This window comes from Miscanthus floridulus, chromosome 19, assembly GCF_019320115.1.
Source record: "Miscanthus floridulus cultivar M001 chromosome 19, ASM1932011v1, whole genome shotgun sequence".
Classification (NCBI taxonomy): domain Eukaryota; kingdom Viridiplantae; phylum Streptophyta; class Magnoliopsida; order Poales; family Poaceae; genus Miscanthus; species Miscanthus floridulus.
Genome location: NC_089598.1, coordinates 40254624 through 40320496, shown reverse-complemented (window position 1 = coordinate 40320496; position 65873 = coordinate 40254624). Strand labels below are relative to the sequence as shown.

The window sequence follows — 65873 nt, the reverse complement described above, 5'->3', positions numbered from 1 at the left end:
AAAAACTCACCGCCGTGCCCGATTCCTCCATCGCCCCATGGCCGGCAACGTCATCGTTGTCGAGGCGGACCCTTGGGATCCGTCGGACGTCACTAAGGAAATGCTCTAGTCGCTTGTCGACGGTGGACTCCTCCGCCCTTGACAGACCCTAGTAGGCCGGAGTGGATTGCTCCGTATGGCGAGCCGGAGCCGAGGCCCCGCGACGGCTACGTCGTGAGCTTCGTCTCTTTCCACGAGCTGCGGCCTCGGCGTCCCCGGCGTACCGGTTCATGCGGGCGCTCCCCGCACTACTACGGCGTGGAGCTCCACAATTTTAATCCCAACTCCATCGCTCAGGCGGCTATCTTCGTTGCCGTCTACGAGGGGTATTTGGGGATCGCTCCCCATTGGGAGTTGTGGATCCACCTGTTCCGGGCGGGGCACACTACCAAGCCGACGGGTACGTTGGGTTAAGAGGAAGGGCGTCGAGGGCCGGAGGCTGCACTCTCCAAGTGCGTCAGGACCGCCTGCACCTCTACATCCCGGCCCAACTCACGTCCTCCAACCGCCAGTGGTACACGAGTTGGTTTTACCTCCGCATGACGACGGAGGACTTCCCCCCTACACCAGGCAGATTGTGGGGAGTTGCCCAGAGAAATGGAAGTGGGGTGTCCCAAAGGTCGACCAGCCCAAGCTGGAGCCGCTCCTAGAGGGGCTGGCGAGGCTGCGGAGCCATGGCCTCACGGTCGCTGTGGTCGCGGCCGCCTTCCACCGCTGGAGGGTGCTGCCGCTGATGGCTCGGTGGCAGCGGCTGTTCGAGATGAGGCCGGGTGAGCCCATTGAAGGCACCCGGATGTCTTCCTCCGCCCTCTCCGACGAGGAAATTCTTCGTCGGGTGGGGGAGACAGTAGACGCGAAGTTGAGGGGCGGCAAACCTGACCCCCTTCGTGATGCGACCATCGTGGGGGTTCCTTTCGCTGGTAAGTCGAGTGTCGATGTGGCCTCTGAGCCTCCTCAATCTCCCTTTATCCCTTATTTCCTTATGCGTGTTTGTCATTCCTTCAGGGGATGAGGGACGTGCGCTCCTCCCGCCGCCCATTCCCGAGGACGCGGGGGCAGCGTGCGATCAACCGCGCTCACGCCGACGCGCAGAAGAAGCGAAAGGACGCTAAGCGTTGAAGCGCACGAAGCACATCCTTGCGTGCGAGGCATTGGATAAGCGCCGCCGTCAGCAACGGAAGGATGGGTCTCCCATTGGGAGGAATCCCCGTCGACATCGTTGTCGACGGAGGCCTCGGACAGGAACGACAAGGGCGAGGGAGGGCGAGGTCCCCTGGACCACCTTCCTAACATCGTGGAGGTGGCGCCCGGGGCGTCGGCAAGCAGCCCGGCACCCCCGGGAAGGGGAGGAGGAGCGGACCCAGGGCCGGCGGTTGCCCGCTCCGGGGCCGAGGCCGACACGCCCGAGGCGCGGGTGTTAGGCAACGCGCCGTCAGCCCGGTAGGCTCGGCGGCCACGGCGGAGCAGGTGGCGGTGGAGGCGACACCACCGCCCCCGCAGAGGACCGAAGGGGCGCCGGGGTCCGCTGAGGACCGACCGGCGCCGATGGATACGGATGCGACGCCACTGCCGCCGCCTCCGCCGTTGCGGATGCGGTTTGCCGTGGCGAAGCGGGGGCCGCCCCGTTCTAAGTAAGTGTATTTTTGGCAGGGTCGTAGTGTCTTCCGTTCGCTTTTTTGGTCTCGTGTTGACCCTGTAGGTTAATTTCCTTTAGTCGGAAGCGGCCTGTGGATGACCTCCCCTTGGCGCCCCTTAAGGCGCTTAAGGCGAGCCCCGGGTCCTCCGCCCACTGGGTGGCGGAGGCACAAGCCGCTATCCAACGCGGCGCGGCGTCGGCGAGGGTCGACCCAAAGGGACCGGTCGCCCACGGAGGGGTCGCCGAGGCGGCCCCTACATAGTCGGATGGGGTCATCGTGCCCTTTGTTGCCGAGGCTCCCGGGGCCTCCGAGGCTGAGGCGATGGAGGCCACGGCGCCCATGACCGCCGAGACCACAGTGGCCGCGGTCGGCGTCTCTGCGTCTGCCGAGGCCACGATGGCGGAGGACGGAGCCCCCGAGACCACCGAGGCCGTTGTGATGGCGGCGAGGCCATCTGTCCAGGAGGCGGAGACATAGGCGGCGGAGGCCTCGGCCGTGCCCTTGGCTCAGGGCCCGCCGTTGTTGAGGGAGAGCGCCTGGGAGATGGAGGTCTATCCGATCTCCTCCGACGATACTTCCTGGGCGCGGGAGGTGGTCGACGTCGAGGAGACCGATGCCGTGGAGCAGCCAGCACCGCTCTTAGACGAGGGAGGCTCGGCCCTCGTGCGGGTGCGACCCGAGCCCTGCGGGTGGGATCACCCGCGGGTACTGTGGCGGAGCCGGGACGACCCTAAGGGGGAACCTCTGTTCGCCCTAGAGGACACGGCCGAGGGCGAGCGCTAGAGTACCTTCAAGCAGTACCGTGAGCTGGCGGAGCGATCGCTATGGACAGCGCTGTCTATGGTGGCCGACGAACTGCCCGGAGTTGCCCAGGTTCGTGTTTTCCTTTCTCGCGTGACGTTGTTCTTTTCTCGGTTTTGTCGTAATCGACGACCTCTGCTCTGCCTCCTCAGGAGCTCGAGACCCGGTCCCTCGGGAAGTCGGTCTTCCTCCGGCGGGAGAGGGGAATCTGGGACCAGCTTCAGCAGCAGAGGGGCCTTCTTACCGATGCTAACGAGCTTCTGTCGACATGAAGCGTGGAGGTGGGGGACCTCCGCCTTCGCTGTGCCGACGCGAAGGTCGAGGCGGCCACAGCCCAGACGCAGCTCGCCCCCTTGGCGACGCGGATCAAGGAGCTGGAGGAGGAGCTTACCCGCGCCATCAGCGATCGGGATGCCTTCAGATCCCGGGCTAAAGAAGCGACGGCCTCGGGCAAGGCCCTTGCCGGGCAGCTAGGGGCAGAGGAGAGTGCGCACCGGCTGACCAAAGGCGCTCTGAACGAGGCCCTTGCTGCGGTTGAGGCCTCACAAATCGAGGCTGTGGTTTTGAGGGGGACGATCGAGGGTGAGTTTGAGTCCCCTTGTTTTGTTTTCTTCTCCTTATGTTCGCTCCCTAACTTCCTTGTGTGACACAGAGCTGGGGAGTGAAGCTTCCAGGGTGGCCGAGGCCTCTCGGGTCGAGGCCCAGCGGTTGAGGGAGAAGGTCGAGGCTTGTTAGGTGGAGACCCGACGCTGGGAGCTGAAGGCTAAGGGTGAGCTCCGTGGGCTTCCGTCCCTAACTTAGGTTGTTTTTTCTTTGGCTCGACCTCATTACATTTTCCGCGGTGCAGAGTCAGAGGCGGAGTTCACCAGGGCCGCCGAGGCTTCCAGCGCGGTACAGACAGTGCTTGATACCGAGATCAAGGAGCATGAGGCGCTGAAACGCACCGCCCTTTCCGCCTGCGAGGCCTTGGAGGTCGAGGGGGTTCAGTCAGCCAGCTCCCTTGGGAGCCGCTTGATTGCGCTGAGCAGCCAGATGCGCGAACGGCTCCAAGGGGTGTTGCACACAGGTGTCAAGCGGGCGATGGCCGTCATCTCCTCTCACTACCTTGGCGTCGACCTCCCGGCCATCAGTGATGGCTACGTTCTGCTTGATGATGACCAGGAGGCCGACGCGGCGGTCGCGAAGCTGATGGAGGCGGCGGAAGGCCCTGGCGAGGCGCTGGCGACACTCTTCGAAGAGGAGGTGGTGCCCCCCCTACCATCTGCTGGTGCTGAAGGCCCTAAACCTTGATCTGGGCCCCGGGGGCTATGTAAAGATAGAATAGGGGTTATTTTTGTATCATAACGCTTGTGGCCGTCGAGGCCTTTATTTCTGAAGTATTTGTGTTTCTTAGTTGTTTTTCCCATGTTTCCGAGCCTTTGCCCTCTGTTGCTTCTGATCGGATTTTATTTGCGAAACACCCCTTTGGGGCCTAAGCCGTTCCTTGAGCGAGAGGTAGTGAGGGAGTGCCATAGCCCGGGGGCGTAGGCCGTCTCGCGACTCTACCGGCCTCTTGCTTAGGAAGCAGACCTTGGTCCGAGGAGTCTTCACAAATGATTCGTCAGAGCCTGCTAGAGTTCTTGGCATAGGAATTTTTGCGAAAAAGCAACTTAAAGAATGGTGCGTGGGACCTAGGGGGAGTCCCCCATCTAGCCCCCGAGGGAGGCTTGGTTCTGCCGAGGCAGAATCGAGTTTCCCTTGCCGTGTTACCGTATTGCCGAGGCCTACGATGGGCTCGGGGGGTTTCTCAAAAAATTAGACCAACTAAAGAACGCTTTTTAATTGTATTTCGAGGAACGACATATACAATGCTTGGAAATTTAGGGGTAAAAGCGACGTAGCTGTTCTATGTTCTAAGCGTTGGTGAAGACTTCGCCCTTCTCGTTGGCCAGCTTGTAGGTCCCGGGCTTCAGCACTTGGGCGATGATGTACGGTCCTTCCCATGGCGGGGTCAGCTTGTGGCGACCCTTGTTGCTCTGTGCTAGCCTCAACACCAGGTCGCCTACCTTCAAGTCTCGGCCTCGGACGCGTCAGGCCTGATAGCGCCGCAGGCTCTGTTGGTATTTGGCCGAGTGTAGTAGCGCGACGTCTCGGGCTTCCTCCAGTTGATCAAGGGCATCCTCTCGGGTGGTGCGGTTACTTTGTTCGTTATAGGCTTGCAGCCTCGGGGAACCATATTCCAAGTCGGTGGGGAGGATGGCCTTGGCCCCATAGACTAGGAAGAAAGGCGTGAATCCCGTGGCTCGGCTTGGAGTGTTCCTCAGGCTCCAGATGACCGATGGGAGCTTAGCGAGCCATTTTTTGCCAAACTTTTTCAATCGGTTGTGAATCCTTGGCTTGAGGCCTTATAGGATCATGCCGTTGGCACGCTCTACTTGGCCGTTGGTCCTTGGGTGTCCTATGGCCGACCAGGCCACACGGATGTGGTGGTCGTTGCAAAACGTCAGGAACCTTTTGCCGGTGAACTGCGTCCCGTTGTCGGTGATGATGGTGTTGGGGACCCCAAACCTGTGGATGATGTCAGTGAAGAATAGCACCGCCTGCTCGGATTTGATTCGATTGATCGGATGAGCCTCGATCCATTTGGAGAACTTGTCGATTGATACCAATAGATGGGTGAAGCCCCCGGGGGCCTTTTGCAGAGGCCCGACCATGTCGAGACCCCATACGGCGAATGGCCAGGTGATGGGAATGGTTTGCAGGGCCAGGGCCGGGGGATGTGTCTGCCGGGCATAGTACTGGCATCCTTTGCAGGAGCGTACCAGCTTGGTAGCGTCGGCGACTACCGTCGGCCAGTAGAACCCTTGGCAGAAAGCGTTCCCTACAAGCGCCCGAGGCGCCGCATGGTGCCCGCAGGCGCCCGCGTGTAAGTCCCAAAGCAGGGCTTGGCCCGCTTCGGAGCTGATACACCGTTGGAGGACACCTGAGGGACTTCATCTGTACAATTCACCATTGTAGAGGGCGTAGGTCTTGGATCGCCGCGCAAGCCGCCGTGCTTTGGTTTTGTCGTCAGGAAGCTCCCCCCGATCGAGCCACTCAAGGAACGGGACTCGCCAATCCGCGTCCAGATCAGTCCGTGGAGGCTCGGCATTGACTTCCATGACCTCGGGCTTGGTCGAGGGGGTCTCGACAGCAGAGAGGGCATCGAGCTTCGCCATGGGTTCCACAGGTTGGCCCTCCTCTGTTGCCGAGGTGTATCCAATGGAAGGTTTGTGGAGGTCTCTGGCGAAGACGTTCGGGGGGACCGGAACCCGTGCTGAGGCCATCTTTGCCAGCTCGTCGGCGGCTTCGTTGTACTTCCACACGACATGATTTAGCTCGAGACCGTCGAACTTGTCTTCTAGGCATCGTACCAGCTTGCAGTAAGCCTCCATTTTGGGGTCGAGGCAGTTTGACTCCTTCATCACTTGATCTATGACGAGCCACGAGTCACCTCGGACGTCGAGGCGTCGTGCCCCAAGTTCGATGGCGACTTGTAAGCCGTTGATGAGGGCCTCGTATTCGGCCACGTTGTTCGAGGCGGCGAAGTGGAGCCGCACCATGTAGCACATGTGTACTCCGAGGGGCGAAATGAAGAGCAGACCCGCGCCCGCCCCGGTCTTCATCAGGGATCCATCGAAGTACAAGGTCCAGTGTTCCATCTGAATTTGAGTGGGTGGCAGTTGGGTATCTATCCATTCAGCCACGAAATTGGCCAAGACTTGAGACTTGATCGCCTTTCGAGGCGCAAAGGTCAAGGTTTCCCCCATAAGCTCGACAGCCCATTTGGCTATCCTGCCCGAGGCCTCCCGGTTATGAACTATTTCGCCCAGGGGGAAAGATGATACCACAGTCACTGGGTGCGACTCGAAGTAGTGACGTAGTTTGCGCCGGGCCAGGACCACGGCGTAGACCAGCTTCTGGACGTGGGGGTAGCGTGCTTTGGTCTCGGAGAGCACCTCGCTGATGAAATAAATAGGTCATTGGGTGGGCAGAGTGTGCCCCTCTTCCTGCCTCTCTACCACTACGGCGGCGCTGACCACTTGGGTCGTTGCGGCGACGTAGAGCAAGAGGGTCTCATCGATGGACGGGGGTATCAGGACGGGAGGATTCATGAGCTGTGCTTTGAGTCTGTCGAGGGCTTCTTCGGCCTCGGGAGTCCAGGAAAAGCGCTCAGATTTTCTCAAGAGTTGGTACAGAGGCAAACCTTTTTCGCTGAGGCGCGAGATGAATTGGCTCAGGGCCGCAAGGCATCCCATGACCCTCTGTACTCCCTTGAGGTCCCTGATTGGTCCCATGCCGGTTATGGCCGAGACCTTCTCTGGGTTGGCTTCGATGCCACGTTCCGAGACTATGAATCCTAAGAGCATGCCTCGGGGAACCCCAAACACACACTTCTCGAGATTGAGCTTGATGCCCTTCTCTCTAAGGCATTTGAAGGTTGTTGTCAAGTCGTCGACGAGGCCCTCAGCCTTTCTGGTCTTGACCACGATGTCATCTACGTAGGCCTCGACAGTCCGCCCAATGTTGTCGCCAAAGACCTGGGTCATACACCGCTGATACGTGGCACCAGCGTTTCTGAGGCCGAAGGGCATCGTCACATAGCAGTACATGCCGAACGGTGTGATAAAAGAAGTCGTGAGCTAGTCGGACTCTTTCATCTTGATTTGATGGTAACCAGAATACGCATCAAGGAAAGACAAAGTTTCGCATCCCGCAGTGGAGTCAACGATCTGATCGATTTAGGGTAACGGGAAAGGGACTTTTGGACAAGCTTTGTTCAAACCGGTATAGTCTACACACATCCTCCATTTCCCACTTTTCTTCCTAACTAACACGGGGTTAGCCAACCACTCCGGGTGGGATACTTCCTTGATGAATCCGGCCGCCAGTAGTTTCTGCACCTCCTCACCGATGGCCCTGCGCTTTTCCTCATCGAAGCGGCGCAGGCGTTGCCTTACCGGTCTAGAGCCGGCACGGACGTCCAGGGCGTGCTCGGCGACTTCCCTCGGTATGCCCGACATGTCCGAGGGACTCCATGCAAATATGTCGGCATTCGCACGGAGGAAGTCGACGAGCACGGCTTCCTATTTGATGTCGAGGGTGGCGCTGATCCTCAGCGCCCGGTCGTCGGGGCAGGCAGGGTCGACCGGGATGAGTTTGATGGTTTCCACGGGCTCGAACGCCCCCGCGCGACGCTTGGAGTTAGGCACCTCGCCACTGAGTTGGTCGAGGTGGGCGATGAGGGTCTCAGCCTCCGCAAGAGCCTCGGCGTACTCGATGCATTCAACGTCGCAGTCGTATGCATGTTCGTACGTGGAGTCAATCGTGATGACACCGCCAGGGCCTGGCATCTTGAGCTTGAGGTAGGTATAGTTGGGCACTACCATGAACTTGGCGTAGCACGGCCGCCCCAGAATGGCATGGTAGGCTCCCCCGAATCCGACTACCTCGAAGGTGAGGACTTCCTTGCGGTAGTTGGAGGGGGTGCCGAAGCAGACAGGAAGGTCGATGCGCCCAAGGGGTCGCGTGCGCCTCCCTGGCACGATGCCATGGAAGGGTGCGACATCGCCTCGGAGCCTCGACCGATCGATCTCCAAGAGCTCCAGGGTGTTGGCGTAGAGGACGTTGAGGCTGCTGCCTCCGTCCATCAACACCTTGGAGAGTCGAGTGTTGCCGATGATTGGGTCGACAACCAGCGGGTACTGCCCGGGATTCGGAACATGGTCAGGGTGGTCATCTCGATCGAAGGTGATCGCCTCTCGAGACCAGTCAAGGTACTGGGGGGTGGCTACCTTGACTGAGAAGACTTCTTGGTGTTCCCTCTTGCGCTGCCGCGCCGTAAGGCATGCCAAGGGCCCACCGAAGATCATGAAGGCGTTGCGTACTTCAAGGAACCCATCGTCCTTGTCCTCGTCCCGGTCGCCGGCGCCCTTCTGCTTGGCGTCGTCGTCGGGGAGCCTGAGCCTCATGTAGTAATGTCGCAGCATGGAGCAATCCTCGAGGGCGTGCTTGACCGGGCCTTGGTGATAAGGGCATGGTTTCTTGAGCATGTCGTCGAAAGGCCTAGGGCCTTTGGGGCCTCGGGGATTCTTGCGTTCTACGGCCCCGACCAGATCAGCCCCCATGACCTCCTGCTTCCCTAGGCGCCCCTTTTTCTTTCTCTTAGGGAGGTGGGAGGCCGAGGCATCGGGGGCCTCATCCCTTCGTTTTCCCTTGGCATCGCTGTCGGGGAAGATGGCACCGACGGCCTCCTCGCCCGACGCGAAGTTGGTAGCGATGTCGAGGAGCACAGCAGCGGTGCGTGGCACGTTCCGACCTAGCTCCCGCACCAGGTCCCGGCAGGTGGTGCCGGCGAGGAAAGCCTGGATGATCTTCGAGTCGCTGACGCTGGGCAGCTCGGTGCACTGCTTGGAGAAGCGCCGGATGAAATCTCAGAGAGACTCGCCTGGTTTCTGGCGGCAATTCTTAAGGTCCCAGGAGTTTCCAGGACGTACGTACGTGCCCTGGAAATTCCCAACGAAGACCCTAACCAAGTCGCGCCTGTCGTGGATCTGTGAGGGAGGGAGGTGCTCGAGCCAGGCACACGCCGAGTCTGACAAGAGCAAGGGGAGGTTACGGATGATGAGCAGGTCATCATCCGCGCCACCTAGCTGGCAGGCCAGGCGGTAGTCGACAAGCCAGAGTTCGGGGTTGGTCTCACCGCTGTATTTCGCGAGGTTGGCTGGTTGCCGAAAACGGGCTGGGAACTGGGCGACACGGATAGCTCTGCTGAAGACTCAAGGGCCAGGTGGCTCAGGAGAAGGGCTGCGGTCCTCCTCGCTATCGTAGCGGCCACCTTGGTGCACATGGTAGCCTCGGGCGGGCCCCTCACCATCGTGGCGTCGTCGTCGGCCGACCACCTCGTGGTCTCCCTGCCCCTCGTGTTGATTGTCGAGGCGGTCAAGGAGCACGGGGACCCTGTGAGCTATCGGCACTCGAGCAGGTTCGGGACGAGCCGAGGCTTCCCTGTCCTACCGAGGTGGTGCCGCGGGCAGGTTCGAGACACCCCCGTGCCGTCGGGAGGCAGAACTCTCGGCTTGCTGAACCGCGGCGGTCTCTAGGAGATCTCGGAGCTCGCCGCGGACCCGCCGCCCCTCCGCGGTAGAAGGCTCGGGCATTGCGCGAACCAGCATCGCCGCAGCCGCGATGTTCTGGCTAGCGCGATTGAAGATCGGGGGTTGCTCACTCCCTTCGTCGTTATGGATGCGGTGATGCACGTCGAGGGCCCTCCGTCGGGCTCCCCCGCCTTCACCGCGACCTCGCTGTTCCTGTTCGAGAGAGTCTCGAAGCTGCTGCAGAAGGAGTTGGTCTTGCTCGACCTTGGCCTAGAGCTCACGGAGCTGTTCTAGGTCTGGGCGCTGAGGTCGCGCAAGAGCGACGTTCTCATTTCGCGCGGCCGGCAGGACGGCGCGTGGGGGTGTAGCGACGCCTGCGCCGGGGTGGAGCGGGGAACGGCTACCCGCCCCCTCGTCCTCTTCGCCCGCTCTCGGCATCCCAACTCCGACATGAAAACATTCGCGAGTGGGGTCGTAGGTGCCTTCATCGTCGGAGTCGAAGTAGCCGAAGCAGTAGTCGCTTGCAGCAAAGAACTGGCGCAAAGCCCCAGGGTTGCGGAGTCCGGAAAAATCCACCCTGGGCCATGCCTCGTCCTTGTCCGAGGAGTCGGAGTGGGTGCTCAGGTCGAGAGCGAAGCGCTGGCGGCGTTCCGAGGGGTGCTCGTGAGCGGCAGAGTAAGCGTAGGCGTAAGAGGCGGCGGCATCTCTCAACCCAAAGGGGTATGGGGACGGTGCCGTCTCCAGATTCTGCCCCGCCGGGGTCGGCTCTTTGGGGAGCGGTGGAGCGGAGCTTGACGACTGGGCATCGCCGCGTGCCACAGGCAAGTTTCCTTTGTCCAAGCTTAGGCTAGACAGGTCCCCAGCCAGGGACCCTGTGCCAACAGCTGGTCGTAGGACATCGGCGGGGGGTGGCGTGTCGCCCCGGATTCGCGTAGCGTCGGGGTGGCCTTGTTCGTGCCGTGCTTGGCGAGCGCGGCGAGAGCGGCCGCCCGGACACCGCCCGCGCCTGGGCTGCCGGGGTGTAACTTCATTGTTGGTTGGTGGGGCTCGAGGAGTGAGGAGCACCATGTCGTACTCATGCCCTAGAGACATGAACTCTAGGCTCCTGAACCAAACCACGGTGCCGAGACGCAATGGTCGTACGGGGTCTGCCATCCAGAACCTACTGGGATGACGAAACCGACACACAGCGTCCCCTACCTGGTGCGCCAACTGTCGGTGTTTCGGACCGGGGGGTCCTCAACCGACTAGTGAATTTGTTCTGCGTGCTCCCGATCCGGATGGTGATGCAAAGAGACACAAGGTTTATACTGGTTCGGGCAATCGAGGCCCTACGTCCAGTCTGAGAGATCGATCTTGTATTCCTTGCACCAAGGTGCTCGTAGTAGGGGGTTACAAGCTAAAGGAGAGAGGGAGCTGGTCCCAGGTCTCGGCAGGGTGTCGTGCAGGCCGCTTGAGACGTTGCTCTTAGGCGGCAGGGATGTGTGTATGTGCGTGTGTGTTACTAGGTTTTTCCCCCCTAAAACAGCCCAGGTCCTCTCCTTTTATAGCATGAAGGGAGGACTAGGACGGTACATGAGCTAACTATACGGCGTCGTGCGAACAGAGGCGGCGCGTCCGGGCCCTGTAGCCTGTTCCTGTGGCGGTGTGGCCGTCGGAGTGGTCCGTCCTTGGAGCACTGGGGCGACGTGGCCGTCCCATCAGATCCTGTGCGTCGTGGGAGCCCTGGGACTGCCTCGGATTGGGTGCGGTGGTGGACGTGCGAGCCACTGTGGACGGACTGCGCGCGAGGCCGAGACTTGGCCGGTGTCGAGGCTGCACCATGGTGGAGGGGTCTCGGCAGGCACGATCCCCAAGATGGCCGAGACCTTGGTGTACGGTGCCGAGGCCTCGAGTGGTCGGCTGATCGTGGGTACAGTGTTAGGACACAGTGGCCGGTGATTCCCGCCGTACCCTGTCCCAGCCGATATGGCGCTGATCGTGGATACAGCGTTAGGACACAGTGGCCGGTAATCCCCGCCGTACCCTGTCCCAGCCGGTATGGCGCTGATGCGACCTTGGGTCGCGTCGGCCATTCTGTGGCGTTGAGCCATCGTTCGGCTGAGATTGCGGGAGTGGTTGAAGCATTAATGGGACATGACACGTTGTCTGGAGGGCCGGTCGAGGCGGGGGGTAACGGGCTGCGGGCGACCCGGCCTCGAGCGACACGGAGGATGGGGTCTCGCGCGAGACGGAGATCGGGTTCCTTGCCGAGGCCTCGCGCGATACGGAGAATGTACCTCTGCCGAGGCCTTCCCTGGAGAGCCTCGGGCGAGACGGAGACGGCGCCCCCTGCCGAGGCTCGGCGCCTCCTGCCGAGGCCTACCCTAGGGAGCCTCGCGCGATGCGGAGTTTGTTCCGAGACCTCCTGCTCGAGGCTCGAGGCGAGGTGGAGGAGGGCTCGGTTGTGGCAGGTGAGAGGCCCACGGCTTACCTTCTAGCTTTATTTTGATGTTTGCTCGGGGTACCCTGTTCTAAGGTACCCGACAACACTCTCTCTATTCTAAATTATATGTTAGTTTGACTTTTTTTACATAAAAGCTACAATTTATGTGGCCTAGTTATATTTTTTAATGGACCAAACTTCTCTCAATCTCACTTGGGCCGAATTTGACATGTGTGCTAAAACAAAAGTAATAAGAAAATAAAAAAAGAAGAAAAAACGAATCGTGATTGAGAGAGGCTGTGGGCCACTTTGGGAGCCCGCTTGGAGGGGTGGGTGAAGGAGGTTTTACTCCGTCTATATTGGGCTATATACAGAAGCAGAACGGATGATTGGCCAACAAAATCATCTCCTACTTAGGAAAAAGACAGCCCTCCAATAAATCTGACCTGGCACCACAGCACTTTGCAAAAACTAACACTGACCTGTGTTGATCCAGTTAAGTACTCGTATACACATTTATAAACCCTTATTAAGCCCATCCCTCCACACTCACAAAGACACTTCGCTACCTCCTCGCTGCCTCTTGTTCTTCTCTCCTTGGAGCCCCCCTCGGCTAGCTTCGAAAGCCGTACGTGCAGGAATTACCAAGAAGGAGGAACCAAGCATGTCGAAGCTTGTTGCAGCAGCAGTGCTCCCCTTGGTGGTCGCGCTGATCATGCTGTGCGCGTGCACGACGCCCGCGCGCGGCGGCGACGACTACACGGAGTTCGTGTACGCCGGGTGCTCGCAGGGGCGCTACGACCCCGGGTCGCAGTACGCCGCGGACGTGAACACCGCGCTGTCGTCCCTCATGAACAGCGCAGGGTTCACCTCCTACGCCAACTACACCTTGCCGTCGTCGGCCGTATCGACGGGCCAGCTGGTGGCCGTGTACCAGTGCCGCTCCGACCTCCCCGCCGCGGTGTGCGGCGTCTGCGTGAAGTCGGCCGTGTCCAAGCTGTCCTCGCTGTGCAACACGGCGGCGGGCGCCGCGGTGCAGCTGCGCGCCTGCTTCGTGCGGTACGGGAACGACTCGTTCCTGGGGAAGCAGGACACGACGGTGCTGTTCAAGAAGTGCGGCGGCGAGAACGCCGGGGACACGGGCGTAGTGGCCATGCGCGACGCGGCTCTCGGCGCGCTTTTGGCCGCCGCGGCGCCCGCCGACGAGGGCTCGTCGTACCGCGCGGGTGCGGCCGGGTACGTGCAGGCCATGTCGCAGTGCGTCGGGGACCTCGGCGCCAAGGCCTGCACCGACTGCGTCTCCGCCGCGTCCTCGCAGCTCAAGGCCGGCTGCGGCTACGCCTCCGCCGGGGAGGTGTACCTCGGCAAGTGCTACGCGCGCTTCTGGTCCAATGCCGCCGGCGGCAGCGGCACCGGCGGAGGAGTACCGGTCGTCGGAGGTGGCGCCGGTACCGGCGGCGGCAATGTCATCGGTGGCGCCGGCGGTGTGGGAGGAGCAGCAGGCAATGGATACGCATATGGCGGATTCGTGCCAAACACGTACGGACAGCACGGTATGTAAGCAGCTGCTCCTTGCCATCAATTTCCGTCGTCTTCTCGCTCCTACCATACACTTTTTGAACTGTTAATGTTTATGAGAATTCAACTACGTTTGATTGATCATCATCTATATCCAGTACGTATTATGAATTTTGGATCCATGCATGAGCTGACAGGCAGTAGTAACAACATGATCTGCAAACCGTTAGCTTGGGTTCAGCTCTGATTTTAGCCCAAGGTTTGTGATGGTGAGAGTGTCTAGCTAGCTACTCCCTTGGTACCAAAATATTTGTTGTTTTCGCTTCTCGAGAAACAACTTTGACAAAATATATATTAAAAATTATTAATATTTATGGTACATAATTAGTATTATTGAAAAGATTTTTAAATCTAGTTTTTAATAAATTTATTTAGAGATACAAATATTGCATGTATTTTCTACAAATCGTGTAAAAAACGACAGATAATTTGGGAATAGGTTGCTTTGGCCAATGGCCAGTCAGCCGATCCAGGGCTTTCTTGATGCATGATTGAACAGCGTGAAGAATCCTTGCGGTTTCCACCGTTATCTCGTTCCGTGTACCATCGATCGGCACGCAAAACTCTGAAGGCTGGATGAAACCACGTTGGCAAGTGCGCCCCCCGCTGGTCCTGAATATTTGTTGGATCTTGCACATACCACAGCTGGATCATCGAGTGCCTACCCACTAGCATAGCACCCCACAGCATATACGCGTACGATTCACTTTGTTAAAAATACTAGACATTTACTGAGAATAGATAGTTTTTTTTGTTTTGTTTTTTGGGTACACAACGTCGTCGGTGCACTCTTCCTTTAGTTCTTTTTATTTTACGTCGTGTCATGATGGGGTGCACGAACTGCAAGGCTCAGCTCATCTGCACAAGATTTTAGGCGTTCTAGAACTGCAAAACAGTGTTGTTTAGTATATATTATTAGTACACTAGCACAGTTTGGCTGCTTTCTTTCTTCAGGTTTATTTTATTCACGAAATTGTGGAGGTTTCTTTTAAAAAAAAATCCCTATTATATAGCATAGCGTAAATAACAGCTAGCCTTGTTTGGGTTTTACACAAGGTGTATATAAAATAGATACTAGAGAGTGTGCCACAAGTTTAACATTCACAATCAACTGAAATTACACAGATACATAACTTTTGATAAAGGAATAATAGAGTATGAATTTTAAGCAGTATTAGGGTATATGTTTACGAAGGTGATGCTATAACTGAATGGTCCAAAAATTTGAGTATTATCAGCTCCCTGCTACCATCTCTGCCAGCAGATTTGCTGAGATTGGGGGTTTCCATGTAGCCTGTGCAAGCCTAGGTAGATAGATAGACTAGAAATTTGACACTGCTTACTGCATAAGTGTAGCCCTAGCTAGCCCCCGCATCTACCAGGGTGTGAATCATTACGACAAGAGTCACCCGATAGAACGTTCTTGATCTACTTAACTCCAATTTTATATCATATTACTAATTAATAAAATCGTAATGTAAACAAACAATTAGGCATTATTTCAATTTAATTAATAGTAGAAAAGATGTCCTTAGACTGGCTAGGTTACTGCATTACAATGTGTACTGATTAGTGATGACACAGGAGTACCATTCAATCACTAATTTAATTTTTGGTGGTCCGCATGAATGTACACTGCATGCTTCGGTAGGTGTACAGTATCTATTTAGATGCAAATAAAACTGTGCATGATGTGTCCCCAAGTCCAAACTGCATGCAAAGGTATCTTCCAACCAAAGTAGACCAAAAGAACTTTTGTTTGCCTTTCACTTTCCTCTGCACTTTTAGCTAGGCTTTGAAATGGATTCACTCCCTCTCTCTTGTGTTGTTAACCATGCTCTGAGGCCCTGCAGTGTGTCACAAAGTGGTACCAAAATGATCCAGCTTTGCATCATTGGAATCTGAAGCACACCAGAGGATATCTCTGGTATCCCACTGTCTCAGTAGTAGTGTACTACTGCACAGCCTTTTCTGCTTTTGGGGTAGCTTTAAACCCTTTACCACCATACTTTGCACAAAGCATCTACAGCTAGATGTATATAGGAGTAAATATTTCTAGCAGATTAGTTTGACTTTTAGTAGAAGTTTGCTACTCTTAATTCAGTGCCATTGTTCATCATCAGATGAATCTGGGAAAACCCTCGCCATCATCATCGGCCTGGTGGCAGCGGTCGCCATCGTTATCGTCTTCCTCTCCTTCCTCCGTAGGGCCGGCGGTGTCGGTGGTAAGATTTACCTACACAAGCTTGAAGCTGCAAATTCTTAACTTGCATTACAATCTATTTCTCTTGTCCATGGCATTCATTCATTTGTAAGTATCTCTTTTACCTGAACTAATAGTGTTACCTAAACCACATATTTGCAGGCAAACGCTAAGAGCATGCAGGATGGTCGCCTCTTGGTTCAGATTGGATCGGTCGGTGGCTTTGGCTTGAAAACCGCTTTACTCCATCTGTCTCCTTTTTATCCTTTAGGGTCTCTTTTGTCATGTCTTTATCTCTCGAGAAACAAAGGGAAGCCATGCCGAAATGGTGCAAGCTGAAAGGCGTTCCCTGTGCAGACATGCATGTGAAGTGAAGATTCCATCCGGTACTACCTACTCAGCTAGTGCTATAGGTAGCCACTGTGCAAGATATATTTTCAGCAAAAATAACAAATTATGTGGTATCTGCCCGTTATATATATACTTATATACAGTGTACTTATTATGGAGCATGATTCAGCATTATATTGTGCAAGTTTATGTGTCGAATTGGTGTCATCTCTTACGGTTGGTGATGTGAATTTATGTATATTATTGTTATTATTATTATATATGTCGGTGTATAAAGTGACCAACACGTAAATATTTGTAGTTTTATTGTACGTTGTGATTGGAGGTGGCCTAGCACTCAATGACACAGGGTTTATACTGGTTTAGGCAACGTGCCCTACGTCCGGTTTGGGTCGGTCGGTGACTTTATTTTTTAGCCCAGATGCTCGAGGTTTGCTGTGGGGTTACAAACGGAAGGGAGAAAGATGGAGGGTACAAGAGGTCCGGTCAGACTCTGATCTGAAGGACCGAGAGTGACAGGAGCTCCGCTATGTGCTAAGTGTTTGAGCGTGTGAGTGTCGAAAGTTACAGAGGGTGAATCAATCTAAGTGAACTGAGGGATCTATCTGTTGCAAGAGAGTGTATCCCATTTTATAGATGAAGGGGATGTCCTTACAAAGATGAAGGGGATGTCTTTACAAGTGAGAGGGAGAAAATATGTATGCTACTAAGTCTTATTGCCCATGCCGACGAGTACAAGATGATGGTAGGCGCCCACAATACTGTTTAATGTCAGATGCATGTGGGAGGGTTGCGTCGTCTTCTTCTGGTATGGCAGACGTCGGTGCTTGCCATACTGTTGATGCCTAGAGACATGTAGGGTGTTTTACCATGTTCGCCTGGTACGGTAAATGTCGACGCCCACAACATTGTTGATGCCCAGAGGCATGTGGGGGGAGCCTTACCGTGTTTGTCTGGTATGGGAGTTGATGGCACCCACAACATTATAGAGAAAATGTCGACGCGTACAACACTGCTTGAGAAGGTCGTAGGGTACTGTACTGCAGGTGTACAGGGTACGGTCCTTGGTATTGCGGTTGACTTGAGTGCCTTGCCTTACTTTCTCCGTCCGTTTCCTGGTCCTTACCGAGCGGGCGTCCCCGGTCAGTTGGTCCCAGTCTGCTCTGATTGCGCCGGTTGGAGAAGAGCTGTGAGCAGGGGTTTGGCGCATCCCCGGTCGGGGACACGGGTCGGAGTCGGAAGTGGTGTTTGGCCAGGCCTTCCGGTCGGAAAGGCCGTCCGGAGGCGGGCCGGAGTCGGAAGCGGGGCCTTCCGGTCGGAGAGGCGGGCCAGAGTCGGAAGCGGGCGCCGTTCCTCCTCGGCCAGGCCTTCCGGTCGGAGACTGGATCGCCCTTCTGGTCTGTCTTTTAGGTATTTGGGCCGGCCCATGAGTTACGCGTCGTTCGCAATGTCGTCTGCTGGGCCGAGCCTTTGTTGGGAAGCCGGTCCATAAGGGACCCCGGGTTTATGAACCCGACAATATCTCTTGGAATAATGGCATATCATATAGTGATGAATATATGGCGGTTGACGGGCTGGATCATTTTCAGCTTTAGTGACAACGACAATGGTTGCCATCACGAGGAGTTTGTACGAAAATGGATGCGCTTGTCTTAGTGCCCTGCTTAGTACTGTTAAATCATTGCTAATGAGTGTGGGTAGGGCTTGAAAATTCATTAGCGGATGGTTGGTAGCGTTGTTTCCAAATAATATATAGCGTGTTTATTATACAAGCCATGAATTTACATCAATCTAATTAATTTCTAAAGTAATTTCATCGGTGGTCCTTAATTAAACTTGTCATGAGTTCAGGTCCCAGTGCTCTTAAAATGTATTTTAGTACCATAAAATGCAGTTTTTGACACTCTAAACTTGCTAATTGTATCCATATAATATCCAAATATTCAAAACTTGCGTTAAGATATGGTCTTGAGATGTGAGCTTGACAACTCCATCTTTCTCTCTTTGGCCTCGCTCGCTGCATGGCAGCTACCTGCAGCCTGCTGCTGCTTTGGCTGCAAAAATGAACTAAACTCTACTGTAGGCAGAACTGGAAACAGCTGCAGCCACAGCCCAATAATCACAGCTGATCAGGTTTTTTATTTAAAATCATTTAGAGTTCCAAATATTCATTTTTAGTTCCTAGATTTTGTGATTCAAAATTTGGAATTTTCAATCGACCTTGAGCGTTGACATGGATTACACCAAAGTTGTAGTTTTTGACGTGATCTACAACTTTGTAGTTCAAAAGTCTTTTATTTAAATTATTTAGTCTCAACTATTAATTTTAAAAATTTCGATTTTGAAATTCAAATAATTGAATTTTTCAAACGACCACAAATGTAGACAAGCCCTATACCAAAGTCGTATATCTCGACCAGACCTAAAACTTTGTATTTGAGATTTTTTTTATTTGAGACCATTTAGGGGAACATTCAATAAAAGATTTGTAAAAATTAATAGAAAAGAATAGCTTCATATACTTTGTCATAAGCAACCGTGTGCTTTGGTGGTAAGGGAGAGCTCGCGTGAGGCTTTAGGTCAAGGGTTCTAATTCTACAAAGCATGTGTATGTATTTCTCGCGAAAAAACACGCAACTCAGGGACACGATGCTTGTCTCAGGATTAGGAAAATATACTTATATTTTTTATGGCTGTTTTTGTGTTTTCATTTATAGAGTCGGATCTCTAAAGCCTGTTGCGTCACAGCCTTGGGAAATGGCATATTAGCATAAACCATTTGCTAGAGGTGGTTGGCCCTTGCTACCTTTGTAAATCCAAAACATCCGCCTTCGTAAATCAAGTTTGCAATAGTGATTTTAAATCTAACGTGTACTACGTTTTTCTACGTGTTCATATCTCTATAACACATAAAAGTTTACAGCCTAGGTTAATTCAGTCTTAACAAGTACGCAAAGCAATTATAGGAAAGGTAAACACATAAACTAAATTGCAAGAAAGTAATGTGTATTGCAATGTTGGGGGCTTTGAGCCCAGTCCACGCCACCGCTAGATCTACCCCTTTTTTATGTGCATAATCTACAGAACATGGGGGTCTACAAATCTTGCTTAACGCTAGGCTAACACCTTAAAATGTCCTAATAAGCCTAAAGTAGCACTAAGCAAGTCCAAACTGTTGTGATATTTCCTTACTCTTCTCAACTTTCGAAAGGTGTGAGCCCTCAAATATGTGTTTCTTAAGGCCTCCTTTGGGTCATAGGAAAAATGGAGGAAAAACAAAGGGTTCAAAATCCTATAGGAGTGTTACTGTTCATGTCTTTGGTTCACATGAATGGAGCATAGGAATAGTGTAGAAATTTTTCCTTTGAATGTTGTTTTAGAGGAAAACTACAGGAACTTTAGCATCCACTCAAATCTTTTGGTAGAAATCCAACGTTTTTCCTACGGTCCATCCAAATGATCATTCCTTTCAAATTCTTGTTTTTTTCAATCCTCTATTTTGCAACTGCATCCCTTTGCAATTCCCTTGTTTTTTTCTATTTCTGTGTGTTTTTGCTTTCCTGGGTTCCAAAGTTTCAACCACACATGGAAATGGTTAGGTAAGGCCGAAAGGGGTATTGATAGCCCCAAGTGCTCCCGTTGCTACCTCGGGAACTGAAAATGCATTAACCAAATGTTTTGGTGTTGACTTTAACCTTTTATTGGAACATTTCGTAAGAGCTACAAGACTAGTCGTTGGCCCCTGCCATATCACTCAATGATCCATTGATCATCTTGACGAGCACCGTCGCTTCGAGTGCGCTCTTCACAGTTCTATCTAGTAGTTTAGGGCCATGGTCGGACGGTGCACCCTGCACCCTGCTGCCCCAAGTTTGATCCCCTCGGGGGCGGATTTGTTGGCTGGAGGTGGCGCAGTTTATCTGTGCGTTGAAAAAAATTTCATCGTCTGCCCCGCGTCCCAAAGCACAGGTAAGAAAAGGACCGACCCACTCACAGGGCTACGGGCCCCTGTGTGAGGGCGGGGCAGAGGTTCGGTGGTTTTCTCGGCCTGCGTGAGAGGTCTTCTTCCTTAAGCACAAAGTTACGGGGGCTGTCTGCCCACTGCAGGCCGAGTTTTTTTTAGAGCCATGGTATGATTCGTGATCACAATTTGTTATGCCACAATTTTTTTCACTATTACAACCATGACATGTCACACTTCCTTAGCACCATATCCCACATATTATAGACTCACTTTCGTGCCAAGTTTTATACAACAAGTGCATGTGGCTTCGACTCACCACACTTTCTATGGCAAACATAGTTTGTTAAAGGTTAGGCATGACAAACTACGGCACCAACCAAACAAGCTATCTTCAATAATTTGTGTAGTTCTCTAGTGCACCACTGAACCTATTTTAGAACGCGGGAATTTTTCTCTATTATGTTTCTTTTGTGAAAATGAACTGATTCTTGTGAAATTCCTGTATAATAATTCATATGAAATTTCTGTGTTCCAAACAAGCCTAGGAACTACGATATTTTGAGCTAAGGTAGAGTAGGTATATTTCAATACGAGGCGCGTAGCTAAAGGGCGTGGCCCACCCTAATGCTTTGTATTAAGATATAAGAGTAGGTATTTCCATAGAAAGCTATTTTAAGTAAAATTTAGACATTATTGTTTATTTTAAAGATACTCATAAGAATTTTTATGTATTTCTATTGCATTCTATTCAAATCTATATTTATATGTTGGCATATATTATATTTCTTCTGTAAAAAAGGATTATGTTAACTAGTTTAAAATCCATGGCCACGCTATGTATCAGCTCATTTCACGCTCGAAGCTGTTGATCGCCTTCCGTGGCACCGGTACCTGCGTTGCAATGCTTCAGTAACTTTTTGTGAATCATATCCATATTCGCACCTGGATTTTTGGTACTGTAAACGCTTGTGACGAACAACTATGCTTATTCAGAGTTCAGAAGTGCCATCATATTCTAGTGGAGCCGGCTTGAACTTATCAGACGTCATTCTCCATGTCTCTATATCTGGTTCTGGAACCATCCAGTGACGTGGACGTGTCACGTGTTCATCATAATTTAACCCCCTCCGTCCCACAAGTCTTCCCCAATTCGCCACTCAGGCCCTGTTTAGATTCCACCCAAAATCCAAAAAATTTCAAGATTTCCTGTCATATTAAATCTTACGGCACATGCATGGAGCATTAAATGTATGTAAAAAGAATAATTAATTGCACAGTTTGCCCGTAATTGGTGAGACGAATCTTTTAAGCCAATTTTTACCAATTACAAACAAAAATACTACAGTAGCTAAAAGCCAAAAAATTTCGCATCTAAACGGGCCTCACCAGGGTCCCCAAAAAAACTAGCTCCTCTGCAATTTCAAAATTTTCAACATCCATCCAGCTCCGCTCCAAGCTAAAAAGCTTTCTTTGTCCCTCCAATGGCGGACTTCTTCTTGGGGAGCCCGTTCCGCCGCCTCTTCGACGCGCGCCCCTTCTCCGCCTTCGAGTGGTCCTCCGGCGCGGCGGCGGTGGCCATGGACTGGGTGGAGACCCCGGCCTCCCACGTGCTCCGCGTCAACGTGGCGGGCCTCGGCAAGGACGACGTCAAGGTCCAGGTCGAGGATATTATAAACGATAGGCAATATAAACGACGAAGAACAGTAGATCAAACACAGGAGACACGAGATTTTAACGTGGAAAATCCTCCCAAGGTGGAAGGGAAAAACCACGGGCACCAGCCAGCAAATCTTCACTATATCGGGTGAGGTTACAAACGCCGGAGATTTACAACTTGGGGATACCCTAACCTAGGGGCCTTCCCGTATACAAGTCTATGATGCCTATGAGGGAGGTGGTCCGTATATATAGAGAGAAAAAACCCCACACCCTCGTCTATTAGCAATACGGAACTAATAGGTGGTGTAGTCCCTCTTAACGCTAATGGGCCGCTTTGCTTCGGCCCAAACTTGAATTTGGATCATAGATCAACAAACTCCACCTTGAGACAAATTCCTTCTTGTAGCATAAAATGAACCTTCACCCTAAAACAACAAAGAAATACTTCCGGTGCCAAATAGCCTCTTGGACTAAACAGTTATACCAACTAAGCTTGAGCAAAGCTCAAACTTAGCAACAGGAACTGGCCTTGTCAACATATCAGCAGGATTATCATGTGTGCTTATCTTGCATACCTTTAGCTTACCTTGCGCGACCACATCGCGAACATAATGGTATTTGACATCAATGTGCTTCGTTCTCTCATGGAACATCTGATCTTTAGTGAGACATATAGCACTTTGACTGTCACAAAATAAATTAATGCAAGAATCATCTCCACAAAGCTCAGCAAACAAACCTTTCAACCAAACTAATTCTTTACATGCTTCAGCAATAGCCATATATTCTGCTTCAGTGGTAGACAGGGCAACAACGGGCTGCAATGTTGCCCTCCAACTCACAGCACAACCACCAATAGTGAACACATAACTTGTGAGAGATCTCCTCTTATCCAAATCAGCAGCAAAATCTGAATCCACGTAGCTAGTGAGTCCCTTATCAGTCCTGCCAAACTTCAAACAGGCATTTGTTGTACCACGAAGGTACCTGAAAATCCACTGAACAGCCTTTCAATGTTCTTTACCAGGATTAGCCATGTATCTACTAACCAAACTCATAGCATATGATAAATCAGGACGAGAGCAAACCATGGCATACATCAAAGAACCAACAGCACTAGAATATGGAACTCTTGACATGTACTCAAAATCCTCATCCGTACTAGCACATTGTAAAATTGATAATTTGAAATGAGGAGCAATAGGAGTACTAACAGACTTTGCATCATGCATGTTGAAACGATGAAGAACTTTCTTAATGTAACTTTGCTGACTAAGCAATAACAAACCAGAATTTCTGTCTCTTGTAATTTCCATACCTAGAATCTTCTTAGCAGCACCAAGATCCTTCATCTCAAACTCACTACTCAACAGTTTCTTCAATGTAGTGATTTCTTTCTTGCTCTTGGCAGCAATTAACATATCATCAACATATAACAGCAAGTATATAGGTGATCCCTCAACAAATTTAATGTACACACAGCTATCAAATTCAGACCTCTTAAAACCATGTAACATCATAAAAGAATCAAACCTTTTATACCATTGACGAGGAGACTGTTTTAAACCATATAAGGACCTCTTTAATTTGCAAACATGATCCTCCTTACCAGGTACTATGAACCCTTCTGGCTGGTCCATGTATATCTCCTCCTCTAGCTCTCCATGAAGAAACGCAGTCTTTACATCTAACTGCTCAAGCTCAAGATCTCGCATAGCAACAATACCGAAAAATGTACAAATTGAACGATGCTTTACAACTAGAGAGAACACATCATTATAATCAACACCAGGAATCTGACTGAAACCTTTTGCTACTAACCTTGCCTTAAATCTTGGAGGCTCACTAGGAGACAAACCTTCCTTTCTCTTGAAGATCCATTTGCAACGAATGGCCTTCTTATGTTTAGGCAAGCGCACAACATCCCATGTGCCATTTTTCTCAAGTGACTGCATCTCTTCTTGCATAGCGGAAATCCACTTCTCGCGGTCACCAGAAACAACAGCTTCAGTGTACGTAGCCGGCTCATGAATATTCTCAACCTGTTCAGCACAACTAAAGGCATAATGAACAATATCACATTCCTCAATTAAACGTGGATGAGGTCCACAACTCCTCTTTGTTCTACGATCTGCAATAGACTGATTTTGAGGCTGCAAAACAGGAGGTGAGTGCTGAACAATATCATGAACATTGTTATCAATAATTTCAGTTTCCTGATCATCTACGTGCTCCACCTGCACGCTAACATGTTCCTGCTCCTCATCAGAACCAACTGGTGAAACATCTGTGGACAAGCTGTCATTAAACATAACAGATTCATTGAAAACAACGCTCCTGCTTATGAAAGTCTTTTTAGTTTCAGGATTCCATAACTTATATCCTTTAACTCCAGAACCATAACTAAGAAACAGACACTTAATGGCTCTAGGTTCTAGCTTTCCATTATCAACATGAGCATAAGCAGTGCAACCGAAAACTCTCAACTGTGAATAATCAGCAGGCATACCAGACCATACCTCAATGGGAGTTTTCTTATTAAGTGGGATAGAAGGTGACCGGTTGATCAAGTAACAGGCAGTGTTAGCAGCCTCAGCCCAAAAACGCCTGTTCATATGAGCATTGGATAACATGCAACGAGCCCTCGAGATGATCGTTCGGTTCATGCGCTCAGCCACACCATTCTGCTGAGGAGTGTACGGAATGGTGTGGTGCCTAACAATGCCTTTTTCCCTGCAGTAATCATTAAAAGCATCCGAACAGAATTCACCGCCATTGTCAGTACGAAGCAATTTTACCTTCTTTTCAGTTTGCCTTTCTATCATAACTTTCCACTCTTTAAAAGCAGCAAAAGTATCATATTTACTTTTCAGAAAATAAGGCCACACTTTTCTAGAGTAATCATCAATAATGGTAAGCATGTAACGAGCACCACCATAAGAGGGCTTACGAGACGGCCCCCACAAATCAGCATGTACATAATCAAGTGTACCTTTGGTGGTATGAACAGATGCATTGAATTTTACCCTCTTATGCTTACCAAAAACACAGTGCTCACAGAACTTCATCTTACCCACAGTGCAGCCATCCAGCAGGTCTCTCTTGATCAATTCTGCCATACCAAGTTCACTCATATGCCCAAGACGCATATGCCAGAGATTAGTTTTACTTGGTTCATGATTAGAAACAGCAGCAGCAGTGACGAAACCATGTAAAGTACTTCCTCTAAGAACATATAACTTTGCAGAGTTCATATCACCTATCATATAAATGAGAGAGCCTTTTGATACCTTACACACTCCACCTGAACCGGAGTGTCTGTACCCCTCGGTATCAAGTGTGCTAAGGGAGATGAGATTTCTGGCCATCCCTGGTATGTGCCTCACATCTTTCAGTGTGCGTATCATGCCATCATGCATCTTGATCTGAATGGAGCCAATGCCCATAATCTTACGGGGGTTGTTATCTCCCATACGCACAACATCTCCACTCTGCACAGACTCATAAGAACTGAACCAATCTCTGTTAGAGCATATATGAAACGAGCATGCAGAATCAAGTATCCATTCATCACGACCAGCAACACAACCAGCAAAAACAACCAGAACATCTCCTGAATCAGAATTATCAACAGCGGAGACAACAGAGGCCTTACCATCACCATCGGATTTATTTTTCGGTTTATACGTACCGTTTCTTTTCTCCTTATTCTGCAGCTTCCAACAATCCTCAATGACATGAGTATCTTTCTTACAATACCTGCAGAACTTATCCCTGCCTCTGGACTTCGAACGGCCTTTACCATTCTTGCTGTTGTCTCGATTATTGTTGTTGTTGTAGGTTTTCTGCTCGGGCCTGCCTCTAACCTGTAACACTTCGCCCTTGGAGGACGACACATCAGACTGAACCATACCTTTCATCTTCTCCCTCGTCTGGAGGGCATCATATACTTTCGCAAGAGTTAGTTCATCACGGCTTAATAGTATGGTATCTCGAAAATTTGCAAATGAAGTAGGCAGTGAGCATAACAGTAGAAGAGCTAAATCTTCATCATCATATTTTACCTCCATCGACACTAGGTCGGCAACGATCTCCTTAAAGATCGATAAGTGGTTCATCACCGAACCACCTTCTTGCAGCTTGTGCGTGAACAACTTCATCTTCACGTGCATTTTACTGGTTAGATCCTTGGACATACAGATCGATTCCAGCTTGAGCCAAAGTTCTGCGGCAGTTTTCTCCTGCAGCACTTCTTGCAAAATATCATTATGTAGATGAAGTTGAATCAGAGACAGAGCCTTACGATCCTTCCGCTTCTCTTCAGCGGTCCATGACTTCTGCCCTTTTCCTCCGAAACCATCCAGCGCCTCATCAAGATCCGAAGATTGTGCTAGAATCGCCCGCATCTTGACTTGCCACAGTGCAAATCTCATCTTGTAATCCAGCAGCGGTAGATCAAACTTCATCGATGCCATCGCGAAACCCTAAGGTCAAACCAAGCTATGATACCATTTGTTATAAACGATAGGCAATATAAACGACGAAGAACAGTAGATCAAACACAGGAGACACGAGATTTTAATGTGGAAAATCCTCCCAAGGTGGAAGGGAAAAACCACGGGCACCAGCCAGCAAATCTTCACTATATCGGGTGAGGTTACAAACGCCGGAGATTTACAACTTGGGGATACCCTAACCTAGGAGCCTTCCCGTATACAAGTCTATGATGCCTATGAGGGAGATGGTCCGTATATATAGGGAGAAAAAACCCCACACCCTCGTCTATTAGCAATACGGAACTAATAGATGGTGTAGTCCCTCTTAACGCTAATGGGCCGCTTTGCTTCGGCCCAAACTTGAATTTGGATCATAGCTCAACAGGAGGGCAACGTGCTCACCATCAGGGGCGCCCCGCCCCCGCCCGCGGCCAAGGACAAGGGGAAGCACGAGGATGAGGAGGGGACGGTGTGGCACGTGGCGGAGCGCGGCAAGCCGGAGTTCGCGCGGGCCGTGGCGCTGCCGGAGAACTTGCGCGTGGACGGGATCAGGGCCGGCGTGGAGAACGGGGTGCTCACCGTCGTGGTGCCCAAGGAGGCCGCCCCGGTCCGGCCCAAGCCCAGGCCCATCGCCGTCTCCAGCAAGCTCTGATGAGTCTGAGGCGAAGGCGATGACATGCCGCGGTATTCTGAATTTCTGATCGACCCTAAAAAACGTGTACTACCCGTGTAAATTGTGAATTGTGATACAATTTCATGGAAGTAATCCAAGAGTGAGTAAAAATGGCCGCTAGCCAATACAAAACACTACTATGGATTCTGAATCTGCAGTTTGTAAACCAAATTAAAACTAAAAGCCTGTTTGAATAAATTAAAGATTTTGAGGTTTTCATAAATATCTGTACACTATCTAAACAGGGGAGACAAATCTGGAGTAGACATCCCTGCACTTCCTGCCTGGCAGGTATACGCTCAGGCTGTTGGACGAAATGCCGACGTACCCAGCACCACTTGTGCGGCGTGGAGGCGCTTATACAGGTTCGGCAAAGATGGGAAAGCATTAGTCGGCGTGCCCAGTGAGGCACTCCAGTTTTCGAATGAATGTCTAGTTGCCTACTGCTCAGCCGAGTGATGTCATCATCATGCTGGTGCTCTTCTGGATTGCTCAAAGCATGATCTGGGTTCTCGGACGTACATAAGTACCTGTTCCTTGATTTCGGTTGAACATCAGAGTTGGCACAGAATTCAGCAACGTGTGGGTGCCATCAGTTTCATCAGGTTGCTTGCTGTAAGCCAGTTATCCTGACTACTCTGTAGATTCAGCGAAGACCGAAAAGTTTTATTACAGTGTCTTAACATTCAAGTTTGCTTGCGTACTTTCCGTAATACAGCTTCTGCATTTCACTCAAGCTCAGTTAAATTATGGACCAACTGTCTCGGTCCTTTCAGTCGGTCCTGAATACCTACTTTACTGCTATTTTGCATCTCCAGCAATTCCAGACTGCTTTATATTTATTCATGAACAATCTTTCAATAATATGATCATGTCAAACTTTGACCTTTGGCTAACTTCCTAAGTTTCCGGCAGTAGTAGTAACTTGGTTCAGAGCTTGCAGATTCTATGGCTCTTATACCTGATTTTTCCTGTGCTCGTGATTATTTTCACTCGTATTTGGTTCAGTACGACTCCTTTATTGAGTACTTGTTTTGTCTTTCTATCTTCCTTTTTCTTTCTATGGATCTGTATTTGTGTTTTTTTCTCTCGTAATAATAATATAATACAGCAAATCTCTTGCTTTTTTCAAAAAAAAACTCGCATTTGAGACAACTTTCAGTATAAGTAGTCGAAAGAGTCTGGGGTGATGCTTTGCCTTTGCGCTGTTTTCTCTGGTAGTTCAAAATCCTTTGTACGTAGCAACACAAGCCCATCTTACTTCCTGACCAGAAAGAATGGCAGTTAGCCTTGCTCTTGCAACCATTGGTTAGCACAGCTACTGGTCAGCCCTCTCTTGGTTTTCAGTTCCGAGTAAACCAGATGCAGCCTTAAATTCGCTAATTCCACAAACTGATTAACAGATCTTCTCGTATATCTCCTGCTCACGAAGGGCTTCAAACAAACCGGACGTCATGTACCATGACCACCCCTGCCTCTGCCTGCAGTCCTGCACCACTGTTTAGGTCTCCATGAACGTTCTCCTGATTGCTATGGTCTCCTTTGCTTCCCAATGGTTCACATGCCTTGTGGTAGCAGGTGTTGCATTAATTCATAACTACTCTACTTTCGATTTGGTTATCCAGTTGCTCATATTCACTCAACATTCTATTTCCATCCGGTTTCAATTGCAGCGGTTTTACTAGCGGTGCTCTACTGCTTCCTGAAGCAACTACTAGCAGAAAATGCTGATGCAGCAGAGCAGGAGCCAATTCGGCGCCAAGATGAAACAGGCCTTGAAACCGAACCGGTTCTGCCAAGGAAAGAGGTGTTCTTCAACTACGGAGCAACCGAAGAGCAGCCTGAGTCCAGTGCATTTCCTGCTCTTGCTGAAGATCCGCTTAGCGAGAAGATGTGCAAGATCTGCTATGACGCGCCCCGGAGCTGCTTCTTGATACCCTGCGGCCATTGCTTTACCTGCTTCACATGTGCAAGGAGGTATACATGTTTCTCATCTTTTTTTTTCATGGGAATCCGTTCGGACCACTTTTGCAAGTTTATTAGCTCGAAGGTAAAAGGCACATTATTTGTGCTTCTAGTTCTAGACTTCTAGTGTCACTGATAGTCTATGGAATCTCTGGTTTATCACTTTAGGAAATTTTCTAAGGCTTACTATCATCATCGTCAGACTAAAAAAAGACTGTTGTGAGTGAAATGGAGTGGGTCAAACATTCAAAAGTTTTTGTGAAGAAACTGAATATTAAGTTAGTTCAACTAACAAGGTATATACTAAGGCCTCGTTTAGATTGCAAAAAAAATGAACCCGATGAATAGTACAACTTTCGTCTTATTTGGTAAATATTGTCCAATCGTAGACCAACTAGGCTCAAAAGATTCATCTCGTGATTTCCAACTAAACCGTGTAATTAGTTATTTTTTTACCTACATTTAATACTCCATGCAAGCGGCTAAAAATTGATGTGATGGAGAGAGAGTGAAAAAACTTGGAATTTGGATGGCATCTAAACAAGGCCTAAATATATGTCCATATTTGAGTGGTATAGATGAAATGTTGCTCTCTTTTTTTTTTTTTGAGCAACAGATGATGATGAAATGTTGCTGATTGCCATTGCCACTGCAGGATTGTGGAAGAGGAAAACAAGGCCTGCCCGATCTGTCGAAGGCTGATCCAGAGTAAGAAGACTCGAGAGCACTTAGATCGCTACGGATGGGCTGTATACTTGTTTCATGTAGCTTCCTGGGCTTCTCGGATGTGTTGGGCCTAGGGTCTGTACTGAGCCCAAGTTCCTGAATCCTGTGGAAATGAAATTATGTCTGTAGCTAAATTTAAAGCATTTTTCTTCGCTAGCGACTATCCTAACTTGCCTATCCGATTACATCTAGCCTTCTGCTTTCTCCGTCCCAAAATAAGTCCATATCTCACACTTATAGAAGTCAAAAAAATAAAAATTGATTAAATATATACAAACCAATACTAATATTCATGATAGCAAATACACATCATCGGATTAATCACATCATATATATTCATAATAAACTTATTTGAATATACAAAGGTTGAAACTATTTTCTATCAATTTAGTTCGGATTGAAACTAGTTGACACTCGAATTGTGATATATGCACTTGTTTTGGGATGAATGGAGTACTCATTATTTTGTGTATGGAAATAATTCACACACACACAACAGCCTTGGACCTGCCGTCACTCCAATTCTCACGCTGATGTCGTGTTCGTGTACACCTGCTTCGTGTCACCAGTTGGATTTGTACTAGCACGACCACGACCAGAATAAAGTAAAGTATGGAGGCGGTCTGCCGGTCTGCCCTGATGCCTCTCCATGTCCGTGGCGCCCAAGTTTCCTCCCTAGCTTTGACCGCAGAGCGTGCACTGTCCACGTCACATGACAGGGACAAAAACAACTTTTCTGAAAACACACAAATAGAATCCAATCATCCTTCACACGAAACGAAAAAAGAAAAAGATGCGCCTGGCAACCTGAGAGTGTATGTAGAAACACAAAGTTTTCTTTCTTGCTAAGAGACGTATATATCTCCACTTTTTTCGGTTTCTTTGTACTTATTGAATTTGCATCTATCTATCTAGATGGAAAATTGTTTTACCTGGTGATCAGACTTTCAGGCTTGTATATATACTACTAGTAGTAGAAAATGGTTGAAGTTGCTGTAGCAATTGATTATGTCGATTTCTCTCTTTTCTTTTAGTTTTAGTTTTATTTATAATTGAATTGACGATGTACTGCTTTACCGGCGCAATGGGCCAGAGAAACATTCACTCGTTAGCGACTCCTACTAAACAGCCAGACAGAGAAGAAAAGCAATGGAGATTTTTCTATTACTCCGTATCTATTATACATTCCCTGAAGAAAGGAAAGCCTTCGCATACTCGCCCTAGCTCCGAGGAAAATGGGACGCCATGTTTTACGAGTCTTCGATCTTAGAGCATTTTCAAAAGACTCTCCATATCCTTCCTAAATGCTAACGCTAGGAATAGAGATTTTAAAGGAAAACTAACCTCCAACGGTCTCTCTAAATAGTCATCCAAATATAGCCAACTTCTATTCTAGATTTTTGGCTAGCCAAAAATAGAAGGCAAGAATGGCTCTATAGAGTCCGCATGAGAAATAGAAAAACCGTTGGAGAGTGAAAAGATAGAGAGAATTCCTTATTTGACACCAGACAAATGACCCGTTCCTTTCTTGGCCAGTTGGCCCTCAAAAAAATTCCGTTCCCTATTTGACACCGATTTCAACTTTCGTTCCTTATACGACACTCCGTTGGGTTTGCCATCCGTAAACCGTTAACTGACATGTGAAAAGACGATTTTGCCCCTGTGGGCCCCACCACCATTCTCCCTTTCTCCACGGCCTGGCTCCCAGGTGCACTTCTCAATGTACCACAACACTTCTCAATGGCATTTCATCGAGCAGGTGATGGGCACGTGCCAGTCCAGCGCGCTGGTGCAGTGGCGATCTTGGTGCCGCGGCGGAGGCACCATGCACGCGCGAGGCCGCCGTGGCACGACTCGGCATGGCGGTGGCAGCAGTCACGCGCGCTCGCAGCCGTCTCTGTGCGGCGGTAGTGACGGCACGCACACGCTCTACTAGGTGCGGCGGTGGCCACAAGGTCGGCCACGGTCCACTCCGCGGACGCCATGACGTGCAGCGACCACATGCTCTGCTGCACCGCCACGCTCACCAGAACCTTGCTCAGCGTCCTCCTCGGACTCCTCCCCGTGTCACCACCGTCCGGGGGCGGGGACTCGGAATGGAAGCTCGCTGCGCTGACGCCGGCGAGCAGGTCAGGCAGCGTCTTGGGCCTCTGCTTCTGCGGCTGGTGGTGCCACTGCTTGGTCCCGCGCCCGTGGAACGACGCCGACCGCTGCTGAGCCGCAGCCACCATCATCGCCTGCCGTTGATTCTTGCCGCTGGAGCTACTGCTCTTATTCTCGCCGTGTGGCGGCGCCAGAGGAGGCATCGCGCGTGCCGTGACTACGAGTGCTGGTCGGCTGCAGAACGGGGCTCTATACGTCGATCGAGGCGATTGATCCGCTAGTGACGACTACGGACAAGTCACGTTCGGTGGTGGCGGCAAGGCTCGCGGCGGCCGGACGACGAGGCTGTCAATGCTGCACAGGTGAGCTCCGCACCGGAGGACGCCGGATCTCGCAGGGAGGAGCCGAGCCGAAGGACGCCGGATCTCGCACGGAAGCGGGTGCGCCAGCAACTTCTTCGGAGGCCATGGCGGTGGTGTGAGCCACACGTGCGCGGACGCGTGAGCGCTTCGCCGAGCCGGGCTGTGGAGAAGGGGAGGAGAGGAGGGAGAAGGGTGGTGGGGCCCATAGGGGTAAAATCGTCTTTTCACATGGCAGTTAACGGTTCACGGATAGCAAACCCAACGGAGTGTCGTATAAGGAACGGGTCATTTGTCTGGTGTCAAATAAAGAATTCTCTCGAAAAGATATAGAAAGCGATTTTTATGCATATGACTCTCCAAATAATGATTTAGAAAATGAGATTTAGAAAGGCTCTCGGAGATACTCTCAGACTATCTCCAACAACCGCTACCCAAAATACAAGACACATTCCACGTTTGGATAACGCTACAGGCAAAGGGTTCAATACCTATTTTTAATCTTTTCTAACAATAAGACCCAAAAGAGAACCATTTCTGTAAATAGGTCTTAACGAGAGAGAATACTCATATTTAGGTTATACATCTTCTGACATCGAAAGTAGGTCTCGTAAACAGGTATTGTGTTGAGACACGTTTTGTGTCCGGGTATCCTCAGGGCCGTTTTGCCAACTACCGCAGCGCCAGGAGTTACACATGTGGTGACGTCACAGCCGCAAACTGGATTACTGAACCGACCCCGATCGCACCGCACCCGACCTCAGAGTCTCAGACCTCTCGTCATCTGGAACTGGAACCATCCCCGAACCGACCCAGGCCGCCTGCCTCCTGCCTCCTTCCCCATCTCCGGTCGCCGTCCTCTCCAAGGCTCTTCCCAATCAAATACCCCCTTCCTCCCACCCCTCCCTTCCTCACCACCACTACCCTCCGCCGCCTCCCCAACCCCCCCCCCCCCCCCCCCCCCCCCCCCCACACCACCACACACACACACGCCCCACACCGCACTCCACCCCTGCACCAACACTCTTCCATACCCCACCACCAACAACACCCCGACCCGACGGCGGACGGCGCAGCAACCCTAGGTTCACTCCTCCCGTCCCGCCGCCGTATGCAGCCCTCCACCGATCGCCGTCGCGGGGGTGGACCCGTGGCCACCGCCTTCCGCTCCGAGTGGCGCCCCCGCCCCGCCGGCGCCGCCTCTGCCCCTGGCCCGGCCGCGGGCCCCGACGCCGCCGGCCCGATCCTGCCCCTCCCTACGCCGGCCTCGGAGGCCCGGCCGTCCCACCGCCGCTCACGCCGCTCCAATCACAGCAACAACAGCGGGAACAACCACAGCCGCCGCCTTGCCCCGCCTCAGGAGCAGAACGACAACAACGAGAGATACCGTCGCCGCGGTCCGCCGCCGGAGAGGCCGGCTCCCGCGCCACCTGCTTCTGCACGTGAGCGCGCTCCCGCGCCCGCGCCTGCGGCGGCGGCGACTCGGGGCGATGGGCCGGTGCCGCAGCTGGTGCAGGAGATCCAGGACAAGCTCGCCCGCGGCGCGGTGGAGTGCATGATATGCTACGACATGGTGCGGCGGTCGGCGCCCATCTGGTCCTGCGACAGCTGCTTCTCCATATTCCACCTCCCCTGCATCCGCAAGTGGGTCCGCTCCCCGGCCTCCGCCGCCGACGCCTCCCCGGCAGCAGACCCCGCCTCCCCCTCCTGGCGCTGCCCGGGGTGTCAGTCAGTGTACGCCACGCCGGCCCACGACCTCGCCTACACCTGCTTCTGCGGGCGCCGGAGAGATCCCCCCAACGACCATTTCCTAACACCCCACTCCTGCGGCGAGCCCTGCTCCAAGCCTCTCGAGAGGGCGGAACCGCCGGGCGCAAAGGGGGAGGATGTTGACGCCACCAGGTGCCCGCACGTCTGCGTCCTTCAGTGCCACCCGGGCCCGTGCCCGCCCTGCAAAGCATTTGCTCCGGATCGACCCTGCCCCTGCGGGAAGCAGATCATCGTGCGGAGGTGTGCGGACCGGAGCACGCCTGTGACCTGTGGCCGCCCTTGTGAACAGATGCTACCTTGCAAAAGGCATCGCTGCGAGAAGGTTTGCCACACTGGTTCCTGCGGGGATTGTGCGGTTCTCATCTCTGCGCGGTGCTTCTGCGGGAAGAAGAATGAGACATTGCTATGTGGAGACATGATGGTAAAGGGGAAGCTGTCTGAGGAGGACGGGGTGTATTCTTGCAATGAGGTGTGTGGCCGCACACTTGCCTGTGGCAATCATGCCTGCAAGGATATGTGCCACCCAGGGCCTTGTGGAGAGTGTGAGCTCATGCCGGGGAAGGTCAGTACATGCCATTGCGGCAAGACCAGGCTGCAGGAGAGGAGGGCGAGCTGCTTGGACGCAATCCCCACCTGCGACAAGATATGTGATAAGAAACTGCCATGTGGGGTGCATAGGTGCAAGGTCAATTGCCATGAGGGAGAATGTCCACCTTGTTTGGTCCGCGTTGAGCAGAAGTGCCGTTGTGGCTCATCAGGTCAGATGGTGGAGTGCTACAAGGTCGCAATGGAAGAGTTCCGCTGCAACAAGCCTTGTGGTCGCAAGAAGAACTGTGGGAGGCATCGGTGCAGTGAGCTCTGTTGTCCACTGTCGAGGAAAGTTGCACAGCTTGAAGGTGGTAACTGGGATCCTCATCTCTGCCAGATATCATGTGGCAAGAAGCTCCGATGTGGGCAGCATGCATGCCAGCTACTCTGCCACAGTGGTCATTGCCCACCCTGCTTGGAGACTATATTCACTGATCTCACTTGTGCCTGTGGCAGAACTTCTCTCCCGCCACCTCTGCCTTGTGGAACACCAACACCATCTTGTCCACATCAGTGCTCAGTTCCCCAGCCTTGCAGACATCCTGCCTCGCATTCATGCCATTTTGGGGATTGTCCGCCTTGTATCGTGCCAGTAATGAGAGAATGCATTGGGGGGCATGTGATGCTGAGGAATATCCCTTGCGGATCGAAGGATATCAGGTGCAACCAACCATGTGGGAAGAATCGCCAATGTGGAATCCATGCTTGCAACAGGCCTTGCCATCCTCCCCCTTGTGATCAGACACCTGCAAATGGAGATGCTAGCTCAAGCTCTGGTGGCAAAGCTTCTTGTGGACAGGTATGTGGTGCCGCGAGGAGAGAATGCAAGCACACATGCACTGCCCCCTGCCACCCATCTTCCCAATGCCCAGATTTGAGATGTGAATTTGCAGTGACTATTACCTGTTCTTGTGGCCGAATCACTGCAACTGTTCCCTGCGGTGCTGGTGGATCCTCCACGGGTGATAATATGTTTGAAGTCTCCATCATACAGAAGCTGCCAATGCCTCTCCAGCCAGTGGAATCAAATGGGAGGAGGGTGCCTCTTGGGCAGAGGAAGATTTCTTGTGATGAGGAGTGTGCAAAGATGGAGAAGAAGAGGGTCCTTGCTGAAGCATTTGACATCACTCCACTCAATTTGGATGCATTGCATTTTGGTGAGAATTCAAGTTCATCGGATTTGGTTTCTGACTTGTTCCGGCGTGAGCCAAAGTGGGTGCTGGCCATAGAAGAGAGGTGCAAGTTCCTTGTACTTGGCAAGGTGAGAGGCAGTTCTTCAAGCAATCTGAAACTGCATGTCTTTTGCCCCATGTTGAAGGACAAGAGAGATGCTATCAGGCTAATTGCAGACCGGTGGAAGCTTTCTGTCAAGGCGGCTTGTTGCGAGCCTAAGCGTTTTGTTGCTATCCATGTCACACCCAAATCGAAACCGCCTGCTCGCATCCTGGGATCCAAGGCAGGAGCACCTGTTACAGCTGCCCATCCTTACTTTGATCCACTTGTTGACATGGATCCGAGGCTAGTTGTCGCCATGCTTGACCTGCCACGAGATGCTGATGTGAACGCTCTAGTCCTAAGGTTTGGTGGGGAATGTGAATTGGTCTGGCTGAATGACAAGAATGCCATTGCCGTATTCAATGATCCAGCTAGAGCAGCAACAGCACTGAGGCGGCTGGATTATGGGTCTGCTTACCAGGGCGCTGCGATGTTTATGCCAAGCAGCGCTCAGGCATCCTCTTCAGGCAATGTTTGGATTGGAGAGCAGAAGGATGGAGGGCTCACTGCTAGGAGCAATCCGTGGAAGAAGCCTGATCTGCCTTCTGGAGACTGGACTGGTGTTGCTGGCCATGCTCCAGCACCAGGATGGAGAGGCGCCAACACTGCCGCTCAGGTCATGGGGACTCCGAACCGATGGAATGTTCTGGAATCAGACGCTGCTGCAAGCTCTGGTCCAGGCGATGAGCGGAAGCCTTCTCCGCGCACGGATGCTGCGTACAGCGCAATACCAAACGCTGGGAATGCTGGGCCATCTGTGACTAAGCTGCAGCCGGATGTAGAGGTGGACGACTGGGAAGAAGCTTGTGAATGAGGTAGCATCGGGAAGTTTGGTCCAGATGTTATGTATTCTTCTGGAATCTGGTTATAGTTTAATCTGCTTCGCTGGTACTGGTGCTATGTTGGTACCGAGCCTTCATGTTGTAGCACACATTTTTAATTAGTTTCGTGATTGCCTGGTAGACTGTTGAGTCAGAAGTGCCGACTTTGTTACGCAGGTGACTGAGCCGGCAAATGAATCTCTGTAAGGCTGTGCTGCTTATTTTCGCAGGCCTTTTGTCGAGTTCAGAAGAAATTAGTATGCCACAAGGTTTCTATCTTTTATTATTGGTTATTATTAGGTTTCGATTGTATCTTTTGTTACCCGCTTATAATTTACTTGTGAAAGTATCTGGATCTCGGATTTGGGTCTTGAGCACTGGTACTGTGTGAGAAAAACCGGGAGAAGTGCTCTGCCTCTGTTAGTACTGTTGGTCATGCTGAGCTATCTCTATCTCTATCTCTACTACTATGAAGAACCAAAAGCGACGTCCACACGCCCTTCGTCCGTCGTCCGTCGTCCGGCACTCCTCCCTGCTCGAAAAAGTACGTAGTGGTTCATGACCCGCCTCTATCTTCTCTCGTATCCTGCTGCTGCCCAGCTCCCATCCCGCGCCCGTTCACATCGCCAAGGTGATTGTTTTTCTTGATCTATGATCAAGATTAGTGTACCTCACCTGTAAGTTCACATTGGTTATTCCTTTTTTTCATTTCTTTTAACTGAACATGCACTTGGAAATCTTCAAGCAGCATCTGATGGCTGGTGCGGTTGCTAGGCGATGATAATTCCCAAGTGAGTTCATCCTCCTCTCGGCATTTGTTTTTCAGTTAGTTTGTGCTAAGCAGTAAGGCAAAGATCATTGCCGACCTTAACAGAGGCGGGAAATAATAGACATAAGAACCTGCGAGAAATAGGTGGCGAAAGCAAATTCTTGGAAAGGTACAGTCCCTTGCACAATTCTCATCTACTCACGGTCGCATCTTGTTACCACTTCATGTCATATCAGTTGATACCGCCTCTGCGTCATTTTGGAAGATGGACTAGAGAACAGTCATCCTGTATCCTCTCTTTCTGAAGAATCCCCTAAAGCTGAAAGTGTAGACCAGGAAGGTATGATAATTCACCATGACACACGTCTTCATAATTTTGCAAGTACTATTTATCAGAGTGGCCACTATTTTCAATGGCCTGTGTCCTGCATGCTTGCTTCGAACAATAACGAGGCCATTTGAGTAGAAACTAACCATCACGCACTCACTCCATGCCTCACTTCAGCATGAATTACAGTGCTATTTCATTGTTGTCCTTGATCTCTGCTTTAGATATGATACCCCCTCTGTCCCCGAATGATAATTATATTTCAAACAAGGAAAAAGTCAACTTATACAAACTTTTGCAGTAATTTGCACTCGTACATTTCTGTATGTTTGGGGAAAAAATTCCAGTAATTTGCAGTGCACATATTGATTCTGGAAGAGCAAATTGATGAACATTTTCCAGTGAACTGCACAATTGTCATGAAAGCAAATTAGGCTTATAATTTTGTGCTGATAACAAATTAGTATATTTCCTTCGCACTTTATTAGCTTCACACATGGCTCTGTCTGAAAGGGCGAGAGCAATGGCGGTAACTGTTAATAATTCTGGAGGCTCCCTAGGAAGATGTTGGTACAAGATGGAGCAGCCAAAAATGTGGTGATGGTGCTGCTGATGTTTCGGAGGGATGCACAAAGCTGATGATAATGCACAGGGAACTCACACACCACCAGTAAATCAAACTTCTTGGGCAGAGGGTTAGGCTGCTATCATACAAATGATATGTCTTGTTTTATCCCACATGGTTTTCAGTATTACTGATTACTGCATTTAATGACTCATATCTTGAGATTAAGGTTAAGTTATATGGCCATGGAAAGTTATTCCTGGTTTTTTTTGGACAAATGATATGAGTTCTGATTTCACTTGAACATGCAAGAATATTTGAATTTTGATATTGTTTAGCAGAAAGAATGAAATCCGGAGAATTATAGAAGAGGAGTGGGTAATACGGGAACCTGCAAGAAAAAGTATGTTTTCTGAAATTTAGATTGATATTTTGAATGAAATAAATTGTTTGTGGAATTAGTCAAGTGATTATACTATGAGTCCTAGACATACCTGCTACGTTTAGGACTGCCTCATGGATTACTTTTAGTTGAACCATACAAAAAGGAATTGATGACTGAAATAGTAGAGAAAATGTAGGTTGAAAGAGGCTTCTATAGAGATGATATACATACATAGCAGATATGCGCATATAATACTTGCTAAGGTGCACTTAAAATCGTTTTCTTATTTATTGTCATTGTATATGGAGCAATTCCCTTTGCTTCATCTTTTGTAAACTATTGCACGCATTGGTTTTTTTTTAAAGTGGAATTGTGATGAAACATTGAAACCCGATGTTTGAGTGCTCACCAAAATACAGATATATTTTAGCAGAATACATAATATTTCAATTTAGTTAGTACAAAAGTAATGCAGCGATATTTACTGGTTGCTAGCAAGATAGTGCATAAATTTTTTAAAAATAATCACTCTACACTTGAAAGTGGTGGTAATGAAGCTAGAGAATTCAACCATTTTTTGTGGTGAGCAATGTATGCTTTTAGTAAGGTATATTATTTCATGAATCTGTCAAGCCAAATACTCTGTGCCATCAGCTACAAACTTATTACTGTTGCCATCACATGTGCTTAGGTGTTGTTTTCATTGCAAAGAAAAGTGAAAGGAAGAACAGTAAGGTTGAAAAGTATCTCTCTTTGTATTGATCATGTTCCCCATCTCTGTGTGCAGGTTGCCACCTTGCCTGGGCTTACAAACAGAGTACATCAAGTCAGCAATTAGATATCGTTAACGGATAGGTGAGCTTGGTGACTTGTTTCTTAATATCTGTGGCTTGTATTTCAGTTCTTCTGGATTGATTTAGTTTGGGCTTTGGACAAAACAATATGTAAGGGCGAACATGTTTGTTCTTCGTTCGGGAGCATAAATCTTATGGAAAATCAACTTATATGATGCTCGATTTCGTCCAATTTCAGTGGTATTCCAATGTCATACAATTCCACTATATGTTGTTGCTACGGGCACTGAACTAGTAAAGTTGAATGGATGGCAACATTATTGATCTAGGCTAATTGATCCCACAGTAGGTTAGGGGAAACCATTGTTACCGTGTCTCGTGGTCTAGGCAAGTACATTGGTATTGTCTCATAGATAGTCTTATGTAGTGCTACATAATTATGAGACGATTTAAGAGGCAACACGTATAATAGGTTGTTTTTTAAGTTGTCTCATATAAATTCTAGGGTTTTTAATTTGTGCATACAACGAAGGAATGTTTGAGTTGCATGGTAACAACCACTTGTATAATGGCGTATAAGTTGTCTCATAGTCTTAAATTTTAGCTTACTAGTTGAGTGCCCATGCGTTGCTACGGGAAAAAAAAATGGTGCCACAATAACGTAAGTATGTGAACGCGTGTTGTACTACTCCCAGAAAATGATACTTGGAGAGTGTGATATTTGCAACATCACTATTACATGAGTCTCCATGAAGGACGAGTAATTAGAGTATAATTCAGGTTTTCATGTGAAACCAAAACAATCTGGCATGTGCCCCGCATAGAAGGGAGATATATTGGACACTGTATGCAATGATGAGAATAGTAATGATCACCTAAGCCAAAAATCACGTAGGAAATTGTGAATTTCTAGCATCCATTCATATTTTACAACTCAAGGGCCTGTTCGCTTGAACTTATCAGCCGGCTTATCAGCTAGAATCTACAATATTTTTCTCTCACAAAAAATCAGCTTCAACCGGCTTTAATACCAGCCGAACAGGCCCTTTAGTACATGGTACACTTGAAACAGAGTCTTAATTTCATATCAAGCCCAAAATGTGTTAGACCTATTTCCTAAGATTTTATAGTTTGGATACAGGAGGTTTGTTATACTATTCATATGGACCGTAAAATCACATCCATTTGCCAGGTATTACCAAATTATGACCTTCTGAATGCAAAATGGGGTGCTGCAGGAAGCTTGCACATCTGATCAATTGTAAACTCACATCCGGGGACGCTTGCACCCATGGCCGCCAGGTAGAATTAGCCACCAGCAGGGATGACTGCTCTGGTTTGCACTGATGGAGGTAGGTTATGCCGTCATGCCAGGGATGATGGGGTCTGATTTGCACATGGTAAATGCAACAGCAAGAAACATTGTTAGCAAGCATGCACATTGTTATCTTTTTTCTGAAACTGTATATTTGGATTTTTCAGCACTTGTTGGGATCAGAACCTAGAAGTACCTGGAAATATCAAGGCCATCAGCACCTTCTGAGCATGTAACTTTGCTTTCTTCTGGATAGAGACTGATAAGTCTTTTTGAGTTTCAAAGAAAAAGAATTATGTCGACCTATCAGAGGACAATTTTCATATACACTAATAAATAGTACCATACTCAAAATTACTTGTTGGCCTGAAGATTACATTAACTTTGTTTTTCATGGGAAAAAGGCATGGTGCTATATATTACCTGTTCATGGAGTTCAGAAACAATCATCATAGGTATGTCCTGAGTGACAGCTCTGACGAACTGAACAACATTAGGGTGTCAAACCTTCTCCAGTATAGCCAGTTCATGCCTGAAAGAGTTTCTAAGACAAATTCAATGTATTAAAAAAGTAAGTGATTTATAATTTGAAACGAAAGGAGTATATAATTGTTGGAAAACGGTGGTTTCCAGCAGGTGGGACTAGAAGGAGATTGCCGAAGGCTTCGCCCGGATAGGTGCCTCGGGCTAAGGCGTGTCGGGTGCAAAGTGGGTCTAGACTAACTTAGGGTTTCATAAATGCCTTCAACTACCCCCCTTGTACAGAGTTTGTGTTCCCCTTTTATAGGGCATTGCTTGCTAAGGCTACTCTTTACAATTCTGTCCCATGACGGTTACAGTACATCCTCGGAATATCCCTGCACTAACATAAACCGTTAAGGGTAATTTGGGTGCCTTCTTCTTCGACTGCCTTTTCTTGATGGGCCGCAACCGTGAGTCCGTCTGCGGCCCATGGCCCGGCACCGCCGCCCTTCAGGAAGTTCCTTGACCCTTTGATCCTTCGACTAGGGCGGCCTTCGGGCGTACTTGCGCGCCGGCTCTCCGTAGCCTTCGCAGGTGCCGCCAGAGCCTTCGCCGCCGCCGGCCTCCGGGCGCCTTCGCTCCGGCCGTTAGAGCCTCCGCCTCGGACCTCCTCCGGGCTCCTTTGTCGTGGCCTCTGGTCCTCCGCCCTGATTGGTCGATCAGACGGAGGCTGTCGTCCTCTTTCCCTGCACATCATCCACAAAATTTGTTAACCGTTAGATCTCGTCACTGCTCTGGTCCCTGGCCTCCATGACTCACAACCGTGTCCCAATAGTTCCCCCCTTGAGGGCTTGGTCTGATGCTGGTGGGCCTTGCCCTCAAATATAGTTCTCCGGTTCTAAGGCGCGGAGACTCCTACGCATGCGGCATGTGGAGGCCTTCCCCCCCTTTTTAGTCCCCGTGTTCTGAGGCATGGAGGCTCTTGCGCATGCGGCACGTGGAGGCTTCTCCCCCCTTTCCCCCATGGGATGTCTGAATCGGACCGTTGCACCGCTGACGTGTCGCTATCTGCTTTGCCGCGAGGGCTGCGGAACCGGCGCGCTTTGAACGGACGTGACCGTTGGTCTCGGAATTCGAAGCGCAGTGAAGGCCGCCCTCGGTCCCTTGACCGAACGCTGAAGAGAAAGAGGGACCGGACGCGCAGGGGGTATGCTGACGCAAGCAACAGAGAGAGGCTGAGTTGACCTAACGCAGGCCTGGGTCTGGTCATGAGCCACCGGACGTGTCCGGTCGTGAATTTCCGCCTCTGGAACCTTACTGGAAGTGATCGGACGCCAGGACAGTGCGTCCGGTCCTACACTACAGTGCGTCCGGTTGCAACTTAACACGTGGCGTGAAGCTGACTAGCCGTTAAGATCGGGCGCTAAGCATTTGAGGCTGATGACACGTGGTGAGCATCGGGCGACCGAATGCTGGGTCCTGCGTCCGGTCAACCTGACCGGCGCGTCCGGTCAGCCCGTGTTTCAGAGGACTAAGGAGCCAATGGCTCTAGTTCGTTGGGGACTCTATTTAAGGCTTGTGGCCAGCTCTAGCTCACTCTCTTGACCATTTACATTGACATAGCAACCTTGTGAGCTTAGCCAAAGCCCTCCCACTCATCTCCATCATTGATTCATCATCTTTGTGAGATTGGGAGTGAATCCAAATGCATTGCTTGAGTGTTTGCATCTAGAGGCACTTGGTGTTTGTGTTTTGCTACGTGATTCGCTTATTACTCTTGGTGGTTGCCGCCACCTAGACGGCTTGGAGCAGCGAGGATCGTCGAGCGAAGGTTGGTGATTATCTCCAGCTCTGATCGTGGTGATTGTGAGGGGTTCTTGACCTTTCCCCGGCAGAGAGCCAAAAGGTACTCTAGTGGATTGCTCGTGGCTTGTGTGATCCTCATCTTATGTTGGTTGTGCGGCACCCTATTGAGGGTTTGGTGTGTGATGTCAATTAGCGCGTGAACCTCCAAGTGAGTGAATCGCCACAACGAGGACTAGCTTGCTGGCAAGCAAGTGAACCTTGATAAAAAATCATTGTGTCATCATTTGATTCTGAGGTGATTGATCGTCATTGGTATTCATTCTTGTGATTGATTGGTTCATTCCTCGACTCGGCGGTATAACCATCTTGCTCCCTCTCTTTACATTACCGCAAACTAGTTGTCAAGCTCTTTAGTGTAACTAGTCGTGAGAGCTTGTTAGTTTGGTTAGTGTGGCTCTTTAGTTAGTCTTTGAGAGCACATTTAGTGTAGTGACATAGCCATTGTGTGGATAGAGACTATAGAAACTAGAATTATGGTAGGTGGCTTGTATTTTTAGTAGGCTAGCGCAATACTCGCTTCGTCTTATATTTGTCTAACCGGTTTGCTAAGTGTTGTTGTAGAAATTTTTAATAGTTCTATTGATGATATGTTTGCTTTTGTAAAGTATGATATTAACAATGAGCGTGCAGAGTTTATCAGGTCGCAGGCTTGGCGAGGGCGTCGTCCTTAGTTTTTTTAATTGACTTGTTTGGCTGGCCTTCGCGCCTTTGTAATTGTTATTTGGGAGGCCTTAGCGCCTTTTCTTTTTGTTTTGCTACCTTCGGGCTTTTGTACTATTGTGCTTATGATGTGCTACTATTGTAATTGTATTTGTTTTGTAATAAACTTTCCCTTGATTGTTTAATTGTGTTTTTCTTATTATAGGTGTTCCTATTAAGATTTTTTAGTAGGCCGAAGGGTTACATTTTCTTGCGCCTTGATTTCTCTTCTTGCCTCTGCCTCTTTCTTTTCTGATCGACGTTGAATACGAGTCTGTGCTTTGGCGCAAAGGATCTGGTGGGTTGGTTTTTGACGTTGGGCGCCTTGCGGAGGCTTTGGTGCTTGTTTTGCCGCTCTGGCCTCCATCGCTGCTGCTGCTTGGAGTTGACAGGGAAGCTCTAGCACGTCATAGCGAAGGAACTTAGGTGCTCGTGTTTGATCTTGCCGATGCTGCGAAGGCTTTGGCGCAATTCGACCATTCATCGGAGATGCTGGCTTTAATTCTTGTTGCTTCTCAAGAGGCCACAAAGCAATTTGGGCAAGCAATGGAGGTCAAAGAAGCATTTCTTGGACGATGGTCCCGCTTGCACTTGGATTTTCTTGCTTTTGCCTTTGGCTATGCTGGAGCAGCTGTGCTCCCATCGAACATTGTTGATGCCAGGTTGCGCCAGATGGTGTCTTCGGTTGTGGGGGGATGTTATGAGCCTTCGTGTGATACCCTCCCCTAACCTCTGACACTGACTAGCTGCTGCCGAACTCATGTTACACCAGACCATGCAGAGGCTTTATGACATCGGTTGGACGATGCGTACAACCTGAACGTGGCCTTCGCCAGGCAACGCGAGCTGTTGGATTTATGAGTCTTCGCATGATACCTCCTGGTCCCTCGTTTCTAAGGAAACTCCGGCCTCCATCTTTTCTCTATGTTGGCTCTGTAGTGTGCTATCTTTTGGCTGGTTGGTTTCCCCTCTGGCGCTCTTCTAAGGGAAGTGGTATGGAGATGCACTGACTGGGTCTGTTGTGACGGCAGGGTGGCGAGTTTCATAGCCTACCCATTGTACATTTTTAATAACTCTTGGTGGTTGGCCGGTGTTTATTGCTTGGATATGTTTTAAACTTGAGATTTCCCTGTACCTAGCGTATCTTCTTGCCTTTACTGTTATTGTACTTTAGCTATTAATTTTGGTGGTTAACTGAAGCTTATTAGCGATAAGCCTCTCCCCGTTGCCTACGCCGAAGGTAGGTCTTTGTCGGGTTAGTTTTGGCCTTTTTGGCTGGTCTGATAAATCCTTGAAGCCTGAGTATGGACATGACTTTGTCAAGGTTGCGGGCTAATTTAGCTGAGGAGGTCGTTCCATGCTTTAGAGCCCTCGTCTAAAGCCTTGGAGGGTCCTTTGTTTTAATTTTGTCGTCGAATATTGTGGCTGCATTGCTAGCCACTTTCGACCTTCGCTTTTTTGTTGTTTTAGTTTCTTTTTTGGGGGATTCCTCTTTATATTTTAGAGGTTTTTACATGGAACTTGCCTCATTAAAAACCTCACCTCTGCTAGGAGCCCCCTTTGTGGGGAAAAGAGTGCCTTTTTGCATGAAAACTAAAAATGCAAAAATAAAAAAAACTTGGTGACCTTCGCTTATAGTTTCGTGGAGGCACCTTTTTGCATTTAGATGTAAAACCTACGCAAGTTGTCGATGTTCTAGGTGTGCGTTGTTGTTCTGCCTTCGCCGTCGGTCAGGTGGAATGACCTGGGTCTTCCGGCGGCCTTCGCCAAGTAAGGGCCTTCCCATTTTGGTTGGAGCTTTCCAACATTTTCAGCATTAGGTCTTCTTGTGAGGACTAAGTCACCATCTTGTATGATTTTCCTGATCACTTTGTTGTCTCTCTAATTTCTGGTTTGGTTTTGATACTTTGCAATGTTTTCAACTACTTCCAATCTTGTACCTTCAATCGTTTCTTTGGAGTATTCTTCATCTTCTGCGAGTGCCTGCTTTATGACATGGAGGCTCTAATGTCTGACTTCTTCTGGCAGCATTGCTTCCTCACTGTACAAGAGTTTGAACGGTGTGAAGCCTGTTGTTCTAGAGGCTGTAGTGTTATGGGACCACACTACCTTCGGCAGTTCCTCTACCCATTTGCCTTTGCGAAGGTTGAATAGAGTCTTTGCTATTGCTGAGAATATTACCATGTTAGCTCTTTCCACTGCGTCGTTTGATTCTAGATGGTAGACTGAGGCGAAGGCGACCTTGGTGCCTATACTCTTGTAGAATTCTTTGAAGTTGTCCGAGTCGAACTGTTTTCCATTATCAATTGTTGGGGTTCTTGGTACTCCGAATCTGTAGATTATGTTCTGCCAGAAGAACTTCTTTACTATTTCTGATGTGATTTTGGCGAGTGGTTTGGCCTCAATCCACCTTGTGTAATATTCTATGGCTACTACTGCAAACTTGTTCTCCCCTTGCGATGGTGGCAGCAGCCCAACCAGGTCCATCCCCCATCTTTGGAGGGGCCAAGTGGGTGGGATGAGTTGTACAGCAGTCGAAGGTTTTAACTAGTGTGGGGAGGTGCTCTAGCAAGCCTGGCGTGTCTTGACAATCTCTTCTGTGTTCTTAATGTCGGTAGGCCAATAGAACCTTTGTCTGATGGCTTTCGCCGATAGTGCCCTTGGACCGATGTGTGAGCCACAAGAACCTAAGTGAATTTCTTGTAGGAGGTTTTTGCCTTCACTTTGAGATATGCACTTGAGCAGCGGTTGGACAACACCTTTTTTATATAGCATTCCCTCTACTAGTGTATAGTTTCTTGCTCTCGCTGCCATTCTGGTTGTGCTCGCTTTGTCCTCTATGTGATGCATGTTGTTGATGCAGTCTATGATCAATTGCCTCTAGTCTTCAGATTTTGTGACTAAGATTGTTTTGAATGCCTTCGCTATGGCCTATGTTGATGGTACTTGCAGTACTTGATAAAAGGCTCCGTTTGGCATGGGCAAGTTATTTGCTGCCGCCTTCGCCAGTTCGTCTGCTTCTGCATTTTCTGCTCTTGGTATGTATTGTAAGGTGAATCCCTGGAACCTCCATTCGAGAGCCCTTACTACGGCCAGGTACTTGTCCAGTTTTGGTTCCCGTGGCATGTATTCTTTTTCAACTTGCCCTACTACGACTTGGGAGTCTGTTTTTGCTAGTAGTATTCTTGCTCCTAGTGCCTTTGCCTTGTTGAGGCCTAATACAAGGCCTTCGTATTTAGCTATATTATTTGTTGCCTTGAATTCCAACCTTGCTGCGTACTTCGTGCGGAGGCCAGACGGTGCTATCTGAATGGCAGAGGCCCCAGCGCCTAGATGCCTCCAAGCCCCGTTTGTGTAAAGTGTCTAGATTTGGGGCTAGGGTTGCGGGGCCTGTTGTGCCGAAGGTGTCTAGTCTGCCATAAAATCTACCAATACCTATGACTTGATTGTTGTTCTTGATACATAATTGATTTCGAACTGGAATAGCTCTGTTGCCCATTTCCCTACTCTTCTAGAGGCATCTTTGTTGCATAGTATGTCCCCTAGCGGTTGTGAAGATGGTACTATAATTTCATGTGCTTGGAAGTAGTGCTTCAATTTCCTAGAGGAGATCAACACCGCATACGCTATTTTTTCAATTTCTGTGTAGTTCAGCTTTGCTCCTGATAGGGCTTCTGAGATGTAGTAGACCGGTTGTTGAATGACCTTTGACTCTTCTTTTTCTTGGACAAGCGCCCCACTAACCGTGTGGTCGAAGGCTGCAACATATAATAGCAGAGGTGCTTCTGGATCCGGCACTGTTACCATGAGTTTAATAGCCAAATAATTTTTTAGTTGCTGGAAAGCCCTTGATTGTTCTGGCCCCCATTCTACTTTGTCTCTGCCTCTTAAAGCTTTGAAGAATGGGAGGCTGCATTCTGCTAACTTTGAGATGAATCTGTTCAGTGCTGCTATTCTTCTAGTGAGTTTTTGGACTTCCTTCTTGGTTGAGGGTTCCACCATCGAAATTATGGCCTTTGTTTTATCTGGTTTGGCTTTTATGCCTTCAGGTCCTATGATGTACCTGAGCATTTTACCTCTGCTTACGCCAAAGACACACTTTTCTGGGTTGAGTTTCGGCCTAGCTTCTCTTAGATTGGTGAAGGTTTCCTTTAAATCTGCTATATGGTCCCCTTCGTTCTTGCTCATCACCACAATATCATCAACATAAGCTATGATGTTTTTCTACAGCTGAGGGCCAAGGACTGCCTTCATCATCCTAGCAAAGGTTGATCTAGCGGTTTTTAGTCCTTTGGGCAATCTTGTGTAACAATAAGTTTTGAAGGGGGTAGTGAAGCTTGTTTTCTCCTCATCTTCTTTTTTGAACAAGATCTGGTGGTATCCTGAGAAGCAATCCAGGAGGGAGAAAAGCTTGCATCTTGTTGCTTTATCAATAGAGGTGTCTATCCTTGGTAGTGGGAATGGATCTTTCTTGCATGCTTTGTTTAGATCTAAGAAATCTATGCGCATTCTCATCTTTCTATTTTTCTTTGGCACCAGTACTACATTCGCTAGCCATTCTGAGTACTTGACCTCTCTGATGACGTTTGTGTTTAACAACCTCTGAACTTTGGTTTTTGCTGCTAGGATCCTCTCCTCTGACATTTTCCTTTATCGCTGCTTCTTTGGTTTTACTCTGGGGTTGATATCAAGGGAGTGTTGTACAATGTCCCTGCTGACCCCTTTTAGGTCAGAGGCTGACCAGGCGAAGACGTCTTTGTTTTTAGCTAAGGTTTCTAAGAGCTCTGCTTCCTCTTCTTCTAACAGGTTGCCTCCGATCATGACTTTCCTGTCTAGGACTGCATCTTCTAGTGGGACTGTCTTCATTTCTTCTTGGTCCTTGAGATTTGTTTTCCCCTTCGGCATGTCTGGAGGCTCCGTTGAATTAGCTCTAGTTGCTTCAACGGAGTTGATATTGCACTGAGATTTGTAGATAGCTCTTTCTACATTTCTTGCTTCTTTCTAGCTGCTGTGAACTATGATGATTCCATGCAAGGCCAACATTTTCATACATAGATAACCCATATGAATGGTTGTGTTGAATTTGTTTGCGAACCCTCTTCCGAAGATAGCGTTGTAGGGGTAGTAGAGATCTACTACGTCAAAGGTTACATATTTTGTTCTTGCATTTTCTTGACCTTCGAAGGAGACTGGGAGGGATATTTTTCCTAACGCGTCTATCATCTTCCCTCCAAAGCCAATAGTGGTGAATCCGAAGGCTACAACTGATTCATGCTCCGCTTCATCTGGTCAAAGGCATTTACAAAGGTGATATCTATAGAGCTTCCAGAATCTATGAGAACCCTATTAATTTGCCATCCTGCAATGTTGGCCTTGATTACCATGGCGTCGGTATGGGGATAGCTCTCCAGCTACAAATCTTGTTCTGAGAAGGTGATTGGCATCTTGGACCAATTTGTGTAACACACTGGGCCTTGAACTGCTATGTTGTTGACCAACTTAAGGTTATCCTTCTTTTGTTTCTTAGTCTGAAATTCCATCGAGGAGCCCCTGGCTATAGGCAGTATCATGTCGATGGTTGTGAGGGTTGAGTTGGTTCTCTAGGTTAGGTTCATTTTTAGGTGCTGCGAGATGTGTCGTTGGAGGCGAAGGCAATACCTCTAGCTGTCTATTATGTATTTGGTATGGTTGGTTGGTCTCAATGAATGTTATGTGCGGAGGCCTTGGGTTTATGTAAGTGAGGTTGGCCTTCGCCCGTTGGTTGTTAGTCGGCCCCTGTTGTTGGGTGCCTGGTCTCCATGCAGGTAGGAAGTTTGGATAGTAGGCGGCGACTAGAGTGGACGGGTGAATTTGAGTGGAGTTTAGGCTTGGGTAAATTGGGCAGTATTGTTGCTGAGATGCTACGAAGGTATGGTTCACCTCTCTAAGAGGTTGTTGTGGTGGAGGCTATGGATTTACTCTGCTTTTGATCCTTTCTTGGGTCTCCTTGGCGTTTGGGCAGTCCCTAGTTATGTGCCCTTTGTTTTCTCCATGAAACAAACAATATTGCCTTTGCTGCCTTTGATTTTGGTTTCTGTTCCAATTCCTACCTTGGCTATTTCCCTTGCCTTCAGATTGTCTTAGGGGCGTGTTGTTTTGGCCTATCTTTGCTGGTTGTTGCCCCTGTTGGTTGCTTCCTTGCTATTCTATATTGAAAACTTGTTGGTTTTGCGCTTGTTGTGCTTGCGGCTGGCCTTGGTTTTTGTTGCCCTTCTGGGTGTTTCTGTTATTGCTCTAGAACTGCTTGCTTTGGTTTTGTTCTTCTAGTCTTCTACGGAGGTCGTTGTTAGATCTGCAATACTTCTCAAATTCGTTGTAGAGGCCTTCGATGGTCCAAGGCTTTTCCTCGGCTTCTCCTTGATTCTGCTAGCATTGAAACAGGTACATGGAAGTCAAGGATTAACTTGTGAACCCCTTGAAATTTGCTAAGATCTTGTCGCGGAGGTCTTCCCATGAATAGATAGAACTTGGCCTTAGCATTGAATACTAGGCTAGCGCATCGCCTTCTGCTACAATGATGAAGGACTTGGCCAGCACCGCTTCATTTCCACCAGCGGAAGCTACTGTTGCTTCAAAGCTCATGATGAATTGTCGTGGGTCTGATCTTCCATTGAACTTGGGCAAGGTGATGGGTTTGTAAGAGGGGAGCCAGGATGAGCTCTGGATACCTTCGGATAGTGGTGATTTAGAATCGATGGTTCTGTGGGTTTGTGGCGAAGTGTAGGGTGTGGCGAAGGTTGGTTGTACTATGGAACGTGGCGGGGGGTTGGGTTGGCTTTGGTTTACTGAGTGATGTTGGTTGGAGATGTTGAAGTTGGGTAGCGAAGGCTGCATGCTTTGTATTTCAACCTATAATACGGCTAGCTGATGCCTGATTTTGGCTGCCTGGGCTGATGCTTGGGCTGCTCGTTGACTTGCGGTGAAGGCTACTGCGACCCTATCTCTTTCTTGCTACATGCTCTGCAGCTAGGCCTGCAACTGTTGAAGCTCTTGCTCCAGAGTGGCACTTGGGTCTTGCTACTCCTCGGATGTCAGAGGCTGGTCTTTGACCGCGTTATGTTCTTTAGCTTGGTCTTCTGATCCTGTGGCATAAGTGCTACGGGCATTGCGCCTGGGTCGCCCTCTCGTCGAGGGCTCTACGGGAACCCTAGCGGAAGCTACTCTCTTTGTTGCCATCGTGGGTCTTACTTGGCCAACACGCGGTGGGTGCCAATGTTGGAAAATGGTGGTTTCCAGCAGATGGGACTAGAAGGAGATTGCCAAAGGCTTTGCTCGGATAGGTGCCTTAGGCTAAGGCATGTCGGGTGGAAAGTGGGTCTAGACCAACTTAGGGTTTCATAAATGCCTTCAACTACCCCCCTTGTATAGAGTTTGTGTTCCCCTTTTATAGGGCATTGCTTGCTAAGGCTACTCTTTACAATTCTATCCCTTGACAGTTACAGTACATCCTCGGAATATTCCTGCACTAACATAAACTGTTAAGGGTAATTTGGGTGCCTTCTTTTTCGACCGCCTTTTCTTGATGGGTCGTGTTGACAACCAAAAATGTTCATTTTGTGAAGTCATGAAAATGTGAAACAGACTTCACCATTGCGTTTCTCTCATTGAGACGGTCAAAAAACATATATGGAATGTCTAATTCAAAGTCCGGATGAAGAAGTTATGCCCTCAGAAAGAAGCCTCGTTGTCAGGAGTTCTGACCCAAGTCGAGACTTCCGACTGTCGGAAGTTCCGACGGGTGTCGGGACTTTTGGGAAGCCTGAAGAAATCTGCTCGGGTGTCTGGGGTTATCCCTACATTGGGAGTTACGACAAAAGTCGGAAGTTCCGACTATCGGGAGTTCCGACCCAAGTTGGGACTTCCGACATACCTACTAGAAAATCCTGTTCGGATCTGGCCTTTTGGATTCTGATCCGAACTGTTCCAAAATTATGGGAAACTTGGAAAATAAGGCTTAGAGAGGTTTCCTACTGGGATAAGACCACCCCTCTCTATATATATGAGAGGATCATGGCCAATTGAGTTCCCATCTTTCCAATCGACAAACAAATCAATCTATTACCTCTACTCCAACCCTTTTACCCTCTTCTCCAACCCCGATGTTATTCATCCTTTGATCCGACGACCAAGGATGGTGCCTTAGGCTTGCCGACCGACCTAGGGCAACCCGGCAATGTCCTTGCCCTGACGGGGTCCCTCCCGGGCAAGAGCTTTGATGGTTTCTTTGCTAGTTTGCCTAAAAACTAGCCGGTTCTTCGTCACATAAGCACGTTGGTTATCCTTTAATGGTTTGCTTGTAAACCTCTCTGTTCTTCACCACGAAAGAGTAACATCCTCACTGCATTCTTTAGTCTGTAGCGGCCTGGGCATCTAAGGCCTTGTTGGTGTTTGATTCGGATCATTTCCGACATCAACACACTTTTTGGCGACTCCGCTGGGGATGATTGGTTCGACTATCTCTTATAGCCGATCTCTCTGACCTAGCCTTACTCCTCATTGATCTATCTTCTTGAGCTCTCCATTACCGTTGCATCTAGCCCAAAAGACCGATCGCATCTGGTTTTGACCCCTTGTGATCTTGTTTGCGATTTTACAACAAGTTGCGCTGCTTATCGGAAAATTTAGCAAGGCGGTCAAGTTATAAATCATGAAGTACCAAGGTGTTGCATCACAATATTACTACAATCACCCTGAGGTACAACTTGCAAATGCATCTTATGATCCTAATAGTTATTTTGCAAGTTCTATGAGCTCTAATGTTGGTGTTGCTAGCTGTTATGATACTAAATATGTTACATCGGCTAATACTTTTGTTAATGCTCCTCATCATACACATCATAATTATGAATATTATGGTCAAGAGCCAATGCATGTTGTAAATTCTTTGAGTTTTGATGCTACTAGCAACATACAACACATAAATTGTTATTCATCGGCTATAAGTTCACAATATGTGGTTCCACCACAAAACATGCCGATGAATGAGAGAATTGGCTATAACAATGCTAATTATTTAGCCAATTGCTCTGAAAATTCAGCACCATATGCCAATGCTTCTATTCATAATTCGGCTCCATATGTTACTCCCAACTCGAGACAAATTAACGAAAATTCAGCAAGGTGTTTAAGTGCTAATACTTATGATTCGGCTTCACGTGTTACTAGTAACCATAGCCGAATAAACGAAAATTCAGCACCTTATGCAAAGATCAATGCTCACAATTCGGCTTTGTATTTCACTCATGACCATAGCCGAATTAGTGAAATTTTAGCAAGGCATTCGAGTGCTAAAACTCATGATTCGGCTCCACATATTGCTAATAATTATAGCCGAATCAATGAAAATTCAGTAATGTGTGCACTTGCAAACAATCATGATTCGGCTTCATTTGTTGCTCTCAAATCAAGCCGAGTCGATGAAGATTTAGCCCATGCTAGGAATCCATACTCTTCCTCTAAATGGAAGGTGCCCACTTATCATAGACTGTACCCATTATGCTATGATTACTTGAAAACTCCTAATGGTTGGTGGGTACCTGATTTTTATGAATTTAGTGGTGAAGATGATAAAACCACTATGGAACATATTAGTATATATCTCTCACAGCTGGGTTTTGCCGGTAAAGAAGACTATATGAGAGTGCGAAATTTTCCTTTATCTCTCACCAGTATTACCTTTGCATGGTTTACATCTTTGCCGCGACGTACTATTGGTTCATGGTCTCAATTAGAGGAGCAATTCTATGAATATTTTGGAAAGACTAATGAGAAAAGGCCGATCACAGTTGAGTCATCGGTTAAAAGAGGATTGCTAGTGGGCATGAAAGAAATAATTGATTTGGATGTAAGCAAAGGTTCGGCTACAAAAGTCGAACAATACAATATCCTTTCCAAATCAATCATATCTCAAAAAACAAGTCTTACTACAGAAAAGCATGGAAAACGCCAAAACCCAGCTAGACTTGATTTTTCAGGAGCTAAAGGGGTTGTACACTTATCTAGTAATTACCGCATCATTGATGGAGATCAAGCCCCTACAAGCAACAAAGGAGGGCTGCCTGCCTACTTAGAATCAGGTGAGCCGACTTCAAAGTCAGCTGAGCCGATTGCTGCCTGCCCTGAGTCGGCTAGGCCGACTGCCTCTACCGCCTTCCCTGAGTCGGCTAGGTCGACTTCCCAGTTGGCCAAGCCGATTGCCCCGCTAGTGCCCAAGTTGGCCTAGCCGACTTTCAGTCGGCTAAGCCAACTGTCTCGGTCTCGGCAGCCGCCAATGCATCTTCGGATGATTCGGCACCTATTGTTGATAATTATCTAGAGATGAAGAGCAACATCATGCAAATCAAGGACATGCACTTTTTCAACATGATCAATAAGGTAGAAAACACAAATATTTTGCTCAAATTCTAATCTGGTCATACTATTTCAATTTCTGCATCTATTAGAGATATCCTTGCTAATTATTGTAATAGATCGATTGAGAATAGCAATTTATGTGTTGATGATAAAATAAATTCATATTCTATCGGCCAAGACATTGTTCCATATGGCAAGGCCGATAGTGGTAATTTGTCAAAGCTAAAGCTTCCTGTAAGCAATTGCAAAGGTGCGGTCGAATGGATCGATAATAAATTCGATCCATTCGTTTGCCTAGCTTTAAAGCTGACTCCATAAAAGAATTGGCTAAAGAAATCAAAGTACACCTTTGACTTTACTTTTTGTGATAATGTCTTTGATGTCTTGCTCAAGAATAATTTTATTAGAATAATTGATCACAATGCTTTGCCATCTATTAAAAATTTGGAAGAGCTTACATATTACAAATGACACAATTCTTCTAATCATAATACCTCTAGTTGCAATATGTTTCATCGAGTGATCCAATCGGCCATTGATAAAGGACGATTGAGATTTTCTGAAGCTCAACACATAGACCAATTGGGTTCAATTGATCTTGATGGTAAACGGGTTTTGAATCATCTTGCATTAGCCTATTCACTCAAAGATCAAAGCTTGAACGCCCAAGAGAGATGTGGAGCCCTCAAGTGAAGGCAAGGTTGTTGTTGATGAATTGCAAATAGAAGATATTCCAGAGGACAGCAAAGTTATCACAGTTCCAGAAGGCATTAGGGGCAGCTAAAATCTCTCCAAACAAAGCAAAAGCCGATTAATCTCGTTGAGCAAGGAGAATTGGCTAAGGATCCTCCTTTGGAGCATGTCTGCCAAGATGGGGGAGAAGGAGGATGCTCATAAAGCTAATGGAGGTAAAGGCTGTGACAAACAAAGAAGTAAAAGGTCGAAACTCAGCTTCAAGGAACTTCTAGATAAATATGAGAAGATAGGAGAAGCAAATGTCACCGATCGGCCAAAGAAGGTCTATTCATCAAAATTGCCTCCAAAGTGCAAGTCTCAAGAGTGGAATCGGCAAGGAGATAAACTTCACGCAACAGTAACATATTCTCCTTTTAAGCAGCCAATTCCCATGTCGTATGGACCACAGCCCACATATTTTCTTCCTTATTCATCTTGGGGCTGGTTTGATCAAGAGGCACATGTTCCACCATATTTGAGGCCAGAATATGTAGAGTATGTAGCTCCTAGACATTCAAAGAGATCATCATCTTGTAAAGACCGTTTTGATCAAAATCGGTCTGGAGCTCAACCAAAGAAGAAAGTTGTAAAGCAAGTTTACCGTGTGAAGTATGATGGCCAAAAGAAGAAAAGTTTAGATCTAAATTCAACTATTGAAAAGTCGATTGCATTGTTGAAAAATTCGGCTATTGATGGCAAAGAAGTGGGGAAATCATCTATTGATATTGTAGGTGCTAAATTTGAACAAAAGAAGGTGGGAATGCCCAAAATCAAGAAAGATTTGCCGCTATCCAAAACAGAAATAAAACCGATATGCTCAATCAGTTTACCAAAGTGGCAAGAGAAGAAGTTACAGAAGCTTAGTGCAGAGAAGCATAAAGGAAAAGGCTTGGCATGGGTTCCTAAGGGAAGTATTCAAGCCCAGAAGGATGATGTTCAAGCAAGTGGTGCAACAAAAATAAAGGAGAGGAGATTCAAGAAACAATTGCCAAGTTGGAGGTTTGCACCAAATCATCAAAATCATTGGTCATGGCATCATCCATACTCTCTGCCTATGCCTATGTGGAATTCATCCCCTAGTATGCATGGTTATCCCTTAGCTCCTTATTTTGATCCTTGGTGTGGATCTTTAAGTTATGGAGGGTGTCCAAATTATTTTACTTACCAATGATCGAGAGCCAAAATATTTTGTTTTGGCTATGCATATTTATGTGGATGAATTCGTATGGCCGATATTTTGATATCGCCCTTAGTGTAAAATATAGTCGATGAATGCTTGCAACCATCGTGCTATTAGAAAGCCCCCATGGAATTTACTTTGATGGCCTTGAGGCCCGGGGGGCATGATATATGTATTTTTATTTACTTCATGGATGTGGCTTGCAAATAAGGCCAAGGTGTTGGCATAATCATTATTTCTCACAATGGTGCTATTGGAGACATCAAGCTGATTAAAATTATATATGCACCAACATTTGAGCTGAATGTGAAGCTTTCTTCATTTAACGCTTAGTTATACCATGACTACATCGTTATCAAAGCAAATCCAGGTAACCACCTATAGCTCGCAGGTGACAGGAAATCACCCGACTTCTACCAGTCTAAGTCAGCTAAGCATTGACTCGACTGCGGATACCAGGGTAACAAGGATATAGTATAACAAAGGTAGACAAGGTATAATGCAGCAACGGTTGCAAACAACTCCTGAACGTAATGCATCAATTAAAGTAAAGCATTTAATTAATAATTGCAAACCGGGGAGAAAATGCTCCGGGGCTTGCCTCTCTCGAAGGAGCTCGGGCGGTGATCGGGGCACTCCGGAAGTTCCTCAACGTCCTCCTCGTCGGCTTTGGTCACTTCCTGCGGCTGCACCTCGAGCTGCTCCTCGGGGTCCTCAGGTATGACGACTGGGTTCTCGGTTTGCGATCCTGTATGATGCATGTGCGTAAGTGCTTATGCAAAAGGTGCATCGGATGAAATGAGCACAATGGATATGCTTGAATGCAAGGTAGTCAACATCATCCAAGAACATGTACTATAAGCACATGTCATCTACTGCATTCTCTTCTACTACTAATATGCTAAGTCAACATATCTCATTAAATGCTTCAAAGATACACCAAAGCTTCACTAATTTCTTAATCATGCATAAAGCAACATTTGATTAAACCCTAATTAATAATAGATTTGAATAGCAACATCTATTTTTATAGCTTATAAAAATCTTAGAAAATTACCATAGCACAGTACTACCTTAAGTAGCCTACCATTAAATTTTTATGACATTTGAATAAGTGGAGTAGCCTACACAAAAATGACAAGCTATGGCATAATTATGAACATGAAAATACTTTGTATTATGAAAAGTGTCAAACAATAGATTTAGTATTTTTCCTAGGTTCTAAACAGTAAATAATCACTGTACAAAAACTATCACATGCATGTTTTATACAAATTTTGCTCTCTAGCAAAAATAACAAAAATCAGCCATTAAAGGCACTTGAACTACACCTCACAATTTTTCTACAGCACATGCATGGCATATATTTTTCCTAGGAAGTACATTACACAAGAAGAATAACACACTTGGAATCATATTTTTCTGAAGCATATAGGTTTTACTACACATTTTACAAGATATCAACAATATAAAGGATTAAATAAAGCTCTACAGAAAAGTATCTCAAAATTGACATGCAATATTTTTATCATGTAGATCTGGTGACAAGGAACCTAGCAAAATTTGTTTCAACAAATTTGGAGCAAATCTGAGCAAGTTATAAATTTCCAAAGCATTTAACAGAATTCTGAAAAAGCATTTCTTAAATCCTTTTCAAAACCAGTCGACGAAAATGCTGGGTGCACCCGGTGCTGTGCACCCAGACTCGAGCCAGGGCGCTGACGAGCGGGCCCCCACGGGTCAACGGCCCCACCTGTCGGTCAGACCGAAGCAGGGGCGGCGCTGACCGGCGCGTTCTCGCCGACGGCGAGGTTCCCCGGCGAAACGGAGGGCACCAACGTGCTCCCCGCGTCAAACCGCGTCGGATAGAGGTGAATAGGGAGGGGCGGGCCACCGGAGCGAGGCTTGCCGACAGCAATGGCGGAGCGGCGGCGTTGGTCGTCGTCGGTGGAGCGTCTCCGGACATGGTAGGGCGAGAGGAGGTGCTCGGGAGACTCAACGGTGTAGTGCGGTGCTCGTGCGCGAGAAAGAAAGGCAGGAAGGGAAGCGGAGCGGGGGAGTCCATGGGAGCGGAGCTCACCGGCGAGCTCGGCCGTGCTCCAGTGAGCGATTCCTGAGGAAGGGACGCTTACCACGGTGAAGTGACGCGAGCACGGGGTGTGCGAGGTGAAGGCGGAGCTACGGGCAAGATGGAGATGGCTTAGGCGCACTGGAACGGCCGAGCGAGCTAGCTCCGGCGAGGCGCGGCGCGCGGTGGCGAGGCGGGCATGCGCTGCTGCTGTTGTTGCTGCTGAGCGAGCAAGAGAGTGAAGTGGGAAGCGCAGCGGGGTCAGTAGATGAAGGCGAGCGCATGGCGGCCACGAGGCGAGCGCGCCCTGACGCGGTCGGGCGCGGCGCGCGGGAACAGGCGCGGCGCAGGCGAGCCAGCGAGCGGGCCAGCGCGGAGGCAGGCCAGGCACGCGAGGTGGGCTGGGCCGAGGCGAAGGCACAGCGCGGGGTGGAGCATGGGCCGGCTTCGGCTGGCGGGCCAGAATTGAGGCGGCGGCCCGTGAAAGGAGAAAACCCTTTTTCAAATTCTATTTTCAAGAAATTTTCAATATCAATTTTCAAATACCCTTTTGAGCAAGAAAATGACATCTTTTGAAAATGGCCCAAAAATAAAAGTTGCTTAGAATTTAATCCTCTACAACTTTGCTTTAGGGACCAACTAAAAATTTTGCATAGATTTTGAATTGGGAAGTAAAAGCTAAATAGGGAGGATTTTTGACCATTTTCAATAAAGATTTCAAATGCATATTTTGTCAAAAGTTTGAATACAAACTTTGCTCCAAAAACTATGCTAAATAATTCTAGGTGATTTACAATTATAGCCAAACATGTTTTACTAACCTAGCAAGCATAATTAGGGCAAAAACAACTCTAAACAAGTGTATGCAACATTCATGTTTCACGAGCATGTTTCATATGTTTCGAAGCATGGTTTTAGTTATTATGTACATAATTAGGCATGGATACTTAGGATGCTTGATGATGCACAATATGCATGATTTGCAGTGCCTAAATGCTGGCATAACACCGAGGTGTTACAAAGCCGACTGATCAAGTCGGTTCAGCCGATTACTCTTCTGTTGTGGCCAAGTCAGCTAAGCCGACTGCCCTAGTCAACTAAGCCGACACCTCCAAATTGGCTAAGCCTACCGGCCCTGTCGGCTCAGCCGACTCCCCTATGACTAGCCCGGTCAATTCGCCCAAGAAGCTATCAAATCGGCCCGATATAACTTCTAGTGATGTTGGGGCCGATTTAGAAGATTGGAGGACTCCCTTGCTGAGATATCTACATGATCCAAGTGCCAAAATGGATAAAAGTGTTCGTCGAAGCGCTTTCAAATATGTATTGTATAATGATGAGCTCTATCGAAGAACCGCCGAAGATTTGCTGCTTAAGTGCTTGGGATCAGATCAGGCAAGAGTGGCTATGGGAGAAGTCCATGAAGGCATCTGTGGTATGCATTAATTGGCCCCAAAGATGAAGTGGTTATTGCGTAGAGCTGGTTTCTATTGGCCTACTATTATGGCCGATTGTTTTTGCTACTACAAAGGTTGCGAAGAGTGCTAGAAGTTTGAAAATATTCAGCTTGTGCCTGCTACTGTGCTTCATCCTATCATCAAACCATGGCCTTTTCATGGTTGGGGGCTAGACTTCATTGGCCAAATATATCCCCCATCTTCGAAGGGACACCGATTTATGTTAGTTGCTACGGATTACTTTACTAAGTGGACCGAGGAAGTTACTTTGAAGAATATGACACACAAGAAAGTAATTGAGTTCATCACTGAGCATATTATTCATAGATTCGGCATCCCTCAAATGTTAACTATAGATCAAGGGACATCGTTTATGTCTAAAGAGGTGAGGGAATTTGCCGAATTGTATAAGATCAAGTTGCTCAATTCATCTCCATACTATGCTCAAGTCAATGGCCAAGCTGAGTTTAGTAATAAGACTTTGATCAAGCTCATCAAAAAGAAAATTGAGGAGAATCCAAGGAGATGGCATGAAGTTTTGTCTGAGGCTCTATGGGCACATCGCATTTCAAGGCATGGTGCTACAAATGTTACTCCTTTTGAGTTAGTATATGGTCAAGAGGCCGTGTTGCCTGTCGAAGTGAATTTGGATGCATACAGGCTTGCTAAACAGAATGATTTATCAGCTATTGTGTATCATGATTTGATGATGGATAACATCGATGAGGTGATTGATGTGAGATTAAAGGCTCTCAAGAAAATAGAGAAAGATAAAGCTAAAGTTGCCAAAGCATACAACAAGAAAGTCAGGAGCAAATCCTTCCAAGTGGGAGAATTGGTGTGGAAAATCATACTACCAATTGGATTGAAGAGCAATCAGTTTGGCAAATGGTCACCGAATCGGGAAGGTCCTTACAAAGTGGTCAAAGTTATATTCAGAAATTCATATGTGCTAGAGACATTGCAAGGTGAACGTCTCACGAGAGCATTCAACGGGAGGTACTTGAAAGGGTACTTTCCAAGTGTTTGGCAAGAAGCCTAAGTGCTCACCAAACAATGGCCGATACACGTATCACCCTAAGAAAAAATGGCCGATGTATACATCGCCCTTAGCCACTGAGCAGTCGATGAGATGGGGTATCATCGCTGTTTGGTTTTAATTTATTTGATTAAGTGTTTTCAGGTTTATGCATCATTCAGGCATATGTTGACAACCAAAAATATCCATTTTGTGAAGTTTTCAAAATGTGAAACGGACTTCACCATTGCGTTCCTCTCGTCGAGACGGTAAAAAAACATATATGGAACGTCTAATTCAAAGTCCGGATAAAGAAGTTATGCCCTCGAAAAGAAGTCTCGTTGTCGGGAGTTCCGACCCAAGTCGGGACTTCCGATTGTCGGAAGTTCCGACGGGTGTCGGGACTTCCAGGAAGCCTGAAGAAATCTGCTCGGGTGTCTAGGGTTATCCCTACATCGGGAGTTCCAACAAAAGTCAGAAGTTCTGACTGTCGGGAGTTCCGACCCAAGTCGGGACTTTCGACATACCTACCAGAAAATCCTGTTCGGATCTGGCCTTTTGGATTTCGATCCGAACTGTTCCAAACTCGTGGTAAACTTAGAAAATAAGGCTTGGAGAGGTTTCCTACTGGGATAAGACCACCCCCTCTATATATATGAGAGGATCATGGCCGATTGAGTTTCCATCTATCCAATCGACAAACAAATCAATTTATTACCTCTACTCCAACCCTTTTACCCTCTTCTCCAACCCCGATGCGATTCATCCTTTGATCCGACGACCAAGGATGGTGCCCTAGGCTTGTCGGCCGACCTAGGGCAACCCGGCGACGTCCTTGCCCTGACGGGCCCCTCCCGGGCGAGAGCTTCGACGGTTTCTTTGCTAGTTTGCCTGAAAACTAGCTGGTTCTTCGTCACGTAAGCACGTTGATTATCCTTTAGTGGTTTGCTTGTAAACCTCTCCGTTCTTCACCACAAAAGAGTGACATCCTCGCTGCATTCTTCAGTCTGTAGCGGCCCGGGCGTCCAAGGCCCCGTTGGTGTTTGATTCGGATCACTTCCGACGTCAACAAGCCACAACCGTGAGTCCGTCTGTGGCCCGCGGCCCGGCACTGCCGCCCTTCAGGAAGTTTCTCGACACTCTGAGCCTTCGTCTGGGGCAGCCTTCGGGCGTACTTGCGCACCGGCTCTCCATAGCCTTCGCAGGTGCCGCCAGAGCCTTCGCCACCGCCGGCCTCCGGGCGCCAGAGCCTCCGCATCGGACCTCTTCCGGGCTCCTTTGCCGCGGCCTCCGGTCCTCCGCCCTGATGGGCCGATCAGGCGGAGGCTGCCATCCTCATTCCCTGCACATCATCCACAAAATTTGTTAACCGTTAGCTCTCGTTACTGCTCCGGTCCCTGATCTCCGCGACTCACAACTGTGTCCCAACAATAATATAATTAATTAAAAAAAACATCATTGGTAGCTGAGCATACCTATCCAAACCAATGGTGGGCTCGTCTAGGATGAGCAACGTAGGCTTCATTAGTATCTCCATGGCCATGCTGACCGACCCTCCTCTTATCGCTGTCACCTGATCCCCCACAGGTGCCAGGTACCACTTACAGATGACTATGTTGGCACAGTCGTGCAGCCCCAGCTCGACAATGGTGACCTCGACCAGGGCCTGCTTCTCCTCCCTTGGCATGGGAGCTGGAGGCTTGCAGAGTTTACTTAGATCGTCTCCCTTACTGTCATTATGTCATTCAGGTTGTCATCTTGTGTCACATAGTCCTGAGTCCTGACTCCTGAGATTGCAGATTGACAAACTTAGAAAGCCAACCGGTCTGCAGCAAAAACTGACCTCTTGCAGAACAACAGTATCATGATGGCTGCCCATAATAATTTGCATCTGCTTTTTCAATCACAAAATGATCACCATAGATAGACAAATAAAAGGTTTGAGAAAGGGAATCAATGTAAATGAGAACATGATTGAAAATTATTATGCGAACAAATAAATTCCATTTACCATTGCCACCTCCAATTTCCATGTTGCTCCATGCCTAAAATTTGGACAATTTGTACCCTGTGAAGATTCATGGCCAGTTATCTGCATAGGTGAAGCAAAGACATGTAAATCCATATCTGCAATATCTGGAAAAAAACAGATTTCACTTAGCTCAACTCGACAAATGACTAAGTGAATATCAATTTCAAATCCAGCTTATGACATAACTTTTCATACCTGGATAGTAGCTTTCAAACCATAAGCTTTGACAACAACAACAGTGATATTTGCATTCGCAGCCCATTTAAGATTTCAGGAAGGATGCCCTCCAAGGATTTTTGAATCGTATTCCACAAGTGGGTGAACCTTGAGATCCTGACAGACAAGTAGGGATAAAGAACATCATTCCCATAACTCCTTATATTATCAGTGCCGGTGAAAAAAAAGACGGTGTGCAAAATTCAGCATATTAAACCAAATCCTTGCAGGTATTACTCAAAACAGACTTCAAAAAAGTCAAGGGCTATATTTTTGTCCAGATCCGCATTTCATTCATAAAATAGCACTTAATGGGTGCTGCATAAACAGGCATCTTTGTCAATGTAAGCACCTCCCTTTTTCTGTTCTTCCTCTCAATGTGGCGGTAGGAATTTAAGTTTGCAATCATGTGAGGCAGTTTCTTGCAAGATGTTTCTGAAGGCACATAATTTCCGTCTCGGCCTTGCAAATTGGGCAATATGTACGAGCCTCAACACTTAGCCTACAAAATGGTGGACAAAGGCATGTCAGCCAGGGGCGGAGCTTAGTTGAGGCCAAGGTGGGCCATGAAAACATTGGTGCTGTTTCAGACATTCTACTCAAGACATTGGTGCTGTTTCAAACATTCTACTCAAGACGTACACAATCAAACAGTTACTACTAACTACTATCTAAATCAGGCAAAGTTGCTTTAACTTAGAGTCAAACATAGATGTACATGAGCATAGGGTGGGTGAGGCAACCAACGCTCTTAGTAGGCAACGAGTGTTCAGACCTGCTAAACAGCAAGGAAAAATATCACTGAGCTTTCATGCCTTTTCTTAACTGTCGACGGTACTTCATCGCCCTGTTTGTTTGGGCTTGTTTGGCTTATAAGCCGTACTTTTTCAGCCAACGAATAATATTTTTCTCTCACACCAAATCAGCCAACAGTACTTTCAGCCATAGCTTTATCAGCTAAACAAGCCCAAACGAACAGGGCGCATGCTCGCGGTCGCCGGCATGTCCATCCTCGGGAGAAGGTTACGACGAGATCTGCATCCCTGCTCACCAATTCCTTTTTCTTTTTTTCATTCACGGAGGGGGAGAGTAGCGTGGGCGTCGGAGGGGAGGGGCGATTAGTTTTGTGGTGATGATAACATCCGGGTCTTTTTAGTAGTAAATAGAGATGAGATCATTTTCTCTTATCTCCCTCCCTCTCTTCGTGTCATCAAAAATCTAATGTGGCACCACATGAGATAACCTACGAGAAGGTTTACGTGTACCAATGTACTTGCCTAATGTTGCCAATGAAATCTGTTAAGAATCTAAGGCAGAGCAGTAGGCTAGGATCACAGTAGCAGTAGTAGCCTTGGCACCAAAGAACAAGAGCTGCTACTACGAGAGCGATAGCTCCCAGCAAGGCGGGGAAAGTTTTGGCCCTGGTCATCCGATTGTCTGAACTGCTGGTCATAACGTCCCCGGCTTCATGGCAAAATTGCTGATCATAACGCCCTGGCTTCAACGAGTGATGAGGGCACTCAAAATGCAAAAACCAGAGTAGTTTACTAGTTTCTATATGCATTAGTTAAACTGCCACATAAGATTGCGATGATGTGACGAAAGGCAGGTTGCCAACCAGCCCAACAAAAGGTGACCCCTGACCGGCTGACCCTAGCCCCTCCCGTTCCTCACTCGCGCCGCCTCCCGCACGCACTCGCGGCTCGCGCAGGCAACGCGCCGTCGCTCAGCGGCCGCCGGCGACGAGCCTTCGCGAAAGCCAGCGGCCCTACTGGCGAGGCGTCGTGTTCTTCTTCCTTCTCCACCGACGGGAAAGCGCGTGGATCCGCGACCTCTGGGCTCCGGCGAGGCGGCGAAGGCGAGTGGTGACTGCGGGGACCTCTGGGCTTCGGAAGGATGGCGCTGAGGGGGGTCTGGCAGCTGCAGAAGCTCGTGGTAAACTACTGCGACTGGGGAGGGAGCAGCAGGGGCATCAGGTATGATGACATAGTTTGGTTCCTCACTTCGGTAGTAGTACCATTAGACCATATAAGTGTTTTCGTATGATTTCCTTAGTTCTGTTGCTAGAATTAGTCGAGATACTGCTAATACATGTTCTTCAATGTGGGAATTGGTCGGATGGTTAGTCGACTGTGCCCTGTTATACTCTCCAGATCGTCCAGCAGTAGATCTTAGGGTTTGTTTCTTTTGAATACGGGATGAACAGAGGGGAGATAGGAGAGAGGTGTTGGTGCTGAACCTGAGCCCTCGGAGGGAGTCGCGGATGAACTGGAGCCGGCCATCTCAGGTTCGGTGATGAAGGTCTGCGCACGGGCAGCGACGGGTGGAGTAGAGGTGGCACAGACGTCGATGCAGTGCAGACGGGCGGTGTGGCAGTGACGACGGCGAAGTCAGTGGAGCTTCCCGTCGCTGGCTGCGCGCCCTCTCAGATCGGTCTAGGGTCTGTCGGTGGGGTTTGCGGCTCACGGTGAACCTCGTACCTCGAGCCGCCGGCCCCCACCACTTTATATAGCGCAGTGCGACGGGGGCTCACCAACCATGTAGGGTTGGGCGCCCCCGATCAGGGCGCATGACCAAGGCCCAATAGGCCGTTGGGCTTATTGGCTGAGAGATCAATCTAACATGCTCAGCCAAGGATTCGTCGTTGCAGACGAGTAAATGTGTTGTGGGACTAGCGGGTACTGATGTCTGGGAATGAGTTAAAAGAGCCACCCATTTAGTCACGATTTAGATCAACTAATAGAATCAGGCACTCTATGCCTGTGCTTCTGTTCGTTCATCAGATTTTAGGTCGAGCTATAGCGCTTTCCTTGTACAGCAGTACACTATAGTTTAGTGGCAGCTGTATGAGCTTCAGATCAAACATGGTGCTGGTTAGTACGAAGTACTATTCATTACTGGATATCAATGCCTGATTCTGCTCTTTAACAACTAGCACCTTTTCTGATTGCAGGGCCTTCATGGAGGCACATCTTCCAGCCTTTAAGGAAAAGAATCCACACTTAGAAGTGGTGACAGAGCTTGTCCGTGGTCAACATCCTAAC

General features: G+C 48.5%; 4 protein-coding genes across 4 annotated transcripts; all 4 read left to right on the top strand.

Moving 5' to 3' along the window:
- Positions 1 to 12578: 12578 nt before the first annotated feature.
- Positions 12579 to 16328, top strand: LOC136529257 (plasmodesmata-located protein 6-like). The gene is made up of 3 exons (XM_066522345.1): positions 12579 to 13570; positions 15719 to 15820; positions 15961 to 16328. The coding sequence occupies exons 1-3, from the start codon at positions 12682 to 12684 to the stop codon at positions 15969 to 15971; spliced, it is 1002 nt and encodes a 333-aa protein (XP_066378442.1). The 5' UTR covers positions 12579 to 12681; the 3' UTR covers positions 15972 to 16328.
- A 5176-nt stretch (positions 16329 to 21504) lies between these two features.
- On the top strand, positions 21505 to 27164 carry LOC136529355 (16.0 kDa heat shock protein, peroxisomal-like). The gene is made up of 2 exons (XM_066522428.1): positions 21505 to 21780; positions 26657 to 27164. The coding sequence occupies exons 1-2, from the start codon at positions 21595 to 21597 to the stop codon at positions 26918 to 26920; spliced, it is 450 nt and encodes a 149-aa protein (XP_066378525.1). The 5' UTR covers positions 21505 to 21594; the 3' UTR covers positions 26921 to 27164.
- A 790-nt stretch (positions 27165 to 27954) lies between these two features.
- Positions 27955 to 29729, top strand: LOC136529354 (E3 ubiquitin-protein ligase APD2). Its single transcript, XM_066522427.1, has 3 exons — positions 27955 to 28519; positions 28615 to 28918; positions 29562 to 29729. Exons 1-3 carry the CDS (start codon positions 28453 to 28455, stop codon positions 29704 to 29706), a joined length of 516 nt encoding a protein of 171 aa, XP_066378524.1. The 5' UTR covers positions 27955 to 28452; the 3' UTR covers positions 29707 to 29729.
- Positions 29730 to 33074: 3345 nt separating this feature from the next.
- On the top strand, positions 33075 to 36858 carry LOC136525169 (NF-X1-type zinc finger protein NFXL1-like). The gene has a single exon (XM_066518166.1). It carries the CDS (start codon positions 33206 to 33208, stop codon positions 36539 to 36541), a length of 3336 nt encoding a protein of 1111 aa, XP_066374263.1. The 5' UTR covers positions 33075 to 33205; the 3' UTR covers positions 36542 to 36858.
- The last annotated feature ends 29015 nt before the right edge of the window (positions 36859 to 65873 follow it).

Excerpts from the sequence above, each read along its gene's own strand:
- LOC136529354 (XM_066522427.1), top strand. The coding sequence starts at position 28,453 with ATGAACGTTCTCCTGATTGCTATGGTCTCCTTTGCTTCCCAATGGTTC. Across the intron at positions 28,520-28,614 it reads CACATGCCTTGTGGTAGCAG|CGGTTTTACTAGCGGTGCTC; the intron begins GTGTTGCATTAA and ends TTTCAATTGCAG. Across the intron at positions 28,919-29,561 it reads TGCTTCACATGTGCAAGGAG|GATTGTGGAAGAGGAAAACA; the intron begins GTATACATGTTT and ends TTGCCACTGCAG.
- LOC136529257 (XM_066522345.1), top strand. The coding sequence starts at position 12,682 with ATGTCGAAGCTTGTTGCAGCAGCAGTGCTCCCCTTGGTGGTCGCGCTG. Across the intron at positions 13,571-15,718 it reads AAACACGTACGGACAGCACG|ATGAATCTGGGAAAACCCTC; the intron begins GTATGTAAGCAG and ends GTTCATCATCAG.
- LOC136525169 (XM_066518166.1), top strand. The coding sequence starts at position 33,206 with ATGCAGCCCTCCACCGATCGCCGTCGCGGGGGTGGACCCGTGGCCACC.
- LOC136529355 (XM_066522428.1), top strand. The coding sequence starts at position 21,595 with ATGGCGGACTTCTTCTTGGGGAGCCCGTTCCGCCGCCTCTTCGACGCG. Across the intron at positions 21,781-26,656 it reads TCAAGGTCCAGGTCGAGGAT|GGCAACGTGCTCACCATCAG; the intron begins ATTATAAACGAT and ends GCTCAACAGGAG.